General features: G+C 33.8%; 7 protein-coding genes, 1 long non-coding RNA gene and 1 other non-coding gene across 9 annotated transcripts; 2 read left to right on the forward strand and 7 right to left on the reverse strand.

Moving 5' to 3' along the window:
* Positions 1 to 3748: 3748 nt before the first annotated feature.
* Positions 3749 to 7007, reverse strand: EMB2769 (Cwf15 / Cwc15 cell cycle control family protein). The gene is made up of 7 exons (XM_085732779.1): positions 6796 to 7007; positions 6122 to 6228; positions 5936 to 5977; positions 5704 to 5791; positions 5158 to 5248; positions 4593 to 4693; positions 3749 to 4070 (listed from the first exon to the last, which is right to left on the reverse strand). Exons 1-7 carry the CDS (start codon positions 6924 to 6926, stop codon positions 3947 to 3949), a joined length of 684 nt encoding a protein of 227 aa, XP_085588905.1. The 5' UTR covers positions 6927 to 7007; the 3' UTR covers positions 3749 to 3946.
* Positions 7008 to 9437: 2430 nt separating this feature from the next.
* On the reverse strand, positions 9438 to 10954 carry LOC146901443 (uncharacterized). The gene is made up of 3 exons (XR_015021503.1): positions 10844 to 10954; positions 9710 to 9800; positions 9438 to 9582 (listed from the first exon to the last, which is right to left on the reverse strand). It is a non-coding gene; the product is annotated as an uncharacterized LOC146901443 (long non-coding RNA).
* A 1806-nt stretch (positions 10955 to 12760) lies between these two features.
* On the reverse strand, positions 12761 to 12867 carry LOC146901444 (small nucleolar RNA R71). The gene has a single exon (XR_015024310.1). It is a non-coding gene; the product is annotated as a small nucleolar RNA R71 (small nucleolar RNA).
* Positions 12868 to 18953: 6086 nt separating this feature from the next.
* On the reverse strand, positions 18954 to 23225 carry LOC146901445 (uncharacterized). Its single transcript, XM_085737052.1, has 5 exons — positions 23132 to 23225; positions 19849 to 20008; positions 19726 to 19783; positions 19236 to 19419; positions 18954 to 19092 (listed from the first exon to the last, which is right to left on the reverse strand). Exons 1-4 carry the CDS (start codon positions 23223 to 23225, stop codon positions 19303 to 19305), a joined length of 429 nt encoding a protein of 142 aa, XP_085593178.1. The 3' UTR covers positions 18954 to 19092; positions 19236 to 19302.
* Positions 23226 to 26885: 3660 nt separating this feature from the next.
* On the reverse strand, positions 26886 to 33081 carry PRMT7 (protein arginine methyltransferase 7). The gene is made up of 14 exons (XM_085732780.1): positions 32759 to 33081; positions 32474 to 32681; positions 31626 to 31751; positions 31374 to 31538; positions 31173 to 31291; positions 31015 to 31094; positions 30629 to 30900; positions 30249 to 30485; positions 29277 to 29350; positions 29029 to 29122; positions 28740 to 28889; positions 28523 to 28597; positions 27521 to 27617; positions 26886 to 27197 (listed from the first exon to the last, which is right to left on the reverse strand). The coding sequence occupies exons 1-14, from the start codon at positions 32986 to 32988 to the stop codon at positions 27037 to 27039; spliced, it is 2088 nt and encodes a 695-aa protein (XP_085588906.1). The 5' UTR covers positions 32989 to 33081; the 3' UTR covers positions 26886 to 27036.
* Positions 33082 to 35284: 2203 nt separating this feature from the next.
* LOC146901447 (Eukaryotic aspartyl protease family protein) lies at positions 35285 to 37396 on the forward strand. The gene has a single exon (XM_085734912.1). The coding sequence runs from the start codon at positions 35749 to 35751 to the stop codon at positions 37192 to 37194; it is 1446 nt and encodes a 481-aa protein (XP_085591038.1). The 5' UTR covers positions 35285 to 35748; the 3' UTR covers positions 37195 to 37396.
* A 5562-nt stretch (positions 37397 to 42958) lies between these two features.
* LOC146901448 (vesicle-associated protein 1-2-like) lies at positions 42959 to 46959 on the forward strand. Its single transcript, XM_085732104.1, has 8 exons — positions 42959 to 43146; positions 43231 to 43301; positions 43544 to 43625; positions 43719 to 43834; positions 43935 to 44099; positions 44192 to 44242; positions 46109 to 46186; positions 46519 to 46959. The coding sequence occupies exons 1-8, from the start codon at positions 43092 to 43094 to the stop codon at positions 46627 to 46629; spliced, it is 729 nt and encodes a 242-aa protein (XP_085588230.1). The 5' UTR covers positions 42959 to 43091; the 3' UTR covers positions 46630 to 46959.
* Positions 46960 to 47512: 553 nt separating this feature from the next.
* On the reverse strand, positions 47513 to 49921 carry LOC146901449 (Heavy metal transport/detoxification superfamily protein). Its single transcript, XM_085732105.1, has 3 exons — positions 49747 to 49921; positions 49440 to 49521; positions 47513 to 47816 (listed from the first exon to the last, which is right to left on the reverse strand). The coding sequence occupies exons 1-3, from the start codon at positions 49810 to 49812 to the stop codon at positions 47557 to 47559; spliced, it is 408 nt and encodes a 135-aa protein (XP_085588231.1). The 5' UTR covers positions 49813 to 49921; the 3' UTR covers positions 47513 to 47556.
* Positions 49922 to 52291: 2370 nt separating this feature from the next.
* LOC146901450 (leukocyte receptor cluster-like protein) lies at positions 52292 to 57722 on the reverse strand. Its single transcript, XM_085732675.1, has 3 exons — positions 57554 to 57722; positions 56770 to 57516; positions 52292 to 52687 (listed from the first exon to the last, which is right to left on the reverse strand). Exons 2-3 carry the CDS (start codon positions 57489 to 57491, stop codon positions 52681 to 52683), a joined length of 729 nt encoding a protein of 242 aa, XP_085588801.1. The 5' UTR covers positions 57492 to 57516; positions 57554 to 57722; the 3' UTR covers positions 52292 to 52680.
* Positions 57723 to 60948: the final 3226 nt, after the last annotated feature.

The following is a 60948-nucleotide window of genomic DNA, read 5'->3' on the forward strand; positions in this document are numbered from 1 at the left end:
TATTTTTAGTTAAATAAACTTTTCAAAAAGCTGTTTTAAAAAACTTACCTTATTTTCATCTAACGTGTACTAAGCTATAGGGTTAATGTAATTGGTGATCATTTGCTTTCCGTATGCAGTACACCACTATTTCCTCATCAATTTTTATTTTTCAAGTATTGCAATTTGGTGATTTCAATACCCCATTTTCAAAACCAACAAATTTGCTCTTCCATATTTACCCTTAGTTGCAGTTGTATGATCCCCTCATTGTTCCAACCAATCTTGGGTCAAGGTGTACTCTTTTATCCAAAGTGGAAATCTTGTAAATGCTACTAAAGAATAAGAAATGTTAACTTGTGCCTCAAGATTGAGAAATGTCAAAGAATATGACATAAAAATACAAAATTTAAAAACTTGGATCCGAGTTTAAAATAGTGTTGATATTCAATGGACGATTTTAAGTTTTCTTTTCTTTCGTGTTTCATTTTCTAATTTGATAGTTTTATTTCCTCTTTCATATTGGAGTTGAAATGGATGCCTTCGAATCTGAAGTAATTAATTTCACTTTTATTCTCATTTTTGTTATGTTAATTTCCAAAATGTTATACATAATACAAACCATAATCTTCTAATCTTATATTTGTAAACCGGAAATTATACCTTATACCCCTGCATTTATACCTTCACCCCTAAAAATCACAAAAATTTCCAATTTTACCCTTTTTTTTCATTTGACTTTACCCCCACAAACCATTTTGGGAATTGTCAAAATTGTACGGGGAACAATTGAAGAAAGATTTCCGGAACTAAAATTCATCATATTTAACATAATTTTTAAAAAACAATCCCTTATAAAGTTGTATAAAAAAAGATAATTAACAAACAAAATTTATCCCTTATAAAAAATAAATAAATCATATTACAAGTTGCAATAATGAATTGGAACAAAACATGATCACAAATCTGAAAAATAAAAATCGATGAAAAAAGAAAATAAAATGTAATAGATTTATTTATTTTAAATGGTAATTAGGTTAAATTGGATTAATTTTCAACACTGAAACTAACAATTTTGAAACAAGAAGATGCTTATCTATAGAGTTAATCCCAATGAATACTAGGACAATAATTGAGGTTTAAATGGCCTTTATTTATCATTCATAAAAATATATTTAGTTTTCTATTTCTGAGCCATTTTTCTCATTAAGATAAAAAAAAAAATCAAACGAATTAGAAATTTTAAAAGGTATTTTTTATTCCAAGTATGACTCTTAATTCATTTGAATTTTATTTTTCTACTTTACTTTTTGAAACATTTTATTTTTCTACTTGTTTTCTTCTAAATAGCTAATGGATGTCCAAAAATCTAAAATAGTTGAATGGATTCTTACATACAATTGAGCAGTTTTATACCATCTTATGTAATAGATTTATGTAATAGATTTATTTATTTTAAATGGTAATTAGGTTAAATTGGATTAATTTTCAATACTGAAACTAACAATTTTGAAACAAGAAGATGCTTATCTATAGAGTTAATCCCAATGAATACTAGGACAATAATTGAGGTTTAAATGGCCTTTATTTATCATTCATAAAAATATATTTAGTTTTCTATTTCTGAGCCATTTTTCTCATTAAGATAAAAAAAAATCAAACGAATTAGAAATTTTAAAAGGTATTTTTTATTCCAAGTATGACTCTTAATTCATTTGAATTTTATTTTTCTACTTTACTTTTTGAAACATTTTATTTTTCTACTTGTTTTCTTCTAAATAGCTAATGGATGTCCAAAAATCTAAAATAGTTGAATGGATTCTTACATACAATTGAGCAGTTTTATACCATCTTTTATATCCCTCCCCCCCCCCCCCCCCCCCCCCCCCCCCAATCTTAATTGGCTCTTATAGCATGATCAGTTGCTCACGCATTAAACTAATGAAACAGTTTAAATGCAAAAATTAAACTAATGAAATACTAGTACTACATGTATAGGTCATCAAAAAGTACTACATAAGAAAGGAAAGTTTTGTAGGACAGTTATTTTTCCTTGAAAGTCATTGAATCATTTGAAGAAAGTTTTCGAATTACAGCTACATCTGGATATAAAAACTTTCGCCTAAAACTCAACTTGTGTTCAGAAAACACATTGAACTAATTTCTTTCGGAAGCTATACACAATTATAAACTCACATTTACTTTCATAATGTTTCCTTCGGTTGCATAAATATAAAATATATATATATATATATATATAAATTATTTCTATTAATATATTTTTATTTTGCGTGTGTAGTATGATATATTTTGAAAAAGGAGAATGCTAACTAGTGCCTCAAGGGCATTGGTTAAGCCTCCAAAACAAGTAAAATTTTAGGCTAAATTGCATTTTTGGTCCCTTAACTATTTAAGTAGCATCGCTTTGGTCCATTAATTAAAATTCGATTTATTTTGGTCCTTTAACTTCTCTCCATTGCACATTTTGGTAATTTCCGTTAGGTTTTCTTCATTTTCTTCTGGAATTTTTTTGGGATTCTTGTTGTTGAAGGTTGATGGAGATATATAAAGATGAAAAAGAGAAGAAGATGAAGAAAACCTAACATTTTTGAATTAAAACTAACCGAAAGGACCAAAAATGTAACGAAGAGAAGTTAAGGGACCAAAATAAATCGAATTTTAATTAAAAGACCAAAGCGATACTATCTAAATAGTTAAGGGACCAAAAATGCAATTTAGCCAAGATTTTATGAAAAAATCGTGTAAAAATTACTTGAACAAAAATAACATCTTATATTTTCATGACAAAATTTATATTTGTAGATTCCTTAATTATTGCATTGAGGACACTGGTTAACAAGACCCTTTGAAAAATAGCAAAGAAGTAACACCCACATCCACATGGTGGGGTGCACGAACTGTGCGAGATGACCATAAGGATATTTGACTTTGACATGGAATAAATTTCCTTACTTTAGGATAAGTCAATTTAGTTTATAAACTATTGATCTTTCATGAATTTAGTCTCTAAACTATTAAAATCAACAAAAAAAAGTCTTTAAACTATACCATTATTCATCAATTTGGTCCTGACCGAGGGACTAAATTGAAGGTGAAAGTATAATTTAAGGATCTTATAGTTGATTATAGTTTAAAGATCAAATTAGTGAGAGAATAATTTATGGACTAAATTGAACCTTTATTTGTTACTTTGCCCTTTCCCTAAGACCCCTCCCACCAAAAATTATACTACACAAGATTTAATATTACTGATATCTATTTTGACAGAGATTAAAAATTGCTATACAAGAGAAATGATATTTTAACATTCAAAATGTAATGTCAAGTATGATATCATATTGTTATTCCCGTGTTCGTTCTTTGCCGTTCTGCATCGTTGGTTTGACAATATTAAAACAAAAAAGGAACTTGGTCAAACTATTAAAAATTACAGACTATGGAAATAAAAATATGCAACGTTAGCATGTGCCAAAAGAAACGCCAAAAACTTGCTGATTGACAAAATCACAGGTAAATATGTGTTTATGTGTTTTTTTTATCAATTAGTTTTATTTATATATGTTTGAGAGATCAAATCGGATTTTAAAAGAATCAAGTAAAACTGGGTTGAACTGACTTATTTTCGGTCTCTACTGCTATCTTTAAAAACTTGGTTGGAACACACAAGTGGCAGTTTATTTTTGACACTCGTCCTCTAACCTGCTAAGTACCCAAGTACATTTGTAATTTTTATAATTGCTTTCACAAATAGGGAAATGCTAACGAGTTGATTAAAAAACTACTCAAACATTTTTAGATCCAAATCATAAATTGGACAACGTTATTACAACAGAGTATCGTGTTCAAAATAAGTGAAATATATCCATCAACACAATATATTACATTTTAAGGTATAAACCATAAGTTTCTTCAGGCTCCAAACAACTCAGGCTTCTGACATAAGTTCTTACTTCATGTATTTGTGCAGGAATTTCCTATGGAAATCATTCCTGATGGTGTCATTGATGAATCGCTTTGCGAGCTTGGTTTCTCCACGGGCTTGATTTTTGAACACCACATCATCATCCCACCTATACCAAACAAATTTTTAAAAAAATGAGATCATGACAGCAGATTAATGGAATTTAGATTGTAAAAATTTAGTCACTTAAAACTTTAAAGTGGTTGGTCCAGTTATGGACCATTTGCATATTAATACTTCCAATTGTGCACTACTGTTCGAGCACACAAACAACCACGCCACAAATAATGCTTGAAAAATAAAAAATGTGAAGACCTATTTACTGTAAAAGATAGATAGAAGTGCATACAACAGTAGTGCAATGGTCAAATGGCGGATCCACCTAAATATCAAGATTCAAATTATAACCACTGATTGGAAAATCAATAATTAAGATTCAAATAGCTTTATAATTTGTAATACACGTGCATACAATCACAAAATCAATCATTGACTTTTCAATCAACGGTTATAATTTTTTCAGTTTTCCGAATGAATTGACTCCCTCACTTTAAAGAAAAATGGCAAACTATTAGGGTTTCAGTTGTCCTTTTGGTTAAGTGAGCAGTTCGATAAATATCAAGATTCAAACCTTCTTTTGACACTGAAAGATGTCGGGTTATTGATCAAAGGGTTTCCACGCATAAGCTCTGCCTCCTTTACTTTAAGATCTTCCTCTTGTTGTTGTTGTTCCTGCACAAAGACAATTTACATTTTAAATAAGGGTGATTTACATTTGTTCATAACTTATAAACATCATTACAAATTTACAACAAATTAGCATGCAAAAGGTATTTGTTACTAAGATAGGTTTTACAACCCACAAGAATTGAAGAATAGAATGGTTGACATAACAAAGAGAATTCTCCTAAAAGGATTTCCCCTTCAACAAAAACTATCTAATTTTCAAAATGAACCCTCAAGTACTCTATTTATCTGAATGATCTCCCTTATAAATTCCTAACCACTCTAACTATTCACAACCGATGTACATTCTAATTAGCTTCTCTTACTCGAAAAAATTAAAAAATAAACTAGCTTCTCTAATAGTCCTCCTTCTATCCTAAGAGAGGTGTTACGACCACAAGTTCAAGTTCAATGTCCCATCTAAAGAGGTTCAATGGCAAGACTTTAAAAAGCTAAAAGAATTATGTTACCTTGCGCAGCTTTTCCTGTGCCCTTTCCTTCTTTATTTGTTCAAGCTCAGCCAGCAAAGCTTCAGTGTCATCCTCATCGTCGTCGTCATCACTGATAGAGACAGTAAGTAACATTAGTGTATGCTACTATTTACAAAAATAAGGAACTTGTTGCATTTCAAGCGTTGATGTAAGAAATTTGATTTCAAAACAAATACCGACGAAGATTACTTAAATGCATCCAGAGATGCTAGGCTCACAAAAAACATGAAAAAGACATTAAGCATGTCTTCTTTTAAGGGGAAAAAAGTATCCCTCGTGTGATAACGTTTTTTTTTTTTTTAAGAGGACCACAAGGTTGAAGAGTAAATCCTGCAACCAAATGACCTATGGGAAACTGGCCAATAGAAATAGCATGCATATTTCTGCAGATATGCTCATGTATGCATGCTTGAAAGCTCGTCTAAATAAAATAACAACCCTTGATGGTTCTACAAATCCTAAATGATACATGCATATAAACAAGAAATTTAATCACACACACGAAGTTTATGCCAAATTATCAACCTTTCATCATCACTGTTGACTTCAACGTCAGAATCATCTGCATCAACACTGCGTGGAATGATGTTGTCTTCAATGTCTCTTTTTGTTCCTGTTAAGATAAAGACTCATCAAATTAAAAGACTGAATATAAATATATCATGGCTTCTTTTCTTCTCCTTTTCTTGGATAGTAATTGGAAAATCATGTCAATAAGAAAAGTAATGAAGTTAGTTAATTTATACTAAAATAATACCTTCTAAAAATAGATGGCCGCCCCTTCCATGATCCCTGTCATCTGTCAAAGCATGGAATAAAATTAATTAAACATTCACAATATGCGATAAAAATGAAAACTTGTCTCACAGGAATTATTGAATTCAAATACTACACGTATAAACTTGCAATGCATCAGACATTGATGACAGTTCTTAGTTCTTACCATTATACGATTTATTTTTTGATGAGAAGTGCCTCCTTTCACGTTCATCAAGTTCATCACGTAGGTTCCTTCTCTTTAACTCATCCTGTGTATCCTGCCCGTCTTTCCTATAAAAGGTATAAATGCAACATCAGCAAAACCGCATACCAACGTGATAACATGGAAAGCTGACAACATGTAAAAAACAGTGTTGCTTCTTAATCATTTAAAAGAGAGCGGAGGGTTAGAAAAGGGAACTGTAAAGAAACCATTTCAATGACTAAAATGGTTGTTTACCCTTTGCAATTGAGGGGGGTGGGGGAACAAAAGTGAGAGAAAATCACCAATTCCCCACCTGAAATTGCAAGGGTCAAGCATTTACCCGCTTGAAATTTGCAGATAGGCAAAAAAAGACCCTTATTTCGAATGACATTGGGTAACTTGGTCCTTCTGTTCTTGTAAAAACTAGTTTGACATTAAGTGATATAATTCATGGACTAATTTGCTACTAAGTGATATAATTTGGGGACTAATTTGACAGTAAACTAGATATAAGTTAATAGAAGAATAAGTTGCTCGACCTAATTCAAATCAAATTTGAAGGGGGTAAATGCCCGACCCCAACAAAAAATTGAAATCAAAAACTAGCTTTAATTGAAATCAAAATCAACAAAAAATTGGGGGGAAAAACCTACCTAGGTTTGAGAGTGGTGTGCGATGCGATATCTCTTGAAGAGTATTTTTGGGAAGGACCGAAAATTCGAGTACCGCCTTGTTCGTTTCCACCTTTGGCCGGTGCCCATGTTGGTCTAGCGGCGGTCGTCATCGGATCGAGGTTGCGAAGCTTTCTGTCACCGACTTTGTTTTCCGGTGATTGAAGAAAGGAAGGAAGAAAGAGAAGATTATTATGAATGATTGAGCGAAAACGTGTATAAAAGGAAGTTGGGCTAAGCTCACGGGCCTGGGCTTATTCCCTAACAATATTTTAAAGAGGCATTTCTAAATGCACCCTATACGTCATGTGAAGTTATTAAGGGTCGATATATTCCCTAATAATATCTTAAAAGAGACATTTTATTTTAGTTCCTCTATCTTATTTTATTTTTAAAACAAAATATTTTCTATAGCAACAAAACACGTTTCTATTAAAAAAATGAGCCTATTCGACTAAAGTTGGATACCATTAGATGTCTCGAGTTGAATTATCCGTCTACCCAGTGGCGAAGCCAAGCCAAATTTTATGAGGGGGCCAAAATATGAGAAATACTTTGGACATTAATCTAAATATAAGTAATGTTTGGACATGCAAAAAAGAAAAATTAAAAGGAAAAAGGAATAAATGATATTAATTGAGTGGAAATTTTATACGGTCACAACTCACAAGTATTTGAGCACATTATTGAGGTGCGCACACCCACACACGCTTGTGCACGTATAAAGAGAAAATAATTAAAAATGTGTTTTTCTAATAAATTGTACTCCCTCCGTTTCAAAATGAATGTCACTTTCAGTTTCCAATGCAATAATAACTTTTTCTTTTCAATTGTACCCTCCAATTAATACTCTGCACACTACTTCCAAAGTATTACTTTTAAAACTAACCAATAGTTAATAAGGATAATTTGGTAAAATAACCATTCTCTTTCTTTTAATCATTGTATTTCTTAATATGTGTGTAAACACCTAAAACGACATTCATTTTGAACCGGAGGGAGTATCTATTTTATGCAATTATGTGTCCAAATGATTGTGATCATCAAAGCATTTTTTTTTTACACAAAACAAATGACATTCATTCATTCAAATTGATAGAGTACATCGATGCAATACAAATTCGCTAAAAACAAAAAGGATGAATCTGTGAACAAACTCACAACATCCATGTTAATAGCATAAAACAGCAAACATGAACGGATCCCTTCAAGGCTGGGTGTGGCTATTGCCACACCAGCTCAACTCAATTTTTTTTTTTTAATATTCAATCTCAAATTTTATATCATATATTTTTAATTTGGAAATATAAATATATAATTATATATGATGTATTTGTCTAGTGTTCAAGTGCATGTTTTTCTAACTCATAATCTTGGGTTCAAGTTTAGACTATTGTTTTTGTCATGTTTTTAAAGAATTAATTAATATAATATAAATGTAAAAAAGAACATGACAGAATCGACACGGCATAGTGTTTGATTTGTTTTATTAGTTGCAACATCGTCATATATTAAAAGTTTGTAACTTACTCGTACGTAATCAATAAATATATATATATAACAAGATACATTTTTTGGGTGAGATTCTTTCCTTCGAATTGACCATTTATTTATGTTACAATTAAAAAAGGTTAAATTTCTCTAAAATATGAACAAATTTTTTTTATTTTTAGCATAAATTAACTTTGCTAAAATAATTAGCCACATCAGTAATATCATCCCAGATCCGCCCCTGACGGCAAAGTACACAAGCCCACAAATATGACTATATCATCAAAGCATTTTCTGCTCAATAGAATGATTAAATTTTTCTGTTTTAATTTTTTTATTTATGTGTGCGCGTTGAAATATTTTTATTTTATACACACGTAATAATAATATATTATTTTAGCCAATATACTATAAATTCATGTTGGCTGGTTGGGGTTCCTTTTTTCTCTAGTAGTAAGCATGTTCAAACATACAACTTCAGTTTGCATGTTTAAGATTGACATTAACCACTGGGATAAAGCATGTATAGTAAGTGTAATAGCATAGGCATAATATGATATTTATACAAATGTTTGGGGGGCCGCGGCCTTCCCTTGTCATAACATAGCTCCGCCTCTGCGTCTACCTTATCATGGCTTTAATTAGTTATGAAAAATGTAAATTTATTACTATGAGAATATTAAGCATTTCTGTTGGTTTATTTTGCATGAAAGTCTTCCCACTAGTGTATTCTTATGTGGGTATTTGGGATGTCATTTCTATTAAGGTTATAAATGTCGAGCCAGCCACCCGGTTCTTGGATTGGTCTGTTCATCGTGCTACATCATTTAACGAGATTGTGTTTATTGTCAACTAGATCGCGCGACCCGTGCTATCGCACGGGTCAATATTGAGTACAATATATTAGCAATTTAGGACTACGACATCACATGAAAATAAATTAAAACAATGTGAAATACATTTTAATGTAAACTTCATTCCAAATCACATGGGTAGTAATAATGTTAACTAACGAACACTTTGGAACACTTCTTGGTAAACTACATTAGATGTAACACTTGTATATTTGTCTTAGTTATATAAATATATATATATATTTATGTAAGTCTGAGCTATGGGTTTAGAAAAAATAATTACATCAAAGAATACATATTATACATATTTATCTGTTACACTATTACAAAGACGTTGTGTGAAGCGTTCACATATTACACTATTACAAACTTTGACAACAAATATGATACTTCAGCCATCTCATGATAGTAGCAGGACTCAAAACTGTTGAACCATTGACAATTATCAAGTATTATCATGCAACATAATCAACAACAAATCAGTACCCATATATCTAAACAGAAGTAACTATTATAAATAATTTGTGAGGAAGACAAATTAAACTTCTCACCGTCTTGCAGCCCCTTTGCTTTTCCAAACTGATATATAAATCCAAGACCTTTGCTTCCTTTCCCACATTCCTAATTAGCAACCCATTTACTCTGCAAGTTTCACACTTATCATTTTATTATTTGCATAGATAACATTAAAATGGCTAAAACACATTCATTTTCTTTTAACAACCAAAATTTATTGAGATCACAAATAGTACACTGCATGTCAAAATAAAACCTCATAGCAGCTGCAATCGGTAACATCTTAATCTATGTTCGTGCATTTCAATTATGAACAAAATTAGAGTGCTAAAAAATATCCTCGGCTAACACAAACCGGACCAGATCAGAAATAACAAAGTTGCTGCAACACCAGCAGACACAGAGAGCAATAAGGGAGAACAATGATCGAAATCATGGCAAAGAACTACATCAGCCCAGGCTGTAGGAAGCTCAGCACCCAAACCATGCAAATAGGAGTATAACAGCGACTAAACCAAATACTATTAAGGATAATTTGTAAGCAAAAACAACCGGCCAACACTCTTTACATACATTGATTCTTCACATACAAAACATTCTTTAAAGAAAAACATTGGATCAAACATTGTATTTTTTGCTTTATCTTTGTGAAGTTCTCATTTGAGATTGGAATTATTCTAAAAAGAAATCTTCGCACAGGTTTGATAACTTAACAATTAACCTTCAATCTCATGCCGCTCAAACTGAATGAAAGGTCCTCTTGCATACCATTTAGTTATTAAAATTGAAGCTTATATATGTCACCCTTCCAATCCCCTATTCATCCGATTTTGCATCAGACAAATTTCATATATAACTTTATACAGGTACTAATTAGAATATTCAATTTCAATGCTTTGATTGCATAAGATTTGAACTTGCAAAAATAAAATATATTCAATACTTGTTGAAAATTACGATATATATGTCTTATATTACTTATTACTTATAAAACCTATTGAACCATCCACTATGAGAAGCTCTTAAAACTGATGTTATCAATCCATCATAACCTAGAGGTTCCCAAATATAGCAGAAAACTAATCAAAAAACGCTAAAAGGAAATAGGAAATGTGGGAAAAAATAATCAGTAATCAAAACTGCAAATATATGATTGTAACTATACATACTTTGATTGGTTGAAGATTTCCTCTGTGAATACACTGCAGAACCCCAACCATCATCAACGCGCTCAATCCAAACACAATCCCTTCTAATCGCATCAGATTCGCAACTGATGAGTCATAGATAGTATTATTTATTGCCTTATTTAGTTTAGTTTTATTTTAGATTTGATTTTATTTTATTGCATTTTATTTTAGTTTAGAATATTTTACTTCAAATTGTCTTTTATTTTATTTTAGGAATAAATATATGGTGGAAGGTGCCTTGGAGCAAAAGAAAGAGGACTGGAGCAAAATACAGCGCAAGAATACGAAGATACGGGGCAAAAATACATTTCCCCTTACCAGAAGCTTGGCACGGCCCGTGCCAACATGTGGCACGGCCGTGCGCGATCCCAGGACCTGTTTTGCTGCTTTTCTTCAAGCCCAAGTTACCCTGTTGCAGCTTTACCGTTTTATCCTTTTAGTTGCTTAGTTTCTAAGTCGAATGTAAAGCTATAAATAGAGTAGCTCTCCACCATAAACAATCATACTTTACTTTGTTTATTTCAATTGCTATTTTTAATAAAAGTCTTTATTTTCCCTTTTACTTTCTTTGCAATTTATTTTACCGTATTTCTCTCTTCTTCCTCCATGTCTACGATGAACATGAGTGAGTAGACTTCTTAGTCTTAGGATTATTGGGGAGTCTAATGACTCAATCCTAAACAAAACATGTCTAAACCCTAATTTCTATGTAACCCTAATTTCTAATCTAGATTCACCGTCTTAACGTGGATTAACAATTATCAAACTGTGGAAGCGAAAGCGGAGGGTTTGATAATCGTTAATCCATCATCCCAAACATCAATTCATAAAGCGAGAGCGGAGTCTTGATGTTGGAACAAGTGAATCTAGACAATAATTGCAAAACAGTGAAATAGTCTTTGCAATTATTGAGACAAAGAGTAGTTTCAATCCTCTATGCATCTTCTAGTAATCATGTCAGCGAAATAGGCTTGGTTGCTAGAAGTAAACTCTCACCGGACTTTCATCGGAAAGGTGAGGGGCTAAGGGAAACCGGTCTTTAGAAATTAGTGTGTAAATCATGAAATTAGATGTTTAGGTTTTGTCTAAGTGAAGGATTAGTTATTAAGATGAACCAATGATCCTAAGGCCTTTATTATTATTGTTTTTACCTTCAGCAATCAAACTCTTTCTTATCAACTTTCTCTCCTCTGATCATTCATTAAAAGTTAATTAAGTTGAACAACTCCCTAGCGGAACGATACTCTACTTACTACTATTACTTCGATAGGCCGTGCACTTGCGGTTTGGCTCTATCAAGTTTTTGGCGCCGTTGCCGGGGAGTTAACTAATTTAATTAGCTTTTTCTTAGTGATTAGAATTCTCTCTTCTTCTCTTCTTTTTCTGTTTTTATTTTTATTTTTATTTTTCTGTTATCACTAACTTCTTGGGTTCTCAAATTCTTATGCGAAAAACCAGAAATCGAGTTGTAATAATCAACGAGATCGAAAGGTATTTGCATAGACGAAGGAGAGACGCACAAAATAACACCGCCATGGCCAATCGCACTCTCAAAGAGTATGCAACGCCGTCTACGGCTGAACCACAAGCTGTTATTGTGTACCCAACGGTTGAGGATGACAATTTTGAAATTAAGCCTGCCCTACTTAACTTGGTGCAGCAAAACCAATTCTCGGGATCCCCCACTGAGGATCCCAATCTTCACATCTCTGTTTTCCTACGAATTAGTGGAACCATGAAGGAGAACCAAGAAGCCGTAAGACTTCATCTCTTTCCCTTTTCCTTAAGGGTAAAGCTAGCGCTTGGTTCCATTCCCTCGAAGTCGGTTCCATTACTTCATGGGATCAGATGAGGCAAGCATTCCTTGCCCGTTTCTTTCCACCATCTAAAACCGCTAAACTTAGAGACCAAATCACGCGGTTCAACCAAAAAGATGGGGAATCTCTCTATGAGGCGTGGGAGCGTTTCAAAGAAATGCTAAGACTTTGTCCCCACCATGGCCTAGAGAAGTGGCTTATAGTCCACACTTTTTATAATGGCTTGTCTTATACCACTAAGATGTCTGTTGATGCAGCTGCAGGTGGAGCACTTATGAACAAGAATTACACGGAGGCGTATGCCTTGATTGAAGACATGGCTCAAAATCATTACAAATGGACCGACGAGAGAGCCATCCCTAGTTCTTCATCCTCCAAAAAGGAGGCAGGTATACACGAAGTCTCTAACTATGACCACCTTGCTTCTAAAATTGATACGCTAACTGAAAAACTTGAAAAACTCAATGTTAGTGCTATCAATTCTGCTTCTACTCCTTCTTGTGAAATTTGTGGTATAACTGGTCATGCTGGTGTTGATTGCCAACTAGGTAGTGCTATTAACGGTGTTGAGCAAATGAACTATGCTCAATACAACCAAGGGATGAGACAAAATCAAAATTTTTACAAAAACCAAAATCCCTATGGACAAGTAGCACCACCCGGTTATGCAAACAACCAAAGATTCACTCAAAAATCCAATTTGGAAATTTTGTTGGAAAATTCTATTGCCAACCAAAACAAACAACTTCAAGAACTTAAAAACCAAACTGGATTTCTGAATGATTCTCTTTCCAAGCTCAATACCAAGGTTGATTCTATTGCTACTCACTCTAAAATGCTTGAAACACAAATCGCCCAAATAGCCCAACAAGTGGCTACATCTTCCCAAACACCGGGAGTCTTTCCTGGTCAAACCGAAGCCAATCCCAAAGCCCAAGTTAATGTCATATCTTCTGGGGGTAGTAAGTTAGGCGAAACTTTTACTAAGGTTAAAAATATTGGGAAAGAAAATGTCAAGCCCTTAGGTGATAAAGTCGTGATAGAAGAAGCAAAACCGCTTGAAGAAAACAAAAATCCATCCCCTTTAAATCCTGATAAGCTTAAACTAGAGGGTAAGTTTGAAAAATTTGTTAACATACTTAGGAAGATTTGCATTAAACTTCCCTTTGCTGAAGCTTTGTCTAGGATGCCTCTATATGCCAAGTTTTTAAAGGAAATTTTTTCAAAGAAAAGGGCTATAGAGCATAATGAGACAATAGCCTTGGCTAAGGAAACTAGTGCAATCATCCAAGAAGCACCCCCTAAGCTTAGAGATCCAGGTAGCTTTGCCATACCATGTGAAATCGGGAATGAAACCATAAACAAAGCCTTATGTGACTTAGGAGCTAGTGTTAGTTTGCTGCCTTTGTCTCTTCTTAAAAGGATAGGGATAGGAGAATTGAAACCTACCGAGATGGAATTAAAAATTGCTGATCGCTCTACCATGAAACTTGTAGGATTTGTCGAGGACATACCCGTTAAAATAGAAGGGATATACATCCCCACTGATTTTGTAGTCGTTGACATTGAAGAGGACGATGACGTCCCTATAATCCTAGGTAGACCTTTCCTCGCAACTGCAGGAGCTCTCATTGATGTTAAACTTGGTAGGATAGTCTTTCAAGTGAGTGATAAGATGGTAGGATTTGAGTTGGAAAACGTTATGAAAGGTCCCGCTCTTTACTCTTGTTGCATGTTTAACGATCATGTTGTGAAAGAACGTTTTATAGCGTCATCTACACAATATGATATCTTTGATCCATTCTAAGGACTCTTTCTAACCGTCAAGCTAATGACATTAAAAGAGCGCTTCGTGGGAGGCAACCCACGCATTTTACTGCTTTTGTTTTGTTTTTCTTTGTTTTAAGTTGTTTTGTAGGTAATTGTCCAAGTGTGATTCGAAAAAAAATCAAGAAATTGAAAATTTTTGAAGCCCTCCTTACCAGAAGGTTGGCACGGCCCGTGCTGAGGTTGGCATGGCCGTGCCAGGTATTTGAAGAAAAACAGCCTTGAGCCACAGAAAGTTGGCACGGCCCGTGCCAAGGGTGGCACGGCCGTGCCCGACTTCTAGCCCACTATATACCAATTTTTCTTCTTCTTCTCCATTCATTCTCAAACCACAAACTTCTTTCATCTTCTAACCCTCTCTCTAAACCTCCATAACTCCCAAACTTCAAACCTTCACATCTTCATCAATTCTTAACCAAATCACTCCATTATTTCACCAATCAACCACAAACTTCACCCAAAACAAAGACCACCAATCCAAAACAACTTTCATCCACCCAAACCCATAATTCACCAAAACCCTAATCCTTCAAAACCTAACCCAAACACCACAAAACCTCAACCAATCTCCATAACTAAACCCATAAACCTTACTTAAACATCAACCCCAACCCTAAACCAATCCTTTCCACCACAAATCCTCCCAAACCCTTAACCTTCAAAACCAATTCCAACAAGGGTCAATGGCTTCAAGAAGAAGTGGTAAAGAACCAGCAAGCTCTCAAGGAGGACCTCCCCCAAAGAAGCAAGCACAAGTGAAGAATCATGGAATTCGGTTCAAAGACAACAAACAAAGGGACAGGTACAAAATTCTTACTTCTAAAACCTTACATCCCTCTAGATATCCTGATTCCTATGATTTGCAAGTGCTAGGGCTTAGAGATGATGTTTTTAGGTTGATAGGTAGGCTAGGTTGGACTGATATGCTAACACCTATGAGGGGTTATGAGAATTTTACTTATGAATTTCTAAGCTCACTTGTTTTTACCAAAGATAAGTTGAATTTTGATAACCCTAATCATAGAGTTGTTTTCCGGTTATTGAACATTGATTATAATATGTCTCTTCAGCACTTTTGTGAAGCCTTAGGTTTTGTCAATGAGGGGTATATTCATGATCATTGGGATGATAGTCTAAAACCGGATAACTATGACCCAGCTGCCTTTTGGAACCGTATCACCGGCCTTGATAACTATGTCCCTAGAGCCAACAAAGCTAGCAACATTCACAACCCCGTACTTAGGTACCTTCAGAGGGTCATGGCTTGCACCATTTGGGGTAGAACCGAGCTAGGAAACACTAGAACCGATGAGTTGTTCATGTTATGGGCAATGCTCTACAACCACCCCGTCAACACTGGCTTTTATTTGATTGATTACCTAGAGTTTGTAGCTACTAGACCAGCCGGTAGGGGAGACATAGTGGTGGGTGGCATCATTACATACATAGCTAGGTGTTTTGGTGTGAGTGAGGATGAGGGGATCAAACCAATCGAGGGAAACAATAAGCTTAACCGGGAAACCCTTATTGCTATGAATTTCATCAAACATCGTCCACCACTCCATTACCAACTTAAGCTAAATGTGCCAATCGTGTTTTTATTGCCTAACCCATCTCGGACTACCACCGAGGTGGAAGAAAATTGGTTGTATGTTGATGATGTGCAGGTTCTAGAACAACAAGATGATGAAGGAGAGGGTGCTAGCTTGCACCATGATGAAGGAGAAGGTGCTAACTTGCACCAAGAAGGGCACCATGGCCATGAAGCCGGTGAGCTTAACGAAAATCAAAGATGGACATGGATTCAAAATGAGATCGAGAGGATGAGCACCGAGCAACAAAGGCAAGGTGTTGAGATATCCGGACTTCGCAATGAAGTTCAAAGGGACAACCGTGTCAATAATGAAAATAATGAGATGCTCCGTCAGATGATGCAACACCTCCAACTTCAAGGTCCTCCTTACGGACCTCAATAAACAAATGTGAGCTTTCCTCTTCCTCTCTTCTCTTCTTCCTCTCTTCCCTTCTCTCTCTCTACTACTCTTCTTCATCTCCTTCTTTCTTCTCCTACTTCTTCTTCTTCTTCTCTTCTAATTTCTTTTTCTTTGAATCATTGAGGACAATGCTTCCCCTAAGTGTGGGGGGGGCCTAATAAAGTGTCTAGAGTCGTAGTGTTCCCAAACTCCCTTGAACTTTATTCTTTTGTTTTGTTTTTATAGCAGGAGGCATAACTAAGTAGCTTGTTTTTAATGTAAATATGGCATGAAAATTTTTGTTTTGTCTCTTTCTTAAAGGTTGCCTCTTGTACATGAAAGTAGTTTCTTATGTTTCTTATGTTCTTGCTATACCCATATCTTGTTTTAATGTGAAAATTCTCCAATGAGAAAAGCACCCGGTTGCAATCCTTGAGTAAATGTATGAATAGGTATTTTAAGGAACACGTTCTATCTTTAGTGTTAACTTAGACCCTTTAAAGTCTTAAGAGTAAAAGTAGTATAAGTATGTGTGGGAAAATTAACCAAATTGTTCTTAATTGTTATATTCTCTTTAATTTGTTAATGTTGAATGGGGCAGGAGAATGGCACCAACATGTGGGGGAAAGGACAATAACATCCTAACTTCCTAATTGTGGTGGTGACTCCTTAATTTGAACTTAAAGTGAAACTAACTCATCAATGCTAGGGGGAAAGGACAATTACATCCAAAAAGACTTCCTACGCGGAGATGAAACAAATAAATAATTTTGCAGCACTGCTTAGGGTGATTTTGAATCTAGGGGGAAAGGACAATTACATCCAAAAAGACTTCCTACGAGGATAGATAGCCCCTAAGCATCTGCAGCCCCTTGTGCTTAATTGTTAAATTAATTCAATCTTAACTTTAATTCCCATCACTCTTATATGAAATGAAGAAAGGAATTTTCTCGGTTACTTTAGCACTAAGGATAGAACCTGTTCCTCATAATATCTGTCTTATACAGGAGCAAGAAAAGGGTTGGACTGCACACACACACTCACTTGAGACTTGATGTTGGGTAGAATAGGTTCATGAGAAGTGTTTGAAGTTGTAATTAGTGTACTTGAAGCAAAGCCTTTCTTTTGAGACACATTGTTCTTAATATTGCCATAATCAATCTTTTTGTTGCTACTATGTTTGGTGCCTTTTGCTTGAGGACAAGCAAAGATTCAAGTGTGGGGGAGTTTGATGAGTCATAGATAGTATTATTTATTGCCTTATTTAGTTTAGTTTTATTTTAGATTTGATTTTATTTTATTGCATTTTATTTTAGTTTAGAATATTTTACTTCAAATTGTCTTTTATTTTATTTTAGGAATAAATATATGGTGGAAGGTGCCTTGGAGCAAAAGAAAGAGGACTGGAGCAAAATACAGCGCAAGAATACGAAGATACGGGGCAAAAATACATTTCCCCTTACCAGAAGCTTGGCACGGCCCGTGCCAACATGTGGCACGGCCGTGCGCGATCCCAGGACCTGTTTTGCTGCTTTTCTTCAAGCCCAAGTTACCCTGTTGCAGCTTTACCGTTTTATCCTTTTAGTTGCTTAGTTTCTAAGTCGAATTGAAAGCTATAAATAGAGTAGCTCTCCACCATAAACAATCATACTTTACTTTGTTTATTTCAATTGCTATTTTTAATAAAAGTCTTTATTTTCCCTTTTACTTTCTTTGCAATTTATTTTACCGTATTTCTCTCTTCTTCCTCCATGTCTACGATGAACATGAGTGAGTAGACTTCTTAGTCTTAGGATTATTGGGGAGTCTAATGACTCAATCCTAAACAAAACATGTCTAAACCCTAATTTCTATGTAACCCTAATTTCTAATCTAGATTCACCGTCTTAACGTGGATTAACAATTATCAAACTGTGGAAGCGAAAGCGGAGGGTTTGATAATCGTTAATCCATCATCCCAAACATCAATTCATAAAGCGAGAGCGGAGTCTTGATGTTGGAACAAGTGAATCTAGACAATAATTGCAAAACAGTGAAATAGTCTTTGCAATTATTGAGACAAAGAGTAGTTTCAATCCTCTATGCATCTTCTAGTAATCATGTCAGCGAAATAGGCTTGGTTGCTAGAAGTAAACTCTCACCGGACTTTCATCGGAAAGGTGAGGGGCTAAGGGAAACCGGTCTTTAGAAATTAGTGTGTAAATCATGAAATTAGATGTTTAGGTTTTGTCTAAGTGAAGGATTAGTTATTAAGATGAACCAATGATCCTAAGGCCTTTATTATTATTGTTTTTACCTTCAGCAATCAAACTCTTTCTTATCAACTTTCTCTCCTCTGATCATTCATTAAAAGTTAATTAAGTTGAACAACTCCCTAGCGGAACGATACTCTACTTACTACTATTACTTCGATAGGCCGTGCACTTGCGGTTTGGCTCTATCAGCAACCTGAAAACCCAAAGAACACAACCATCAGGACCAAAATAATAATTGGGAAGCTTGCTAAAGTTAACGAAAAACAAAAAAAAAAGTGGAAAACCATATAACCATATAACCAAATTGAAGACCACATGGGACTTCTTGCAACAGCCACCACCGCATAAACCTCCTTCTAGAATATAACAAACAAAAAAAAAGACCTTTTACAAATCAAACTCAAAGGCATCCCCCTTTATTTCAAATGAATTAAAGACCCGTGCAAAAACATCAAACAATGGTTTTCTTGTTGTCAGTAAAAATTGCACACAAACTTACCTGTGGATTGGTTGTCTAATTACACCTCATTGTGACGGGCTCTGGAGCATGAATCTCTATCTCTAGTTTATGGAATGTGATTTGGTTGGTTGTTTCTACACCTTCTTTCTTTCTTGGAACCATCATATTTGTCATTATCCCATTTTGCATTGTCATTATGACCCTGATCAGTATTTGCAGCTCTCTACAAAAGAATAGCACAGTCAGTGAAGACCTGAAAACATACAATAAGCTGGACAAATCATCTGGTATCTAAGCAAATTTGAAACTTAAACCATAGGCAAAGCAAAACTGAGTATAAACTATAGCAAAAATATAAACACTGGGAAGCCTAAATTTGCAGCAGCTTTAACAACAAAAAATCCAATAACAGGTAGCAAGAAAAGTTTATCGATGATGATACTAATGAGGACCAAAGGTTCGAAACTTGTTACCTCCTTTTTGTATTCCAGAACCAACTACCTCCTCTTAATATACCATAAACAACTACCTGTTGCATCACATCTTCTAAATGACCCGGATCTGGACCAACGAACTCTGCATCATCACTACAACAAATTAAAAGTGCAACACATATTCATAATAAAAAAATCTTAATCAGAATATCCATTACCTTTGGGTCTTACAACATGCATAATCGGAATAAGCAAGAAAAGCATAGGATTCAACAATTTTGCACAGAATCAGAAGAGATTGAAACCCTAAAACTGCTGAAGAATTGATTCGAAAAATCAAAAACGAATTGTAATAATTTTGTTTGTTTGTGAGTTGAACTTGAAATCAAAATCGTATGGGAGAGAAATTTTGGGTTTGTGAAGCAAAATTGAAAAAGGTTTGGAGAAGAGGAAGATGAGGTTACTCTGTGTTATAGAGAGCGCGGTTTTTGAAAGAGAAGATATTGTGCTTTCTAAAGTGGTCACGTGGAGCTTCATCACCTATTGGGTAATTTTGTGCTGGTCGGTGGGCATCCACAGAGTTTGAGTCTTTCTAGAAGGGTAGGAATGTCATTTTGCTTTTTTTAAAATGCTTGCAGTTTGGAGCCCAAACAGGGGCAATCTGGTAAAAAATGCAGATCAAAATGCTAGGGTTGTGCTAGGGTTTGCTAGCAGTGCTGAGTTCCCTGTAATATAGTAAGATTGTAGGGTTATTTGGCAAGCTCAAAACGATTTAGTGTTCAATGACGATAATTGGACTAATTGACGGGTAAATATTTTCTTCATTTATAATTTTTTTCCATTTGTTGCAATTTAGAGAGAGATAGACACATAAAAAATAATGATGGTGGGATCCACTTAGTGATAGGACCCACCACTTATTTTTGTCTGTCTATCTCTCTCCAAATTGCAACAAATGGAAAAAGTTATAAATGTAGATGATCTTTAACCCTAATTGATGGTGTCTTAGTAAAGGTAATTCTTTTGTTGCAGGTCCTACGTCCTCCTCTCGACGACACCATAAAAGTGAATGTGTATGGAAACTCTTTTCATAACACTGACAAATTTGGTTTCAGTGGCATTATGCGCAAAGAGGAGTGTTATTTGAACAACCAATTTGAAAACAACTTATTTGACAACCATAATTTACAAAGAAAAAGTAGTATTGGAACGGAAACCATAGCAATAGAGAGATAAAGTAAAAAATAATGTGAGTATGAGAGAGAAAGGTGTCACAAAATTGTCACCAAATGGATGTTCAAATATCATTTCTCATGCGCAAAAGTAATGAATAATGGTTTTTTTTGGTTCTCTGGATTTATCGGAATTACTACTTTATTGCGTGCATGACTCTATTTCATTTTAAAACGGTCTAAAGTTAGCTCATGGTAACGGATTCCAAAATGATATCATTGAATCTGGCACCACCATGGCAATTGGTTTCACTTTAAATAGGATCTACTACTCTTCATCCCTTGGTCCCCCTCATCATACATATTTGTCACCTTCAAATGGGGGATTGAAACATCTCCTTTCAACATACTCTTAGAGAAGACAATGAATGTGATGTCTGATAAACAAAGCATTGAGCCTCATTCAATGACATCATAGAGATTTGGATGGTTGTCCCCCTCGGCTCAATCTCGTGTTGTTGGTTGATGTTGTAGGTGTTGTCTATTTGTGAGCCTAGTTTTTTTTTTTCTTTCTTCCTTTCCACTTTATAAAAAAACTCAATCAAGAACGTGTTAGGTTGTGTAGTCTAGTCTAGGAAAAAAAAATGCTAAAACATGAAATTACCAAAATCAAATAAAAATGAACTAGTGAATTGTAACTCTTTCAGATCAGAAATTTCATAAAAATTGTTTTGTGAATATTCTAAAGCAAAGGAGAGGATCATCATCCATACACCACTCAAGCACCATTGTTGTGATCTATAGTTGCTAGAATATGTGTGGCCAAGTAGCAACAACGTCCCCCTATGTCGCATCAAAGCAATAATTTATTTTATTGACCTGTGTGTAGTCATGCACTTCTAAGATGAACACCTCTTAATGTCTTCCTCGCAACACATTTTCCCATTATTATGGCTTCACAAGCATCCATTTTCCTATCTCATCCCACGTATCTCATTGTTCGCCTTTTACCTGTGCCTCACAACCCAACCTACGTCTTTTCTTTCATTTTGGCCGCTTTTCTTGTCAAGTAGCTTATTGGTTAGAGCTCACATATTTTAAACGTGGAGAAACGGGTGTCCGGGATTCAAACCCTGACCTTACATATATTATAAATTATCTCTGCCAACAGAGTTAAGCTCACGCGAATATTTTAACCGCTTCTAAAAATTTTGTCGATGTGGTTGCATAGAACAACATACAAACCGAATAACTTTTCTTTGGTGGATTCTTCTGGGAAAAAAACTTTCATCGGTGGATTGCATATTTTCATTCCTATGTTTTATGTCAAATATATGTTTTTCTTTTCAAAATTACGTATGTGTTTGGTGCTTTTTTGTGTAACAAAGTATACAATACTCTTTGTAATGAGACCTGAGTTGCTCGAGTTATAAACAGAAATGACATTTGTACAACTATTTTGTAACAATTTTTATGACAACTTTCGATCTCATATTCTTCGCATTATACTTTTACTTTTGTTCTATTGTTTTGGTTTCCGTATTGATATTTATTTTTCTTTATAAATTTATGGTTGTCTCAAAATTGATACACAAATAGTTGTTCAAATAACATACCACAGTTTTAAAATGGCAATCGCAGTCACATAAATAAAAATATCGATTAGGCTGAATGGGTTTGTTTGGTGTTTATTTTTTTCTTTCAATGATGTGTTTGTTTGGTTTTGTCCCTTCATCAATTATGTTGGTGTCTTTATTATGTGGAGAAAAACGGCACAAACCTACAATCCAAAAATAAAAATAAAACTTGCAACAGATATTTTAAGAAAAACAAATTAATTTTTTATTTTACAGAAAATACAAATATTGTTTCTTTTTTTAAGGGGAGAAGAGAAAATTCAAATATAGTTGAAAAATAGTGCACTTTTGGCCCCCTATGTTTCAAATAGTTGCGATTTTGGTCCCCTAAGAAAAAAAAATGGATATTTTGACCCCCTAACTTTTGTGCCTCTTTTGATTTGCTGATTTTGACCAGTCAACGCCCATGTGTCAGGTGAGGTGGCAGACATGTGTGTAATTATTATTTAAAAAATAAAAGAAAATAATTCTGGCAATTAAAAAAAAGAAAAAGGAAAGCATTGAAGAGAGAAGCACGTGAGTCTTCTTCTCTTCTTCCCCTACTACATCAAACCCAGAAAACTCAAACAATTAAACCCAGAAAATTCCATAAATACATCCTCAAATTCTGGTAAATTCTGGTTTACATCAAATCCTAAACAAAGATGATGAATCAAAAGGAAGTTAAACACACAACAGCTTCATTAACCAACACTTCCCATTTGTCACCACTCGCAAAACCCTTTTTCTCAATTGCTCTTCTTCACCAATACCCTCTTCTGATTCCTTAACCACAGTGAAAATCATGATGGCCCTTTTAATTCTTTGCTTGATTCCTTTCAAAAAATTAGCTTCAGCTCAAAGGGTCACTCTAAGTCTTCGAATGACACAATCAAAATCTCAACTTTGTCAGCTGAAGGTGATTCAGAGAACCATGAAATTCCACGTTTTGAAGGATACCCTTTTCTGAATTTGCATAAAAATGGTTACTTTCAATGACCCTTTTCTTGATGATGGGCTTAATTTTACGTTGTTGATTCATCTAGTGATGGAAGCATGTTTCAGGAAGGTAATTTTGAATATTCTTGAGAAATATGAAGCATTTTGGTGAGCCCCAAGTTTGATGTTTCAATCTAAAATTAGAGATAAATTAGTTAGATTGAAGTTGTGGTGGGAGAAATGAATGTTGTTGTTGATGTTAATGAGAAAGAAGAAAAAGGGTTGTTGTTGTTGTTGTTGTAGTCTGAGAGATAAAGTCTAGCATCTTCCTTCGTCTTCTTCGACGAACCTTCGCCAACCCACTCCATTTTCGTAAAAAAACAAACGAACCTTGCTAATTCTGGAAAACGAACGCACCTTGCTAAAAGATCGACAGAACACAGCGATTCGAGCAATAAAATGGGTGAAACCGACATATTTGAGTTTTGGAAGTGATGACCGATTTTGGGAAGATAGGGGGTTGAAACCATAGATTTGAGAATGTTAACAATGGAATGGAGGAGGGTCACATGCTTTCTCTCTTCAATGCTTTCCTTCTTTTTTTTATTTTTTTAATTGCCAGAATTATTTTCTTTTATTTTTTTAAATAATAATTACACACGTCTGCCACCTCACCTGACACATGGGCGTTGACTGGTCAAAATCAGCAAATCAAAAGAGGCACAAAAATTAGGGGGTCAAAATATCCATTTTTTTTCTTAGGAAGTCAAAATCGCAACTATTTGAAACATAGGGGACCAAAAGTGCATTTAAGCCTTTTTATTTAATAAAAATTATTAAGGTGACCAACAATTAGGGACCAGCCAGCAAATCATCACACACTCTCAATTTCTATGATCTGCAGCATAACATTGCAATTTCTATTTGAGCACGTCAATATTCGTGGCATCAAATCAACCACATCAACAACAACATCGAATTGAACATGAACTGAGATCCAAAACCAAATCATCTCAATACTTTCCTCTTTATTATGACAAATTTCTCATCATACAAATCGAATTAAACAAACAATTCATACAACTACTAATAATTAAAGTCTCATGAATTGATAAACATGTCATGAAAATGATCGAAATCATAGAATCAAGTCCAAACAGACACCAAATCAAATCAAATACTACTACTATAGTACACACATGAATAAGATAAAAATAAGATACAATAAACACCAAGTTCAATGATAATTGAACAACAGTGAAAAAAGCAAAGGGAAAGAAAGCACAAACGGTAGTAGTAATAATAAGTAAAACATAAATTAAATGTGTGTTTGATATCACGGGTCGATATGCCAGAATCACGGTAAAATTAAGGTGGATCATCGTTATTCTGCCATACCAACGATGATGCCAAGCATAAGCTAGGGAAATACAAAAGAAAGGGATGAAAAAAATAACAACTAAACAAAGTGAATGATAATCACATGATCAAAGTGCGAGCATCGAAAGAGAGTAGAACATTTCCTCTTGATCATTTTGCAAGTCTTGCTCTTCTTGTGAAGAAGTTGAATTAATTGAAGGAGCGACAGTAGCATGTGTTGGGAAGATTAATCTTAAAGCACGTTCCATTCTTTGTACAGTTGAAACTTGAGGTTCACTATTGAAAGCTATTTGACTCAATCTGAAAAGAAACAATTTTGATTGGTAAAGTGCTTCATCTTTGAAGAATCTAAAACCCATCAACAACTTGAGCACACATATGGTAGTTGAAAAACCAGCTACTGCAGGTTTTGCTAATTGTAGATGAAGTTTGAGTACAGTTGCTGCGTGCAGAACCATCTTTGAGGATATGTGGAGTGAAGGATTCAAGTTTAGGACTTATCCATTTTTTGGGAGGAACCTTTCAAAGCACTCTATCTATTGTCTAATAATAATTAATTTTTTTTTTTTTGTTCTATACTCGTGGTTTTTTATTTTAATGATGTTTGAAAGGGCAACTTGAGATAAATATGTACTTCATTATCACCCCCCCTACCGTTGTTTCTTATGAAATATCTTGTGTCCATGATTGACAAGAGACTTTAAAACCCAAACGCGATTGGCATTTAGTTGCACATGGAATTTTTTTATTTATGCACTAGCAGCATTACCAGTACCAACATATAAAGTTGCTTTAAATTTGTTTTTATCCCGTAGCAAACCACTTGAAATTTCACACGTAAAGGGAAGATATCATGTTTGAATTCAGGTAATTATATAAGATGTTTAGCCTAAGAATTTACTCCCTCACTCCAAAATCATATTAAATTGTTTTTTGTCATTTCACACAAATTAAAAAATGTAATTAGTTTCCTATAAAAATAAAAATTGTGAATTATTTTGCAAAATTATCTTTCATTAATGGTATGATGAAAATAATAAATTAAAGAATTGAATAAAAATTGAGTAATAAATACTTGAAAGTATAATAGAAAAAAATAACGTTAATATTTCATTAGTATTGTAAAACGAGTTATAATTTAAGACAATTTTTGTTCCAAAACAATTTAGAATTTGAGAAAGAGAGTATTAAGTATCAACAACATCATATAAAACATTATTAAGTATTTACCACATAATTATAGAGATCTCAAAACTTAATTAGTATAGATTTTAGTTGAACATTTTTTCGGTTACAAATTTCCGTGAACAAAAAAAAAATTCAAATTTAAAAAATTGAAATTGGATATTTAAACTGAAATTTAAATAAATTTAAATAATATAGATATTATAAAATAGAAACAAATGAATTAAACTAAAATACATATTATACAATAAAACATAGTATAGTTAACGAATTACAGTTAAAAAAAAAAAAATAGACAAACTTTCAGCTAGCCAAATTAATATGGTTTAACAAGATATAGTCAATTCGGTCCTTCAAAAAAAAAAAAAAAGATACAGTCAATTCGGATAAGTTTAAGGTTCCTCAGAAAATTAGATAAAGCAAATAATTAGTATAGCCTTATATTATAGATTTATAGGTAAGAAATGCGAGACACGAACACGATGTCTCAATAATTTTCAGCCGTCATATATACCAAAAATGTGAAATTAATTACCTAATCCAAGTATTCTATGGATAGAACTTGTAACGGTTCTTATTAATTATTCAAACAAGTTGTTGATTTTTTAACGGATCTTTATTTTATATGTTGGTATACTTGGTAGCATTCACAACTTGCAAGTGTCTATATCTTACCTTGATTAAAAGATACTAGTAAACTATGCTTTCATAAAAAGAAAAAGGCAGTAAACTATGACATGGACAGAATTAACAATAATTTTCAATTGAAAAAGAGAAAAATAGACATTGCGTGTGAGTGTTTGGTTCGAGGGAAATAGACGTAGTGTGTGAATGTGACATTAATTTAAATTAATTGATTTAGCAAAATTGATTTAAGTGAATTGGATATAAAAATAAAATGATTAATGTTTCAATATAATTATGTAAAAATGGTGTTGATAACAAATTTGACGCAAAAATCAATTATGAAGGGAAAATCAATCAATTCTACTTTACAAATTCAAACATGTCACGGTTAATTCTACTACACCTTTTAGAATTAATTTTACCTCCAAATGGAATCAAACATACATGTAGTTTGGATGCTAGATGGACACTTTTCTGTATAAAACTATCATAAGAAATCAAGTACAATTTTGAGTTCCCCATTTGATGGATCAAAAAATGCTTCAAGTGCTGCCGCATAGCAACATGCTTGAACATCTATTGCTCCTTGGGGTCCTACATTTCTTGGTGCTGCAAGAAGCTTTATCCCCTGTTTCGAATATCTTTTATCTGAAATTTTAAAATGAAAAGAATAAGCAATAGCTCATGGTGTTGCACTAGATCCTTTATAAAATATATGTCATATCTTGGGACTGAATTAGTTTTTTATCTATAATTTTGTTCGTTTGCAAATGTGCATGTTTGGGTTGATAGTGAGTTTGACAGAATTACAATGTACCCCTGCAATGTTGGCAAAAAACTACATTTTGAAGCATCAACAAAATCACACGTCATCGTGATTTCGTTAAACTCACTGTCATTCCAAACATGCATGCATGCAGTCTCCAACAGGTGTTGGCCAGTGAATTTTTTAAAAGGGAATTGAGAGTGACCTGGACCAGTTGATATAACAACAGAATTTTGCAAATCCATCACCCAGTCAATCCAAAGCACAAACCCATGACATACTCCAGTTTTGGTGAATTTAACCTGCAACAGACAATGCACAGTATTCTTTAGGTAAAACTATTGTAACATCGAGCATTACACATTTATTACAGCAGTTAAGTACTTTACTACTCCAAAAAAATTGAATGATCCTATAATATGGCATTCTATGAAAGAAATTGCATTTTCAGATTACAGTTCCATATATTATAAAGGTAATGAACGATAACTGCTTATGTGATATGAACCAACAAACCAGAATTGACGAATGCAATGAAAGATGAGAAGAACGATGATTAATCTTTTATAGAAAAATGACATCTGAACAGAAAAGGAGAAAGAACTTTTTCCATGGGTTTCCTCTTAGACAAAAGTTTTCCCTTTTCAAACAGCTCTCTCAAGCCCCTGAATGATTCCTTCCATTCTTATTCCTCCTGGTAATCTAACCGATATTGTCCCAAACTACCTACTCCCTATGGATTTCATACAGCTCTCTCAAGTCCCTGAATGATTCCTTCCATTCTTATTCCTCCTGGTAATCTAACCGATATTGTCCCAAACTACCTACTCCCTATGGAGTCTTTTATAAGCAAAAGTACATATTTTCACAGTTATCAAGTATGGCACTAAGTGCATTTAATTTTTTTGATTTCATGTAAAAAAGAAATACATTACCTAATTAACTAATCTAACCTTTGCCTTCCCTTCTATTCTAAAACGTTATTAAATCGTCTGCTTATAACTGCCTAATAGTTAGGTCAAGTTTTTCCTTGCAATGATGCCCTCAGATAGCTAACTACTAAATCAAATCAGTTAGTAGGCTCAACACAAACAACCTGTGGAGCAAAACGACATTTGATACCTTAGTCCTTTACGACACTGGGTAACAAACCTGCTACTAATCATGCAAATGCATCCAAAACTTACATGATGGTTTATCATAGTACCTGGGATTTTCCTTGACATTCGCATATTTGTTTTGTGAAATCAAACTCCATCACATCAAAAGTCTCACTAAGCACCTGAAACATTATACACAATAAGGGTGCATTGAATATTGATACTAGCGCACTATTATTATTAAACAAATGGAGTTTTATTTCGATTTTCCAATGGCGGAAACAGCTGATTACAAATACGTGAAATTTTAAGTAGATTAATTACATCAAATTCTCCAGACTGCCAAAGGAAAAAAGGCAGACAAGGACCCTCTTCCGATTCAGGTAGATGACCACAAGCTCCCAATGTAGCGTTTACACCAGAATGGTCGAAACCTTCTATCCTATTCAAGCAGCAGCGACTTTTCCAAAGATCCTGCAAATTGTTACCCATCAATCCACTTTCTATGTTCTCTTAATCCTTACTCATTAGCATAAACAAAAATAAATGCTTTCCCAAGATTTATAAAAATGAAGCTTTTCTCAATTCACCTTATGTGTATATTTTAACTTACAGGAAGATGGACGGCACAAGCCCTCAAAATTCCTTTACTCGGAATTATTATAGCATCTTCTGAGAGGATATAATCGAGTGCTGTGCGATCCTTCCTAAAACAAATGAGTAAAAGTAAGCAACAGAATGTGGAGGTGGCACCCAAAATAAAACTACCATAATATGGATGCTTCAGACTTATTAAAGCATGCAATATATGATCTAGAAAATCAAGTTCATGATTACAACAGTAGCGCATGAAATATATACCAAAACCGCAGGTTCTGCCATGGAAGCATGCTATCATGTCCAAAATAGAAAGGTTCTGCTATTAAGAGGTCAACCTACAGATCAAACATATAAGCATAAATATTCAGAAATCATAGGAAATAAAAAAGGGAAAAATATCCTGACAATTCAATGAAAAGGAATTGCTATCACATATACAACTTACATGTTATTTACTATTGTATCCAACAAACATCTGAACATGATAAAACCTTACAACGCAGCTAATACATTCTAATTTCTAACTTCTACGTACAGGTCATATTAAAAAAAATAGAAAAGGTTTTGAGTCTTGACTCGGACCACCAAATAGTGCTACTTTAGGGCAAAATGCTTCCTGAATCAAAACACTCTTTGTATGAAAGAAAAATTCAAAAGCATTTCAAATGCTTGCATTGAATGTCTCTTTATGGAACTGAACATAGCCAAACACCCTAATAAGTGATTTCTATTCTACACCAGGTTAAGATAATTTAATAAAGACTAAAATCACAAACCCAAAGTAATAATAAATAAAAATAAATAATTGCAAATAGAAAACATAAGTATGAAACCAATGACCATAGGGAAATAAATCTAACAATCAAATTTACACAGGTTTATTACTAGCAAGAAACATAATCAAATTTATACATGTGCAATAGTCTGATAAGGCATTTGAAAATAAAATTTAAACTATTATTTCATATGCAATCATGTTTCATAAAAACATATCAAGTAACACTAGATTTGCATGATAATCTGTTCAATTCTTTAATTTCCAGGCCTCTCTGTTCATGGGCATAGTCATTTACATTTTGCATTTATCCTTGCTCGCATTCATTTACATTTTTCATTTATGCTTCACAGGCATGAATGAAGTTATCTATGCTACATTTCTAACAGGGCTTGAAATTCATATGCATACATACAAAGCAAAGCCACACCAAGCAAGTGGAATTAGTAAAGTTCAACCTTTTTCTGGTTTGTATCTTGCATGGTTAACTTTTTCACTCCTTTTTCAACAACTTCTATGCAATTAGGTGAAATATTATTTGCACGGGGAGCAGCTCGCAAATATTGGAGGCCATTTTCCTTCAGTCTCGGAAAAGATGATATTACATGTGATGCTTCTGAAAGCTTTGCCACAAGAAGAGGTAAAAACACACTATCATCTGCAACCAAGCATAATGAGGGACGTCTTCCCTGCAACTGTAAAAAATAATAGTTATTGTAATCATATAGAATAAGTAGACTTAGATGAAGAGCAAAAAGTGTTTTTGTTTACAATTTGTTCCTTATACAAGTGAAAAGATCATATCTTATGTCATGAGGTGGAGGGAGGAATAGCTTACCACACTTTCTACTGCTTTCAACATCGAAAGCCTCCATCCTTTGTCTCCATAGATTGCAGCCCTTTCTGGTGGAAGTACAAGCTGAAAATCGCTGGTTGTTAAACCACGATGCAAATCCTCAGTTGTTGACACTTGGGTATCTAGATTATACGAGATACTGGTATCATTATGAGTAGCATGTACATGAATTTCTTCCCCTTTAGATATGGATATACCACTTCCTGGAACAAACCAAACACACTGTTTCCAGTGGTCACACCAATCAACAGGACCTGGAGAAGCATGAAATGCAGCATCAGAACAGCAATGCAATGTATTGGTACAACTACTACACTCAAGTCTACACACGATAACCAACAAATTAAATGAAAATAACAAACCCTCACTTGCAGTTGTTGGTGATCTTATCCACCTAGGAGCAGTGGAATAATAAATTGTCCCTTCACGATCAAGTTGAAGTACCCACCTGAAGGACATAAGGAGCACCGTAAACTGAAAGGAAATAAATGCTCTGATTGTTGTAATAAAACGGATATATGATTACCAAGAGACAACAGCATGAACTCTGCCATCATCGGTTGCATTTATGCACAGCTCAGTTTCTCCATAACTCTCTGGCCGTTTCCAAAAATCAAATTCAAAATTTTTGAAGGGTTCTGAAAGCTGGATGAATCTTAATTTAAGTTGGAAAGTTACTGCTAATAACTTTTAATGAAGCGAGTTACAAAATTCTTTTCAAACGCACCGGTTTCAGTTCTTCTCCTATTGGATCAACATGCATGGCATATTGCTGACGTTTAACACTTAAAACACTTTCAAGTCCAGGAGGGGTAAGTCGAATGCCATCAGATGCACCAGCCTCATTGCTATGCAAATCATGCAATCGCCATAAAAATGTGCTTTCAACTAGCTGAAAAGGAGATCAGAGGGTAAGAGGCAGAAACTTCTGAAAAACTCAAAAGAGGAATAATACAACGAAAAGGATCTTTATGTTAACCTGTCCATATGTAGTTGCTCGATAAGGTACAGTAAGAGGGTTTTCCACCAACAAATTGTCATGTGCATGTTGTAGGGTTGGTATAAGCCCCTCACCCAATAATTCTGAATCTAATATCTCGCTCACCTGCAATAATGACATTAATTTCCCAACTGATCAATGAAGGCCTTGCCTCAAAGAGCAACATCTTATGGGATGCGAGAAGTTAGCTATAAATTGGGCTCTCAGAATCACCAATTTATTAGTCTATCTATATACCTATTTTAACAAAAAAGCCTTCCACACATAACACATGAAGGAATTTGTCACTTCTATTTCTACCTATTTTAACAAAAAAGTCTTCCGCACATAACACATGAAGGAATTTGTCACTTTTATTTCAGCCGTTTTTCCCTTGCATCCATGCAATCTTACACGGGAACTTTACTAGTATATTAGGGAATAGGGCCTATTTGGATTGACTTATTTGTGGTTATCTGCCGAGACTGTTGGAAGAGTTAATGGAAATAGCTCATGACATGTTTGTTTTCTGCTCATTTCCATATGCTCTTCTGTATAGCTTACTAAAACAGCTTATAGCTCATATGAAAACGGCTTGACTTTATTTTATCTTTTGTTATATAAATAGCTGATAAGCACTTACCGAAAGTTATATTTTGTTATAGAAATAGTTTATACTAAAGCACTTAATATACACAATTATACTTTGCTATAAAAATAGTTTATACATAAGCATAAGCACTTAATTAATTAAGTTGTTTATCCAAACAGGACTTAACAATCAATAAGTGAGGATCGAAGAAGTGATCGTGCTAAAACACAAGTTCAACGAGTGAAATGTAACTTACAAGAACATCAGCACGGGAAGATAAATCAACACCAACTTCAAGTTCATCAGAACGCTTATTAATAACTTTAATTCTTCCTTCCAACCCATTAATCCGCATAACCTTCTTCATCAACTTCACCATCGGAAGATAAGACTCACACGCCGTCACCATTCCTTTACCATCCATAGCTCGTGAAGCCATCATTGAAAGCAACCCAGTTCCAGCACTGCACAATTACATAAAACAATCACATTATAAGAAAAAACAAAGCAATTAAAATCGAATTTTGCGCGATGAGAGTACCCAATATCGAGAACGTGGCAAGGTTTTGTGATGGTTTTTTCAATGGCTTCACGAAATGCAGTGTTTCTGGTGGAATCGTTGAGCATGTCTAGATATGATGTTGTGGCGAGAAGGGGTTGGTGAAACTGGAAGGTCTGTTCTTCGTCGTCGTCTTCGTCGATGATGACCCATTCGGAGTTACCCGTTAACGGATCGAGCTTGAGCTGGAACATGCGCGAGCTTGAACTCATGGTGGCGGTTAGGGTTTAAGGAAACATAGAAGTGGCGGTTAGTGTTTCAAGTGCTAAAAGTAAGCTTGAGCAAACACACAAGAACACGTGACTGACTTTTATGTTATTGGACATGTTTTTATCTTATACTATCATATTTTGTGGATAAAGTGTTATTTTCTTATTTTAGAAAATATATATACTTGATTTAAAAAATTGTGTTGTGTTAATAAAGTACAAAACAGAGAATTTTAAGGTGCGTTTGATTTACTAAAAAATGAAAGAACAAGACATGACAACTCTAGTTATACATTATTTGATTCGTAAAAGAGACACGATAAACTGGAAGCAAAAGACTAGACAAAAACTGAGATTTTTGTCCTTCATCAGACACAGCACAACTTTTTGTCTAACGTACAGGTTGTCTAAAATATCAAGATAACATTTCGTCCACAACAAACCGTATAAGACCAAAAATTATTTAACATCATCAAAATTTGTCTTGTGTTATTCTACCTTGTACTTGTGTTGTTCTGTCTTGCACTGTTGTATCAAGTAATTCTTATTTTACTGATCAAACACATCATAAGTTTTTGAGCAATAACTTCCATATCCTTTTTATTAGATTAGAAATAATTTTTTTAACAGATTATCATACGTAGACATTTGAGCAATAATTTAAGCAAAAGAAATGTTGATATACAATTTCTTAAAAATTACAAGATATCTAACAAATTGCTCATCATGCAGTTCAATTTTCAATATCTTTAATTGCTCTAATTTCTCCTTACACTTATCACTTGGCTTAAGATTGTTCCCTTCAATGAGAGCTTCCCCATTAACATCTTTATTAGTATCACTTCCAAGAGTAATATGACTCCACTCCATGTGAATTTGTTAATATAAAATACTCTATTCATAGGACTTTCAATAAAAGGATATGAATGAGGCAATATTCTTTTGTATCACAACATTTAATAATTTCTTTTTGGTTGAGGATTTATAAAAGTAAAAACCATAAAGGTTAGCATTAGGAGAAATTGTTTTAGAGACGTAAATGAAACTGACTACTTGAGATCAAAAACAGTATAGACAATATTGGTGGCTTGAAATTGGGGTCCCCTAATCAATAGCTTTGCTATTTGGTTAAACATGTACTGTATATTTTGTAATGGCAGTTAGCCAAGCCTTTCAGCACCAAAATTTCACTACCATTTCCACACAAAAAAGGGTTGTAAAGCAAGGACTGTGACAAGTTTTGAACTCACAAGAAAGAGAGCGTGAATAAACAAAACAGAAAGTAAAACAATTTGAATTCACAAGAAAGAGAACATGACCAAACAAAACAAAAATTAAAACAATTTGAATTCACAAGAAAGAGAACATGAATAAACAAAACAAAAAGTAAAACAATACTAGTACCAATGTTTGTCAAATTCCATGATTGAGAAGTAAAAATCAGAAACACAGATTGTTGCACAGTCTCAAATTTAGTAGATTGAACGTCTTATATCAGGTGTGATAATTTTCATATACAAACAAAAGAATGAAATGATCGAGCAACAACACAAAAATGATTTGGTCCAGGTCCACAAAATTTATTGTGTGATTTAAAAGAACTTCCAAACGACAGGATTGGTCTCAATAAGAGTCGGATAAACGTGTAAGAGCTTCTGAATTGTCAATGTTAGCTTAGCTGCACCACCAAAATTGTATTTATCTTATTTTGGGTCCTGGCCTACAACTCAAGTAAGCATTATAATTATAAGTTTAGAAAAGAATAACTATATACAGAACCTTACAAGACATACTAATTAGAAGGAGTAGAGTCCCGTCCACTAGGTTGCGGTTCAGTCTACAATGTATGATTTGTACTTTATTTCTTCAGAAACAATTAACCTTTGGGGGTCCCTTTAACAAGTGAATTGCTTATCAAGTGGTCCATGATGCATCAATGCTTAAAATAGCAGATATTCTAACGAAAATTGACGATGTTCTCTAGAAGTAGAAGTTCACAATCTTCATTAATTTTATGATTGAGATGGTGATTAGCTCGGTGTCGGTTTGACGAAACCATTGAAAAACAAATTTGACCTAAGTTTTGAGACATACATATTCATTAATTACCATTGGTTTTACCAAACCATCACCAATCAAGTTATCGTCTCATTGTTGGCGAGGAACATGAGGTTCAACTTTTCAAAGACATCTATCTATCCATCATTATTAAAATTTTGAACAATTTTCAAATTTCAGATCACTTACAAATGTCAGATTATGCATAAATTCCTCCATTGCAATATTAGATTCTTGCTTCCAAATGACTTTCACCTCAAATTACCAATATCTTTGTTTGTAAACCACCTGTCAATTTGTTTTTATTCAAAGAAGCACACACACTAAATACCTAAAAAATTACAAGTTTAAACCCACAGTATATCAAATTCATGCAATCTTTTAATCTAAACTTACGGTATTTTACTACAGTATACTGTACCAGATATATAGATAGAATGGCTGCATCCTGCATTGCATTTTCCAACTCAATTTTGTATGGATATTCTGTACACGTGTGAGGATGCGCCCACAAGGTTACAAATTCACCAGCTGGAAACTTCAAAACCTGTGCCTCACTCTTCCTTTTCCCCTTTATAAACAACAAACAAAACACTCTCATTCTCACTCACATCATCACACATCACTCCATCTACAAATTCAAAAACTCTTCTCCTCTCTGTTTTCAAGTTCCAACACAAAAAACCAAATACCCTGTTTAACCAAATGGCTTCTCCCCTGTTATTTCTCCTCCTCATCACGCTCTTCATTTCACATTCTTCATCTCAAATGCTACTATTACCTCTAACACACTCACTCTCCAAAACACAATTCAACACAACCCACCACCTCCTTAAATCCACCTCAACTCATTCATTATCACGCTTCCACCGCCATAAACACCACTACCACAACCAACTCTCTCTCCCACTCTCACCAGGCTCCGACTACACTCTCTCCTTCACCCTCGGTCCCCACTCCCAACCGATAACACTTTACATGGACACAGGAAGTGACCTTGTCTGGTTCCCATGCACACCTTTCAACTGCATCCTCTGTGAATTCAAACCCAACCTTCCCTCTCCCTCTCCCCCCACCAACATCTCCCACAGCACTCCCATTTCATGCAACTCCCATGCATGCTCTACAGCACACAGTTCCACCCCCTCTTCCGATCTCTGCACAATGGCTCATTGCCCTTTAGATGCCATTGAAACCAAAGACTGCGGTTCATTTCACTGTCCACCATTCTACTACGCTTACGGCGATGGAAGCTTAATAGCTTCTCTCTATCGTGATACACTTTCTCTTTCTCCGCTCCAACTTACGAACTTCACATTCGGTTGTGCACATACAACTTTCTCCGAGCCAACCGGAGTCGCTGGGTTCGGTCGTGGGTTACTCTCACTCCCAGCTCAGTTAGCTACTCACTCTCCTCAACTTGGAAACCGTTTTTCTTATTGTTTGGTTTCTCATTCTTTTCGTTCTGAACGAATTCGAAAACCAAGTCCACTGATATTAGGTCGTTACAATGATGAAAAACAGAGCAATGGTGATGAAGTTGTTGAGTTTGTTTATACTTCAATGCTTGAAAATCCAAAACATCCTTATTTTTACTCTGTTGGATTGAAAGGAATCTCCGTCGGGAAAAAGATGATTCCAGCACCGAAGATTTTACGGAGGGTGAATAAGAAAGGTGACGGTGGTGTAGTTGTTGATTCCGGCACGACGTTTACAATGTTACCGGAGAAATTTTATAACTCGGTGGTGGAAGAGTTTGACCGTCGTGCAGGGAAAGCTAACCGGAGGGCACCTGAGATTGAACAGAAAACTGGGCTTTCGCCGTGTTATTATTTGGGCACGGCGGCGATAGTGCCGGCGGTGACGTTACGTTTTGTTGGGGCAAATTCGAGTGTGGTGTTGCCTAGGAAGAATTATTTTTACGAGTTTACGGACGGTGGGGATGGACTAATGAGGAAAGAGAGAGTCGGGTGTTTGATGTTGATGAACGGTGGAGATGAATCTGAAATGAGTGGTGGGCCCGGAGGAGTACTTGGGAATTATCAACAGCAAGGGTTTGAAGTTGAATATGATCTTGAAAAGAAGCGCGTGGGATTCGCAAGGAGAAAGTGCGCGTCGCTTTGGGATAGACTCAATCGCGACAAAAACTAACGCATATACTGCACGGGTGTATTTGGATAATTGGATTCTTTCCCGTTTCAGTCACGGGTCGGGTCTTTTCTGTAAATCGAAATAAAACTTCTTATGCATGGTTCGTACACTCGTGTGCTCTTGAGTGGTGAATGACTGTAACTATGTATGTATATGCATGTATATTTTTTTGTTAATTAATTATAATAATGTTACGTATGTATATGCATGTTACATATTTTTATTGTTTGAATGAGGATATTGTCGCTGTTAAGACGATGACGTGAGAAAATCTAGCCCCAATATTTTTCAGTTGTGGGGAATGAACCAGGTACACAATCCAAGGTATGGAATGAAATTCCAAGATGACGAGTTAAATTCTCTTAACTCAGTTTGAGCCATGCCTAGGGAGTTGGGGTTAGGGGGACCATTGCTACTGGTATGATTTTGGACAGAACTAAAAGATTCTTTGCTGTTTTAGTTCATGTAGTACTGGTACTTGTTTAACCTCTTAAGTATGTTTGTCCTTCTACTTAGAGGTGCAATTTCTTTTAAAATTGTTAATGTTGTTGTAGTAGTTGTTATTTTTGTTAGTATTAACGAAGGAAGAAGACGAAGCTTGTGGTAAAGATGTGTGATACACATAAATAGAGCCTAGAGGGAATGCTTATTCAAATGTTACTTCTGTTTTGATGTGGCAATTTTTATTACTATGTCATTTTGCATACAAATGTTCTAGACTAAATACACTTGGTGAATACCAACAATTTTGTATCAATTGTTAATGGGTCTTGTTAACGAGTGCTCCGGACACTCTTTAAATATTCTAAATTAGGAAGTTATTTCTTTAAAAAGTCAAATAGTTCAACTTCCAATACATTAAATACACAAATTTTCATAAAAATGTTACTATTTCAAGCTCTTAAAGAGTGCCTCGGAGGCACTCGTCAACGTTTTCCATTGTTAATTAGTAACAACAAAATCATATTGTGCGCGTTCCCTTAAAAAAAAATCATATTGTGCGCATGTGACAAAGTTTTAAGTTGGTTACATTGCAAAGAAATCCTCTATACATACATTTGAGAATGCTTAAAATGAACAATACACATGGCATATCCAAATCAAATTTAAAAGAAAAGTTACATGTGGCAATGTAAGGTTGAAGCATAAAAATCATAGTCCAATTACACCATTTAAGACAAACATTTTTTTTAATGACACCATTTATGGCATACTAAAGTAACAAATTATAACCAACAATCAAACAAAAATCTTCAACAACAAAATTTTGAAAAATAATCTAAATAAATAATTATATAAAATGACATAATTTCAAAATTAAAAAACTAGAATTATAAAATTTCAAATCTGTAAAAATAGATTTTTTTTTATTTATAAGATATATTTTGCATTGATTGAAAAATTACAATCTCAAATGACTACATTGCTTCTTGCATATGAATTTTTTTTGTCAAAATAAAAAACTAAAAAATACGAGATAAATATCATTACTGTTAAATATATAAAAAAAAACATTGAGGGAAAGCATTTTTCTATTATAATAAATATCTTTGAAATAAACAAGAGACTATTATTTTTCAATAAAACTATATGTTTGTCATTGTGTTTACCAAAAACCAGATAAATAGAAAAATATACGGGACAAACTTTTATCAAGAGAAGGAAATACAAGACCTGGGTTGGAGGCCAACGACCTGACCTAATAAACCACTAAAGCAAAACCCAACAATTCAGTACAAAAATGGTAATAAAAGAGAACAGACCTAAACAACCATTACCACGTACAATCTAGCGAACCCACGTGGGGGCGCGACAATCCAACGATTGTCTGCCAACATAGAAACGACCCAAGTTCCAACAACGATCTTCAAAGTATCAGAAGACCATAAACGCCCATTTGAGTCAAAACAATCAATTACGAACCGAATCCACAAAGTCGCAGTGGTCTTGAAACTTCAGTCGCAGTCCAGATCAAGGGATGAACAAACGACATAAATCGACCACTGTCCACCAACGATGCAAGAAGCAACCACGACAGATACAATATTTTAGGTATGATGAACAACTACTACCGTCAACACGAAGCATCTACGGACCTAGCCATTTCGACCAGCATCAGGATAAAACCAGTCATGTTGAATCCAAATATGCATCCAACGGAACAACGCCAGAACTGAAGAACCCATACCTTCAATCCAGAAAACGAGATTCATGATTTTCAGACAAAATCACAAAGCCGAAACAAAGTCACCAACCATCTTCATTTCCACGAAACAAAACACAAATAACCAAAAATGAAAAAAATATAGCAAAAACCAGATCGAGACTAACTCATAATTGCGTCAATACCATAGCTCTACAAGACAACGACGTCGTTGAACGAAACCAGTGACCACAGTAGAATCAACACACACCAAGACTCTGAAAGGACAGCCGTTGTGGCGCTTCATCGACGACGAACTGAAACCCATAAATATATTTTTCATTTATACTTAAAAACACGAGACATATATTTACCACTGATAAACATAAAAACATGTGACACATATTTGTCATCATTGCGGCAAAAAAAATACTAACATTATTTTTCAAAAAAATACGGACATATTTATTTAAAAATTCACGGGATAAATAATTTTCATTGATAATTAAAAAAATAAAACAATTTAAGATTGAGAAAATATAGTCTATCACCCGTGCATTGCACGGGTTAACACATTAGTCATAAAAGAAAGCACCACAAAGAAATTACGCTCTAGAATATAAAGTTCCAGTTAATCTATCCTAAGAAGATACAACAAATCTTATAGGGGGGAGATATGGTAAAGTAACTTAGTATCCGAAGAGACTTCAAACTTGGTCATAAAAATTTCAAGGTTGATCGTGTTTTTTATCCATATAAAGATTTCAACTTTTTATTTTAGACCATCTAAAATTTTTCTTTGACTTTTAGTCTTTCAAAATTTTTTATCATCATTTTAAATTTCTGCCTTTAAGTCAACTCATATGTATTATTTAAAATTTTTGAATTTTTTCCGCAGTCATGTTTAGTACTCCCTCTGTCCCATATTAGATGATATAGTTGACTCAGACATACATACCAATGCATATCTTTGATCTTTAATATCTTTAATTATCTACTTGAAAAAATTATGAAAATTTAATATTTTGAAAATATTAATCGAGACGAATCCAACAACATCTTATATGATATTATTTATCTTTGTATATTAGTAGAAAAATATGGTCAAATTATGTCAGGTCAAAAATGCAAATTGTCAAACAAGTCATCTAATAAGGGACGGAGGGAGTACTACATTATAAAATTCTAGGTTTAAATGTGTAATTGGTCCCTGCACTTTCAACAGATTTTGGCATTGATCCCTGCACTTTTTTTTGTTTGGCATTGGTCCCTGCACTTTGTAAAAATATTGGCATTGATCCCTGCACTTTTTTTTGTTTGGCATTGGTCCCTGTATTTTGTAAAAATATTGGTATTGGTCCCTGCACTTTGGACAAATATTGGTATTGGTGCCACGTGGCATGAAATGATTGGGATCAATACCAAAATTTTTACAAAGTGCAGGGACCAATACCAATATTTTTACAAAGTGCAGGGACCAATGTCAAACAAAAAAAAGTGCAGGGACCAATGACAATATTTTTACAAAGTGCAGAGACCAATGTCAAACAAAAAAAAGTGCAGGGACCAATGCCAAAATCTGTTGAAAGTGCAAGGACCAATTACACATTTAAACCAAAATTCTATCTTGCAAAAGTTTGAATTTTTCAACAAGCATGTTTAGTACATTATAAAATTCTCTCTTGCAAAAGTTTGAATTTTTCAATAAGGGGTGAATTAAATATGAATTTTTACGATTTTAAAAACACAAGTATTTATATTTACCTTGTCAAAAAAAAGTATTTATATTTAATTTTATGTTTTATTAAAAAAAAACTCTATTTTTTAGAGATTCGTGTAATATCCTAAACATTCTTGTAAAAACTCGTTCAAAAGTATGAAGGGTATACGTAACTTGATTTAAAAGCAGGGATCAAAGTATCGATGAAACTTTTTTATGGACTAAAAGTCGAAGAATTTTTTTGACATACTGAAACAAAGTTGAAATATTTAAATGATTAAAAACATATTTAACCCCTTACTTTGCTTTTGACAATTATTGAATCTAATTCATCTTTACAAAATCACTATGTAAGATGAAGGATGCAATTCATTCAAACAAGTATTTATGCAATTGGAATTAAAATTAGAATGTCAACCTATAATGGTCAATAGTTGATCTTTTTTTAGTGGTGCTCGGAGTTTGAACCACGGACCTTGCATATATTATGCATTGTCCATACCAACTGAGCTAAGCTCACAAAGACGGTCAATAGTTGATCTAATAATAATACACAAGTCACATGTGTTCCTCGAATTTTCCATAACGAAATAAAGCCTCCATTACAATTTAAAAAATCACAAATCATCTCCATAAACTCTTTTGGCACGTTTACCCATACCAAACATACACTAATTAAATTAACTTTTACTTACTTTTTAATATAAAAAATTTCGATGAGTCGGGCTCCGTTGACTCATTGGAGTCATGGTCCCAAGACTCAAAGAACGCTTACACATGTATCTAGTGATCATTCATTAAAGAGGTTTCCATACTAACAACGAGAGTTAAACTTACGATCTCACGGATGAATCAACTCGTTATCAATCGAGTCAATCTTGATCGACAAACAACCAACATTATTTTTAAAGAAAAACAACCAACAATTTGTTGGTCGTAAGAGTTAATCTTCAACATCCATGACTAAAATCAAGTAAGATATCAAATACTCCCTCCGTCTCAAAATTATAGTCGTTTAAGGTTTGTACACGATTATTAAGAAAATGATTAATTGTGTTGATTTCAATGGTAAAATCAATATAATTTACTAAAATGATTAATTGTAGTTAGTGGAGTAGTTAAGTTGGATAAAATTCATTAAATAAGGGTATAATAATGAAAAAAAATAATAAATGTTGCATTGTTATTCTAAAGTGACAATTATTTTGAGAAAAAGAAAAAATGCTAAAGTGACAATAATTGTGAGACGAAGGAGTAAGACATAGTTTATTGTTAGTTTGTTTTTTTTTTTTGGTAGATCGTTTATTGTTAGTCTTTAACAACCAACAATTATTACACGTGAGTTGGCATTTTCATTTTATAGTACTCCCTCCGTTTCAAAATGAGTGTCGTTTTAGCCAATTGCACACATATTAAGGAATGGAATAAAGTAGTCAAATGTCATAGCAATTTTACCAAATTATCCTAATCAACTATTGGTTTGTTTTTCATTAAAGAAAAAATAATACTTTGGAAGTGGTGTAACATAGTATTAATTGAAGGGTACAATTGAAAAGAAAAAGTCATTATTGCATTGGAAACTGAAAGCGACATTCATTTTGAAACAATTTTTTTTGGCTAAAACGACACTCATTTTGAAACGGAGGGAGTACTATTTTAATTTAATTATTGCTGGTTTGGTGCGTTGTTACTTGTTAGGGTGGCATAATTCATTTTTATGACCAGTTTATTAAATCCTAAGTCCTTTCCATATCTGTATTTTACTTCCATAAGTTTCAACGCACGTTGATATTACCACTTTCTCCACCACATTGAAAAATAGAAAACCAAAAGAAGAAAAGAAAAAAGAAAAAAAAACTGAATCCCTGTCATCATAATCATAATCATAATCGCGTTTTCCCAAACTCCAATTATTTTCATTTTCATTTTCATTTTCTTCTCGATCTCAGATCTCTCTCCCTCCAATTTCATCTTCTTCACATCAAAACGCACTTTTTCAAATAATCACTTTTTTCCTGCTTCAATTACTCAGAGATGAGTCCCGATGGTGATCTCCTCAGCATCGAACCTCTCGAACTCAAGTTCCCCTGTAAGTTTCCATTTCCTTTGATCTCTTTCCATTTTTCTAGGGTTTCAAACGCGCGTTTTGATTTAATTTATTTCTTTGTTGTAGTTGAGCTGAAGAAGCAGATCTCGTGTTCTCTTCAATTGTCTAACAAGACTGATAGCTATGTTGCCTTCAAGGTAACGATAATTTTCTGCTTCTCATTTTTCGTTAATTTTGATAAAGATTTCATTTTGAGTTTTAGTTTTGCTTTTCTTGTAAGATCTGTTAATTTGAGTTTAGTTATTAGTGTTGTTGTTAAGTTAATTTGATCCCCCTGTTAGTTTTTTCGCAATGTTGGATTGCCACAAATGATTTTCGTCATTTTTGCTTTGAAAATGCAAAATTTGAGTGGTTATTATTGTATTTTGATTTTGTTTAGGTGAAAACAACGAATCCCAGGAAGTATTGTGTTCGTCCCAACACTGGAATTGTCTTGCCAAGATCTACCTGCGATGTTATGGGTACGAATACAATTATTCTGAATGCATATCCGTTTCTTTTCACTTGTGTTTAAATGTTAATCGATATAAGTGTGTTTGTCTGTTTTTGTATAGTTACCATGCAAGCGCAAAAAGAAGCTCCAGCCGATATGCAATGCAAGGATAAGTTTCTTCTTCAGAGCGTAAAAACCAACGATGGTGTCAGTCCAAAAGATATCTCTGCGGATATGGTATGATTATCATGCTAGTTGGTGTTGAATTTTCATTTGATTTTTGTTTATAATTATGATTTGTTAAGTTACAAGATTTGTGCCATTCGGGATTGCTTAGTTCAACAAGGAGGCAGGACATGTGGTCGAGGAGTGCAAATTGAGAGTGGTGTATGTCTCTCCGCCGCAACCACCATCTCCAGTCCCAGAAGGTTCTGAGGAAGGGTCATCCCCTAGAGGTTCTTTTTCAGAAAATGGAAATGCCAGTGGTCCTGAATTCGCACAAGTGGGTCCTTAACTTGTCCTGTTTTAGTTGAACCTACCTTTTTTCATACAAGAATATCTATTGAGATGCTTTTTCTTCTTGGGATATTTCAGGTAACAAGAGGATCTGCTGAACGACCTGTGGCTCAAGACAAATCTGCAGAGGTATAGTAAAATAACTTCTGTTTTATGTACTTGCTGTTTGTTATACTGTATGTTGATCTGTGCTCCCCAGTTGAACTCATTGAATTCTGTATATTGCTACTATAGATTACGCTCATGAATTTTTGTAGGAATAAATAACACAATTTAATTATAACAGAACATTGGGGAGAGATATAAGGAGAGCAGAGATCCAGGCCTTTTAGTTACTTAAGAGTAAGACAGTTGCAAAGTATAACGGAACAACTAATCAACTGTTAGTTGGCATGGAAGAGAATTAAAATGAGATGAGAGTGGGGAGAGAAGGCATCAAGTGTGATCATTGTTGTAGAGTAGTACTGGTTTCTTGAATTCTACAAGCTGTACCGTTCGTAGGGAACAGAAATAAAAAGAGCATTGGTTTTCTCAAATACTAAGGGCTGTACATTTCATATTTAGTTGTGATAATTAGTAGGGAAGAGAATTAAAAGACGACCGGGGCGAGAAAAGACATCGACTGTGATCATTATTATGAAAGAGTACCGCTCTCTCATATATCATGGGTATGTTTGGATGGAGAGTTTTGTAGGGCTAAGTCTATATTTTGGTGTATATTTGAGTTTTTTTTGTTTTGTTGAAAGAATAACATTTTATAGCTTTCTTAATTTAAAAAAGCTAAATAAGCCCTCCTCTAAAAAATCCTCCATCCTACCACACCCTTATATGGTATGTTTGGTTCAAACAAGGGGAGGGGAGGAAAGATGAAATGAGGTATCCTGTTTGGTGGAGGGGAGCATTTCAAGGGAGGGAATGTGCTAATTTACATTTTAAACGCTTTTAACAATTTGTGACACTTAATGTAAGGATATTTTAGGCAATGCCTCTAGGATTTTATAAACACATCTTGTCCCTCTTCAAATCCCCCAATAGTGGAGTGTTTTAAAACTTATTAAGGAGAGATTTCACTCTCCTCCATTCCTAGAAATTGAACAAAACAACTTAATTTTAAAATAATTCCTTCCTTCCCTCCATTTCCCCCCAACCAAACAGACTCTTATGTTAGCCAACCCCTCAAGTCGTACCTTCGATCCATGATCCCATAATAGCGATGGGGGCAATTAGAATTCTGAGCTAGAAGAGTAGCTCTTTGAATAGTTTCTTAGCTTTACACCAATTTATATAACTGTTTGTTGGACTTAAAGCGATATAGCTGCTTTTTAGTAACTCAGTATAGATAGCTAGCTTTAGAATGTATACAGCTTTCTTGTGTTGCAAAACTGTGAGGCTACGAACTTCCTCATAAAAGTTTACAGTTGCGGTGTGTATTCTAATTGCATATGTACCCATAGCATGAGAAAAAAATAGTCATTCCAACTTCCAAATATGAATTTTATAATTTTATTTTCAATCTACAAAAGGTTTGTGTAGTAACCCCTAGATGCCTTGATATTTTTGCTCCCGACTCTAAAAGGTGCTTTCTGAGTTGGTATAATTTGTTTGTCCAAATTAGTCTTCATTTGAATTTGATTCCTTCGTAATATTTACATTACATTCTATTAAAATAGTGAGGACTCAGACTTAATTTCAAATTGGGACCAATTTTAAAAACTCACATGTTAAAGGACCCAATACATATTTAAGCTTTTCATGTTTTCTTTTGCGATCAAAGCTGATGGATAATTTCATGGTTTAAATATCCACAAGGGTTGTTTACTTTATTTATGACTTAACGATCATGGTAGTTGGAAAAGCATAACGGTAGAAAAGGGAGAAATAATTGTGGTTATCTGTTTTCTTTTTGGTTCTAGTGCTGTCGTTTTTATGGAACCTGTAATTTTAGAGTCAGTAATGTATAGCAACTGTGTTTTGACTATAGTTGCTTTGTTACAGGCAAGAGCTCTTATCTCAAGGCTGACTGAAGAAAAGAATAATGCAATTCAACAAACTAGCAGGCTCCGCCAGGAACTGGTGAGGATTCATTATACATATGCTATATACTTCTTGTTTCATCACTTCATTGAGTCTGCGGTCTTCATGGATTTTCAGTCTGAATAGGGATGAAATGTGTTTTTGATAGAAAAGTCTATGGTGATTGAATAATATAGTTTTTGATAGAAATGTGTTACTTTTATGTATTGCTACTATTTTATGGAGGGGAAATAGAAATACACAGTATCTGCCATTTGTTTTCTATTAGGGGAGACCTGTACTCTAATTTCTGCTACAGCCATCAAATGATTCTTTCAACATTAGTTATGGACATGAAACACTTATCAAATGAATGAATTTATTACTTGTAGGAGCTGCTGAAGCGTGAAGGCAACAAAAATCACGGTGGAGTGTCATTTATCATTGTCATATTAATCGGCTTACTTGGCGTAATCATGGGGTATCTCATGAAGAAGACCTAAGCATTTGCACGGTTTGATTTCACCATAGATTTTTACTTTGTTCCTGACTGTTCAAGCAATTGTGGCGAAAGTAAAGTAGATCAATTCTTCATGTGTTGGTTTTTCTTTTTTATTTTCCCTTGTATTTTTGGGTGGATAACATTTTGGAAGTAGAAGACTTTAGGGGAAGTTGTGGGTCTCTTGTTACTCTTAATGTGAACTGACTCATGCTTTGGGTGACATGCATTCTTTTTGTAACTTAAGAGGAAAAGTTTGTCGTTTCTTTTGTGGTTCATCTAGTGACTAGCATATGGTAACATCAAGTTGGTCAAAACGACCACAATTCAGGAACTCTCAGGCTTTTTCTTGCTGTAACCTTTTTTGTCTTTGAATTTGGCAAGTAGCGGTGTTTAAATCCAAATTGATCCAAATAAAAACCACAAACCAATTCAAAGAACCATAAAACTACGCATAACTGAATATTATTGGATGTCTTTGGATCTTTTATGAAAACTACTTGGATCAGATTTCAGATCCATTTTTCAAACAAACTAAACCAAACCGACCCATATCGCATACATAAAATCAAATATCTATTTAATTTATTAGTATACGGCATTGCATAATTATTATTATTTTTTCAATGATAGTTACTAAAATTCAAATTTTTTTTTTTACTATTTATCTATTTCAAACATAATCTATCATTGTTATTTGGTAATATTATTTTGAATATATTGTATATTTTATTTTCTATCAAACAAGTTTGACTTTACATTGGTTTTATATTATTAGTATTGATAGAAAATTGTAATCTAAATAATCAAAAACCAATCCAATCAAAGCCGCTTTAAATCGGATTAGGTTGGGTTGGTTTTTGATTTTTGGGGAATAATCAGAAATATTTGGAACAAATGAGTTTTTGCTTCATAAGTGAATCAAATAATGTTAAGTATTGTTTTCTTTCATCTTATGTGCGTGTAGTTCCCGTATCCGCCTGTTTTCAAATATGGTTTTGCAGCCTCTATTGATTTCATGCGGTTTGTTTAGTCTTGTAGTTAAACAGGCAAACAATGACTTGGGTTGATCGGTGGAACTCTGCAGGGCACTGCTTCTAAATGTTTTAGACCGGAAGTTGCACCGTGCCATGAAATCTCCCTTCATAGTTACTTCATTCTTGCGAACATCTATTGTGTACTCTGTCAACCCTGCATATTTAGTTTTGCAATATGAAGATCATTTACTTAAATTAGACGGCTAAAAAGAAGCAATGCAAGGCACCATAAATACCAAAACAATAAAACACCCAATGGAACCCAGCTAAGTGCTGGAAAACCGAAAAACCAAAAACTCTATCTCAACAAACAATCTTGAGGGTTCCAACACCATTCATAGAATAGATAAGATGAGATTTTTAATCTACTCAAACTCCATTGTAAAGATAACACCTTAATCACTCCAACCATTTCATCAATCTCTTTGGCAGAATTGTTAAAAATGATATCATTTTTAGATTTCCAAATCACCCAAATCGCTGCATGTCAAATCAACCTCCAACCCATTAGTAACTTCTGGTTCCTCACCTCCCCACTCCAACATTCAAAATGGACAAACAAATTGAGGGGTAATCATATTAATTTCAAGCCAATCCAATACGTTAAGACCACAACCCAAAAACCACAGACAATGTATAAAGAGGTGTGAAGACGTTTCCAAGCTACTCCCACAAAACACAATTTAAATTTGCCTCCAAAAAGACGCAATTTCTCCTTGCAAGGTTATCTTTCGTTGGGATACGATCATGAAGTAACTTCCAAGAAAAAGCCATTGCTTTAGACGGGGAGCTGGACTCTTCTAAATTGACTCAAACACCCTTTCCTTTGATCGACTCAAATGGCCTTCCAATAATAATGATTCTTCGAGCAACTTACACGGCAACTTGATTGTGAAAAATCATGTTTCGGGGCTCTCCATGATCACCTATCCTCAAAATCCGAACCCCTCCACTCCCGTATCACCTCCTTCAAATTATTAAGCAAATTAAATTCCCATAAAAAGACCAACCTCCAACCCCTTCAATCCCCCACAAATCACCGACATTCACATCCTTTTGGGTTGAGATTGAAAAAAGACGTGGGAAAGAAATGCTCAGAGGTGCATTCCCCACCCAAGTGTCCTTCCAAAAATTCGTATTCCTTTTCCTTCTATTCCCCACCTTTCTCTCTATCCTACCACTTTTGGTGGTATATTAAAATTGAAAAAAAAAAAGGTTTAAAAAGGTTTCTTATTCCTGTAATATCAGAATCATGCAATTCTAATTGTTTGAATCAAGCCATTTTTTTAATACGACGAGTAAACAAATCTGCACAGCTTCAGTACTAATACTTCCACCGTTGATAACTGTTGGGCTAATACCTTGAGGATATATACCAGTTAACAAAAACTTATGATATACCTAAGAGGCTAAGAGTTTTTGATGAGATAGTAAAGTTTCTTCGAGCTTAGTCAAAGGTCTTGAGTTTGAACTTTGAAAACACAGCAAGGTTAAACTCATGGGAGGTAGAGATTGGTTGTCGACGTCTTCAACCTTTAACTTGCAATACTCGATTTTATACGAGAAAAAAAATTGACATGTTTTTTCTAAACTGACGGAGTGATTATATGCTTAGATTATCTACCTATCTACCTATCTATTATACATAAAGGGGAAATAAAATTGGCTGCTCAAAAGGGACCTTTGATCTAACTTACATTAGACCTAGGCTATATTTAAACAAAAAAGTTTACAATTTTTAATGATTTAAAAGACAAAGCGAAGTTTGGAACCTCACCAATCATTTTTGAGACAAGTCTGGAAACTCTATCTTGACAACCATTACACCCAATATTTGCTGCTATCACCACAACTTGAAACTGCTTGCAAAAAAAACATTACAAAATAAAGCATTGAATTTAACACAACCACAATCATATAATCTATGATATATCAATATCGCTATAACTTATCATTGTAAGAATTACAACAATTGTTTGTATGATTTCTGAAAAATTTTAGTTTCACTAGCAATCAAGAGATAGGTATTATTGAGATTATTTTTTTGGATTAAATTGAAGAGAAAACAGTGTTAGTAAACCTACCGAAGGGAGTGTCAAGTTCTCCAAATATAAAAGAGAACGGTTTTCGTTTTCATTTTTAGAGGCCATATCCCATATGGTTTATCAGCAAGCTTTGCTTCTCTCATCTCGTTTTTAAACTTGTTGATCAGAAGTTTGACTATGTCATGTTTTGTTAAACAATTGTCAAATTGATCTTGTTTGAATTATTCCTCAAATTTTCTATGCAAAAGTTTGCATAACAAGCAAATTTGCAAAGCATTTAAATAAACTTAAACATGAGATTTGCCTCCCTACTTGGCACGTTTAAGCAGCTACCGAATTCAACTAGCAGACTTTTAGGTTTGATATTGCTCGGTCTTCTGACGAATAAATGTGTTTTATGATTTTAAATTATATAGATATATAAGTTTAAACGAGAGACAACTAATGTAGGTCATTTTTTGAAGGTAAATAATGGTAGTCTTAAAATATTAGTTATGCTAGAAACAAATAAAAGACAAGCAAGGCGACAATTATATTGCTAGTATCCTGGTATATTGCTAAGTTACACACATTTATCTAGGTTTGAGTCCGAGACCTCACATTTTAGATGATATTAATCACTTTGTCTAGGACAATGAGTGTGTTTGATTTGATGAACAGTATATACTGGACAGAACATCACAAGATAAAACAACATAACATAAGACATAAAAAAAACATGATAAACTTTTATAGTATTGTAATTTTTGGTCTTATACAATTTTGATGGACAAAAAGTTATTTTGTATTTTAGATAACTTGTACATGAGACAAACAGTTGTAATGAGGGACAAATTTTTTGTTTTTATCTTGTCACTTGCCTCCCGTATGTCATGTCTCAAAAACAGTTTTACAAATCAAACACTTTACAACTGGAGTTGTCTTGCTCTGTCCTTAATTTTTTAGCGAAAAAGGACTTTGCAATGGAATACTCCCCTCAAACTAAAGTAAAAATAGTTAATCTCATTTAATTTTGGCTAAATTACACCATGGATTATTTAAGTTTGAAGTTTGTATCAGATTGATCATTTATTTGGTCAAACATAAGTCCTTTAAGTTTGAGGTTTGCAACAGATTGGTCTTTTAAGTTATTTTGGTCACACATAAATCCTTTAAGTTTGTAAACGTTTTCAATTTAGTAATTATGTTAACCAAACATTACAAAAACGATGATGTGGCAGAAAGAGTAAATCGAAAACGTTTACAAACTTAAAAGACTTACGCGTAACCAAAATAACTTAAAGGATCAATCTGTTACAAACCTTAAACTTAAAGGACTTATGTATGACCAAAATAACTTAAAGGACCAATCTGTTACAAACATCAAATTTAAATGACCCATGATGTAATTTATCCTTTAATTTTCTTAGGGTTAATTAAGTTTTTGGTCCCTATAAATATCTGCAGTTTTGTTTTTAGTCCCTATAAAAATAAATCACACTTTTTAGTTCCTACAAAATTTTCCGTTAGTGTTTTTAGTCCTTGTTAAATTAAAATTTGTTTAATTATGCTTAAACTTCTAAATTTTTTAAAAGATTTTTTACAGACAAGTTCATAACATCGTAAGACACTCTTTTATAAAATCTTTTAGTTTTTTAAAATGCAATGAATTAAATATGAATTTTTCTAAAAGCCAAAATTTCAAGATTATATTAATGTAAATTTGGACCTAATAATAAAATTTTGAGTTAGTTTTTTGTGGAGGAGCTTTGTATAATGTTCTAAATAAGTATGTAAAAAATATGTTAAAAATTTAAAAGTTTAAGCACAATTAAGCAAATTTTAATTTTACAAGGACTAAAATGTGTTGGTCCCTCTTAAATTAAAACTTGTTTAATTATACTTAAACTTTTATATTTTTAAATGATTTTTAACCGACATGTTAAGAACATTATAATAATCTCTTTTATAAAAAATTAGAATTTTTTAACATGTAATGAATTAAATATAATTTTATTTAAATGCCAAAAATTCAAGATAAAACAAACTAACAAAAATTTGGACCTAAAAATAAAATTTTGAGCTAATTTATTGCGGCGAAACGTTTTATAATGTTTTAAACAAGTATGTAAAAAAATCATTAAAAAATTTAAAATTTTAATCATAATTAACAAATTTTAATTTAACAGGGACTAAAAACATTAACGGAAAATTTTATAGGGACTAAAAAGTGTGATTTATTTTTATAGGGACTAAAACCAAAACTGCAAATATTTATAGGGACCAAAAACATAATTAACCCATTTTCTTATATGGTGTTTGAAGGGAGCACTCCTCAAAACTCCTTTTACGAAGTTACGAAATACTCCCTTATATGAAGTCAACTATTTTTCTTAATCAACGTTGATTAAGAAAAATAAACATGGAAGAAGATACATTAATTATTTAATAGACCTAAAAAAATAATTTTTTCTTATATGAGACAGGACGGAGTATATGCCAAACACAACAAGAAGTCATTAATGCATTGTATTTAAGGCATTTGAATATCCACAAAGTAGCTGCGATCGGATTCTCCTTTCAAACTAAATAAACAACTTCATCATTCTAATAAAAATGATTTTTTCATAAACAAGGCAACGATTAAAACTTTGTTCAATATTCGATTCTCCCGGTACAAGCTTTAAGAAACTCCAAATCAGAAATAACAAGTTAAAAAAATGAAAATTAACTCTTCATTTTCATTAGGTAAAGCATTTGATAGACATTATATTATAAGGACTTAAATCAAAGTTATGAACTGAGGCGGACTCCAGCTCTCAAACCAACCCTGTATTTCACAAGATCATAATATTCTTCAGAACCCGAGGAGGCTTGGGTGAAAATGCTTGCAACAATTTGCTATAAGTTTCTCAAGAGCGAAGCTAGCAGGATTCCCATGTGAGGAAGGGAAAATCCTGGGAGATCTCACTGCAGAACCCTGACTTGACTCAATCATCTCCTGTAAAGTCATAGAATATGCTCTTTCATCAGACAAAGTAATGAATACAAAGAAATCAATAGTTGCCAACATCAGCTATAGCATGCAATTTTTATTACCAATTTGGTGCCAACATCTTACAATTTTTATTAACTTCTATTATTCTTATTAGGGCAAGTAGTAAACCAGCTTTGTACTGATTGACATGTGTGTATGCATAACTGCTTAGTCTAACAATAGTTGCATTAATTCTGTCGGCGAATTTGCTACCCTTTGTCTTCTAATTCAAGCATTATGCATAAAAAATAGCTTTATATTGCCACTCTGCAGTAAAACTATAACGCTGCAGCAGAACCTAACATCAATACAAAAAACTACTGGCTACCACATTAAGAGACATCTGATAAAATTTGCTTCCTAAAACACGTTCCTTTTACTAGAAAAATCTGGTTATACACTTCAAAAGGAAGAGTAAAAAAAAAAAATGGTTAAAAATGCGCGCGCGCGAGTGTAAATTACATTTTTACATATGAATAATAAAACAAAAATCTTCAACTTGGAGCAGTGTCAATAATCAATCTGAGAACAACTGCAATAAAATAGTGGCCAGTATGGCAGTCACTAAAGCTCCATTTGGGGAGCTTAGGAGGAGAGAGCTTTGGAAGAAAGAAGAAGAAGGAAGAAAGGTAAAAGAGAAGAAAGGATAGTCTCCCAACTTGAAGGGGGATTTATTTCTCTTCGTAGTACATAAATATGGGGGAATTACAACAATATATTGAAGAAAGATTTTGGAGAGCTTCGAACATTGTTTTATAATACTTTTAAACTTAAAAATATATTAATCACAAACATTTATTTTTTCATTCTCCACAAAAATACACTTTCAAATAAGGTAGAAGATTTCTCTCTCTCTTTCCCTCTCATCCCCTCCTTCCGAACTCTCAAACAAAAAAAATACTAGTACAACACAATAGCTATTTATAAAGAATATCAGGATCAAAATGAATTACTTTCTAAAATAATAAAATAAAAATTAAGTGAGAGATTAGCACACTACTAGGTTAGAGACCCGGCGTTGCCCGGGTTAGACATATTAAATAAGGTCGTTTGCACAAACACATATATAAGCATATTTGATTTAGAATGATGCATTTTTTTAGTATTAAATAAGTGTACAAAATATTGTAAAAAAAAAAAAAAAGGAATGAAATTGGGGCGATGAATTTTTTTAGTATTAAATAAGAGTACAAAATATTGTAAAAAAAAAAAGGCATGAAATTGTGCGATGCATTTTTTTAGTATTAAATAAGTGTACAAAATATTGACAGAAAGAAAGGCAAGAGGATAGGAATGAAATTGGTGCGATGCATTTTTTTAGATGGAATTTGTTAGGTTAAATTACTGCTAACCTAATACAGCAAATTGGAGGGAAAATATTAGGTTAAGTTGCTGCAGACCTAATAAAATTAATAAATAAGGATAAGGATGTTCCCCTTCTCATCTAGGTTTTCCAAATTAACTAATTGAATATAATAAAGATGTAAAATAGTGTTAATGTAATGTAACCATATCTATACAGTGATATTAGTGCATAAAATATTCACTCTAATTGTTAATTTCTGTCGCTTCATGTTCAAGTTTAACCAACTTGCAGCTGAACAAGCAATGGACCAATTCATTCTCATTTGAAAACTCAGCCATGCAAACAGACAGTAGCTAAGGTGGTCATTACTAGGGGTGTTCATGGTTTGGATTTATTGATATCCAATCCGTAACCACATGAAAACCAATAAAATGGATTGGATCTAAAACTAAATTATCAAAACCGGTTACAAAACAATTAAACCAGTTTAAAACCGGTTATTAACACCAGCCATAAATCCTTCACAAAAAAAAAAAAAAAAACAGCCATAAAGAAAAAAGTCACAGAAAAATGAAAATCGTGAAACTCGTAAAAAAAGAAGAAATTGATGCTTCAATAGCCGTCGTCGTTCAAGTTGTTAGCACCATCCACATATTTTGCCGCCGTCGTGCAAAGAGGTTATATCACCGCCGTGCGCAAAGCTTCTGTCGCCGCCGTGAGCAAAGTTTCTGTCAACGTCGCTGCAACATAGCTTTTAACATCAGATCTGTGTGTGAAGCTTCTATCATTGTCGCCGTCGTGCACACCTCGTCGGAGTCATCTCTGTGAGCAAAGCTTCTGTCGTCGTCGACGTGTGAATATAGAACAAGATAATTTGTACTAACTAGATCTGCATCTAGATTTTCTCTTCCTCCTCTTGCGTTTTCATCTCCGTCCATGTAACCGCCGTGCCACGTCATCGGAGTGAGTTGAAAGCAGAAAAATTGGTAATAGTTTTTTGGGCTTTTTCTTTTTAGGGATAACCGGTTAACAATGGTTTATAACCGATCCATTTTAAATGGTTTGGTTGATATTTGGTTTTAAAATTTATGGTTATTTTAGAATGGTTACGGGTATGGTTATGGATTTACTACTCAAACCGGTTATTTTGCACAGGCCTAGTCATTACTCCTTTCAAAAAACAACAAAGCATCCATATCATTCACTAATCACTAACATCATTTCTCAGAAAGACTTGCATTTAAAAATGGTGCTAAAGTGACACTAGAGAGAAAATGCCAAGTATTTAAATATTCTAAACAATAATCTTTCTTATATTCAAATTCGATGGCACTAATCTAAAATAAATTTTGACCAATACACCGTATCACAAACAAACATTTAAAGTCACAACGAAATCTTCTCTAAATAATCATCAAAGGGTACTAAATTTCCATAACCAACTGGCCTACATGAGATTACTGCAACTGGTGTACTAGAAACTTGTAAGGGCTGAGTTATAACTTATGCAACTCAAATCATAATCACATATTTAAACTAAGGAGTGCTTAAAGTTGGATGGAATTGATCCCTCTGAATCAGAATAAACCATACTTTACGATACATATTTCACAGGTTAGTCCCAACATCATATATGTATAAAAGAACGCAACCTACTAAACAATCAAACAAGATCTAGTATAGATAGTAGTAGTCAATAGCGGCCGATAGCGGCGCTAAAGCAGCCATGCGAAGCGGCGACGAACCGCTACGGTAATCGTCGTAGTGGCGCGGAACTAATTAGCGGCTGCTTCAGCTGCTATAGCGGCGCAGCGGATAGCTGCCGCTCTAGCCGCTATTTGATTTTAGTACGAAATTTCCAAATTGACCCGATTTTAAAACCTTTTTGAGGGCATTTTGGGGATTCTGTAAACCCTAACATTTTTCAACTTTCTCTTTTTTCAGCTGCACAGCGAAACACAATCTTCTATCTTCCAACCGGCAAACACGACCTGAGGATCTCTTCTCTCTTTCTCTGTTCTCAACTCACACGATCTTTTTCTCTCTTCCTCTGTCGCCGTCGCCGATTCTATTCCACTGTTCGATCTCTTCCTTCCACTGTTCAGCTTCATTTTGTTCTCTTCCTCTGTTCTTTTTCATTTGTTCGTCTGTCTTTTGTTTGATGGTTTCTCTGTTTTTTTTTTTCTTCCTCGGTTATTTTTTTTTCCCTCTGTTGTATGGTTTCTCTGTTCTTTTTTTCATCCTCTGTTTTCTTTTGTTTTTTTGGTGTTTTGATTTATGAATGTTTCATGAGATTTGAGTGTTATATATAATTTTATATTCAATATAAGTTTTTTTTTTTTTTTTTCTCAAGAAATATATAAGTTTGTTTATACTTTATAGAATTATTCATGTAATTTGTCCAAAAAATAATTAAGTATAGGTGACCGCTATTTGTCATACCGCTAAACCCTATCCTGCTATCCCACTTTTTGGGTCGGCTGCTACGCACTGCTATCCGGGATTGACTACTATTGATAACTCAAAACATATTGAAGAAAACAAAATCAAAACCAATATAAATCAATTCTGTAATAGTCTATATATGAGAAAGCAATACAACTTTGGTTTCATCTATCTTCCCTTATAGCTAGACTACTCAACCAACATTACATATCTTACTAGTTTCAATTTTCAAATTTTCGATCAAATCAAACACCATAAACTATAATGAATGACTTGAGCAAAAGATGATTTTTACCTGTAGTATCTATCACTTGCAACAGCATCTCGACGACTTTGTTCCTTCGGGTGCCGCCTCAACGCGCTCTCCCTCTCCTTCTCTTTCTTCTCCCTTTTCAACCTCTCTTCCCTCAACTCTTCCAATGTCTTCTTCCTTTTCTCACCCTTCCTATCACCACCGCCATTTCCACTATCATCACCACCACCAACATCATCATCATGATTGAATTTCTTCTTTTGAACATACCAAGGCAATTCAACCCCTTTCCCAGCAACACCATAACCTAATTTATATTTCTCATCTTCCGGTCCAACAGCACGAACAGTCTCTCCAGGCTCTTTCCTCATCTTCAACTTCTTATAATTCTTCTTCAATTCCTCTTTTTCATCAACAATCTCTCTTTTAGGTACTCGAATCGGATCAAAAATCTTAATTCCTTTAAAAAGATTAATATGACCTAAATCACCGGCTTTGGCTTCGGCTTCAATTTCAGGTTCAGCTTCGGATTTAGGTTTGGCTTCAGGTTCGGATTCAGGTGGCGGAATAGTCGGTGCCAAACCTTTAGCAACACGGAGTTGTTCAAGACGGACTTCGGTGTCGCGTTTTCGCGATTGTTCGCGTTTAAGCTGTTCTTCTTTGGCGGCGGCTTCTTCGTCTTTGCGGACTTTTTCTCTGTTATCGAAATTGTAAACGTTCCAACGTTTTTGAGGGAGGATGTTCAAACCGCCGTGTCCACCCATTTTTTGATTATTTTACGATTTGCACCTAATTTTTTTTTTGAAAAGCTAAAACCGATTTGCACCTAATACGGGAATGAATTGGGAAATTTGAAGAATGAAGGATATAATTGGATACCAAGAGTTTCGATTTCGTAGTAGATGGATAGAAAAGTGACGAATTTGCGATATATATCAGTCAAAGCTCTGCGAACCCTAACTTGATGAAGGAACAAGATGATGGCGAGAACACGCAGCGTGAATAATGATCATTTGGATTAAATAAGTTTTGTTTTTAATTTTTTATGGATTAAGTAAGTTTTTCGTCGAATAACCACTTTTGATATTCGATTTTAGGTAAACTCAATCGTATTTTTGAAGTATGTTTGGTACATTATGAAAATAATGGTCTTTCTATCATGTGCAAATTTGTACTATATTAAGAAATTTAAAATGGTAAGTTTATCTTAAAATTTATGCATTTTATATTAAATATATAACTTTTTAATAAATAATTGATGTTTTTCAATAAAAAGTTACTACTTTTAGTTGCTTTAATATCTACAATATTGCACACGTTAGACAAACTTTAGAAATACTAATGTGCATGTGAACATAGTTCAGTTGGCAGGATACATGATTAAATATTAATTACAAAGTATAAATTTTTAATAAATGATTATTAAATTATCATAAAAATAAACAAATGATTAATTAAATATGAATTTTTAAGTTTTTATCGATTAAGAATTTATTTATTTTAAAAAAAACTTAAATTCATATTTAGTTAAAAAATTCTAAATTTTCCTGAGAAAAACCACTGTAATATTCCAAACTTCCCAAGAAAATTTATTAAAAAATATGAAGGTTACATATAATTTGACTTAAAAATAAAGACAAAAAATGGTGACGAAAAGTATTTAATAGATTTTAGTTATTTAAAACTTATTTAGAGATCAAAACTTTATGGAATTGAATTTTTTTTTTACTAAGAATTTGTTGATATTTGTTCTCAAGGATAATATATATATATATATATATATATATATATATATATATATATATATAAGTTATCTCTTTGATCAGAGTTGATGAAGATCTCAAGAAAATTCTAAAATAAAGACAAAGATTCACAAAGGTTTATGTATTAAACTAGAAATTTACAAGAGGCGGAAGCCAAGCGTGCTTTGAAAGAAAATAAACTTGCTATATATAGGAAAAGAGGTCCACTATTTGAACCGGTAAAAGGCGACCTAAACATTCGGTAGCTAAAAACAAACGACAAAACAACATTATTGTTAAAGCCGGGTGCACAATGGGCCCCATCGTCACTTTGACAATAAATACAACAAGACAAACAACTTTTACAAAGTTGTCAAAAAGACAAAGCAAAAGAAAAAGCTAAAGCTAAAGCTGATTACGACTAAAGCAAAAGCTGACAGGGACATATTGTCCACCAAAAGATTCTTTGAGATAATTGCGGAGGGAAATTATTTGGCCTTGCTAGCGACAATTTCAATCATGGAGTCCCAAATATCTTCCATCGTTGGATCTGGTTGAGATTCACCAGGTAGAACTTCTTCGTCTTCATCAATTTCTTTGGATCCTTTTGATGAGACTGACATATTATCTTCTGGGAAAGAGCAGAAAAACTGATCTTTCATGAAGTCAAGAACTCTGACCTTAATTTGATCATTAGTCTCTTGAGGATATTTCCTCTGAAAATAAGTTTTCACTTCATTCATAGAGAAGTTTTGAGTGTTGGAATTTTTAACACTCTTGACTTTATCTAATGAGATAGAAGCCTTAATTTTATCCACCATAATTTTAAGGTCGTCTGGACTCATATTAGTCCAAAATTTATAAAAGAAATTTCTTTGGAGAATAGGAACATTAAACCTGTCTTTAGAGATAGTGATATTCCATCTCCAAATCCATGGAATTTGAAATTTACAGAAAAACAGACAAGGACATTGTCCTGTAATAAGTTTACTAGACGCAACCTTTTCAATTAAAGGGCTAGTATTACACCAAGAGGTATACAAATTTTGTATTTCTTCAGGTAGAATTTCTAAAGATGGACCAAATTTTTGCCACCAAGAAAAGAACCAGTTTGGGATAGATTTTTCCACAATTTCTGGGTTAATAGAAAAGAACCAAGAATGCTTGTTCTTAGGATTTTGGTAATAAAACATTTGGGTAAAAGCGTTAACATAATCCCAATAGTTGAAATTAATAGGATTGTTTTGACTATCTATAATAGCCTTTTCATTATTTGGGTTAATTCCCCAGTCTTTAGGAAGAAGAATTTTATTAATATGACATTTAGAAAAACTTATAAAGTCTTTAGTATTACCATTATGGTGATTATGAGTAATAGTAACTGACCCTGATCCGATCAAGAGCATCTCAAGATGAGGTCTAGATTTTCCAGCCATTCCTGGATAGCCTCTAGTATCCAAATACCTGTCTTTAATGGACCAACCATCACTATTATTTAGCGAGAGGTCTTCATCATCAATATACATGATGGTTTCAACAATAGGATTTTCTAAATACTCTTGAGAAGATTCTTCTTGAGTTATTTGCTTGTAAGAAATATTCTTACTCTTAGAAGTCGAAGAAGACGATGCTTCTTCTTTTTCCTTTTTCATATTTGAAAAGGTAGGTCTTCCTTTGTTGTATTGCACAACAGACCAATCTCCTATTACCGGAACATTAGGAGTGGATTGAGCTTGGGGCAACATATTATTGCTCCCTTGATAGCCTCGACCATATTGGCCACGCCTCCTCTTCCCCTATAAGGGGTTGTCATATCCCTGCAAAAATTCACGAGTTAAGAAATCAGCAAGAGAGTTATTTTCTCCTTTAATGTATTGAATATCAAATTCAAAGGCAGATAATTGAGCTTGCCAGTTAGCAAAAATTTGTTTTGCCACAAGATTCTTAACGTCTTTTTCAATAATAGGTTTTGCCGAACTACAATCAATCCTAAGCAAAAACTTTTGATTAAGTAAATCACTCTGAAATTTAGAGATACATTTTATGATAGAAAGCATTTCTTTCTTAACCGTAGAATACTTAGTTTGAGTGGGATTCCACTTTCCTGAGGTAAATCTAACTAAAACTTCTTTTTTAGAATTAGGAATAACTTGTTTAAGAATTCCCCCATACCCTAAATTGGAAGCATCAGTTTCAACAATTTTAAAATAATTAGGGTTAGCAAGAGAAAGACAAGGTAAACATTTGACTTTACTCTTAATTCTTTGAACCACATGAGTATGTTCATCTGTCCAAGGTTTAGGTTTAGATTTTAACCTATTATACAGAATAGCTGTATCCTTAGATAAATACTCATAGTAGTCTGACACATAGTTAAGACTACCTAAAAATCTTTGTAATTGAGTTTTATCCAGAATGATATCTGGAAATTTAGATGCAAATTCAATACTTCTATCAATAGGAATAATAGTTCCCTTAT

The sequence above is a fragment of the Medicago sativa genome, chromosome 8 (assembly GCF_051527215.1).
Source record: "Medicago sativa cultivar Bolivia chromosome 8, Bolivia_mono, whole genome shotgun sequence".
Classification (NCBI taxonomy): domain Eukaryota; kingdom Viridiplantae; phylum Streptophyta; class Magnoliopsida; order Fabales; family Fabaceae; genus Medicago; species Medicago sativa.

Bases quoted from the DNA above. Each gene is read 5' to 3' on its own strand.
- EMB2769 (XM_085732779.1), bottom strand. From the start codon at position 6,926: ATGACGACCGCCGCTAGACCAACATGGGCACCGGCCAAAGGTGGAAAC. The intron at 5,978-6,121 runs GTAAGAACTAAG...ATGCTTTGACAG, and splicing joins AAAAAATAAATCGTATAATG to ATGACAGGGATCATGGAAGG. The intron at 4,694-5,157 runs GTAACATAATTC...GTCTTTGTGCAG, and splicing joins CACAGGAAAAGCTGCGCAAG to GAACAACAACAACAAGAGGA.
- LOC146901445 (XM_085737052.1), bottom strand. From the start codon at position 23,225: ATGATTTTCACTGTGGTTAAGGAATCAGAAGAGGGTATTGGTGAAGAA. The intron at 20,009-23,131 runs GTTGGTTAATGA...TTTGATTTCAAG, and splicing joins AGTGGTGACAAATGGGAAGT to TTCAACTCACAAACAAACAA. The intron at 19,420-19,725 runs GTAGTTGTTTAT...ATTCTTTTGTAG, and splicing joins TAGAAGATGTGATGCAACAG to AGAGCTGCAAATACTGATCA.
- PRMT7 (XM_085732780.1), bottom strand. From the start codon at position 32,988: ATGAGTTCAAGCTCGCGCATGTTCCAGCTCAAGCTCGATCCGTTAACG. The intron at 31,539-31,625 runs GTTAACATAAAG...TCTCCTTTTCAG, and splicing joins GAGCAACTACATATGGACAG to CTAGTTGAAAGCACATTTTT. The intron at 27,198-27,520 runs GTCACTCTCAAT...TTAAAATTTCAG, and splicing joins TGTTATATCAACTGGTCCAG to ATAAAAGATATTCGAAACAG.
- LOC146901447 (XM_085734912.1), top strand. From the start codon at position 35,749: ATGGCTTCTCCCCTGTTATTTCTCCTCCTCATCACGCTCTTCATTTCA.
- LOC146901448 (XM_085732104.1), top strand. From the start codon at position 43,092: ATGAGTCCCGATGGTGATCTCCTCAGCATCGAACCTCTCGAACTCAAG. The intron at 43,302-43,543 runs GTAACGATAATT...GATTTTGTTTAG, and splicing joins ATAGCTATGTTGCCTTCAAG to GTGAAAACAACGAATCCCAG. The intron at 43,626-43,718 runs GTACGAATACAA...GTTTTTGTATAG, and splicing joins ATCTACCTGCGATGTTATGG to TTACCATGCAAGCGCAAAAA.
- LOC146901449 (XM_085732105.1), bottom strand. From the start codon at position 49,812: ATGGCCTCTAAAAATGAAAACGAAAACCGTTCTCTTTTATATTTGGAG. The intron at 49,522-49,746 runs GTAGGTTTACTA...TTTTGCAAGCAG, and splicing joins AGAACTTGACACTCCCTTCG to TTTCAAGTTGTGGTGATAGC. The intron at 47,817-49,439 runs GTGAGGTTCCAA...CTAAATATGCAG, and splicing joins ACTTGTCTCAAAAATGATTG to GGTTGACAGAGTACACAATA.
- LOC146901450 (XM_085732675.1), bottom strand. From the start codon at position 57,491: ATGGGTGGACACGGCGGTTTGAACATCCTCCCTCAAAAACGTTGGAAC.